This window comes from Squalius cephalus, assembly GCF_949319135.1.
Source record: "Squalius cephalus genome assembly, chromosome: 20".
Classification (NCBI taxonomy): Eukaryota; Metazoa; Chordata; class Actinopteri; order Cypriniformes; family Leuciscidae; genus Squalius; species Squalius cephalus.
The window spans coordinates 25,087,906-25,159,994 of NC_137141.1; the positions used below are offsets into that span (position 1 = coordinate 25,087,906).

At 37.5% G+C, this 72,089-nt stretch overlaps 1 protein-coding gene across 2 annotated transcripts; it reads left to right on the forward strand.

The window, feature by feature from the left end:
• Positions 1–2,572: 2,572 nt before the first annotated feature.
• Positions 2,573–50,145, forward strand: insyn2ab (inhibitory synaptic factor 2Ab). Of its 2 annotated transcripts, none has more exons than XM_079854308.1 (5): positions 2,573–2,943; positions 15,898–16,990; positions 30,942–31,013; positions 48,231–48,704; positions 48,829–50,145. In XM_079854308.1, the coding sequence occupies exons 2-4, from the start codon at positions 15,903–15,905 to the stop codon at positions 48,412–48,414; spliced, it is 1,344 nt and encodes a 447-aa protein (XP_079710434.1). In that variant the 5' UTR covers positions 2,573–2,943; positions 15,898–15,902; the 3' UTR covers positions 48,415–48,704; positions 48,829–50,145. The 2 variants fall into 2 exon arrangements, with proteins under 2 accessions (XP_079710434.1, XP_079710435.1); XM_079854309.1 differs by lacking the exon at positions 2,573–2,943 and adding an exon at positions 4,163–4,229 and having other exon boundaries at positions 48,829–50,137.
• The last annotated feature ends 21,944 nt before the right edge of the window (positions 50,146–72,089 follow it).

Consider the following 72,089-nt stretch of genomic DNA (forward strand, 5'->3'; position numbering starts at 1 on the left):
AGCTGTATTTATAAACTGCTAATTAATGTCTATTAATGCTTTATAAATGATGAATTAACTGTTTACTTAACTATTGATTAATAGCGTGCAGTTATTACAAAATGTTACCAAAAGTTGCAAATTGTTACCTTTGTTTACATAGTTATTCATTTATAATTATTATAATCTGTCATACATGAAAAATGTAGATGGAAAGCAAAATGCTTGTTCTCTTAAACTATACACTGTAAAAAAAGTTTTTAAGTACTATCAACTTGGATGTTTAAGTCATTTCAACTTAAATTGCATTAAATTGACTTTAAAAATGAGTAGAATCTTGTTTTTTTATTTTTTTTTAATTGCTTGACTTTTTTTGGTGAGTTAGGCTAAAGCAATGTAAAAACATGTTGTCATAACCCAGCAAGCAATTTTGCATTTAAAAGAAATTTAATAGGCGTCCAAACACAGCCATGACGTCTAACAAGGCAAAATTTGGGCTGTCAGTGAAAATTTAAAGGGATAGTTCACTTTGAAATTAAATTTTGGTATGTTTTAGCTTACCTCAAGGGCATCCAAGATGTAGGTGTCTTTTTTTCCGCAGTAGTTTCAATTTTGATATTTTTAGGTCAAACCGTTCTTGTCTGACAGTCATATCATGCAGGTCTATGGTCACGGTCTCAAAGAGCATGCACAGAGTCCAAATTAAACATTTCCCCATCGTAAGTACACATTGATGGCCTAAGACATGAAACGAGCGGTTTGTGTGAGAAAACGAACAGTATTTATATCGTTTTTTAACTCTTGTACACAGCCACGTCCAAGTGATCTGAGGGCGCGGGCGCTTCCTGCTGTGTGACGTGTACGCAGACTGGTGCATAGATATATACACTAGATGTCGCCTTAAAGACATTCGTTCCAATGAACTGCCGTAGCCAATGCGACTTCTAGTGTATATACCTATGCACCAGTCTGCGCACACAACACACACCAGGATGCGCTCGCACCCTCAGATCACTTGGACGTGGTTGTGTTATAAGAGGAAAAAACGATATAAATACTGTTCGTTTTCTCACACAAACCGCTCGTTTCGTGTCTTAGGCCATCAATGTGTACTTACGATGGGGAATTGTTTAATTTGGACGATGGGGAATTGTTTTAATTTGGACTCTGTGCATGCTCTTTGAGACCGTGACCATAGACCTGCATGATATGACTGTCAGACAAGAACGGTTTGACCTAAAAATATCAAAATTGAAACTACTGCGGAAAAAAGACACCTACATCTTGGATGCCCTTCAGGTAAGCTAAAACATACCAAAATTTAATTTCAAAGTGAACTATCCCTTTAATAGACGTCTAAACCATAGATCAAGAGTAGACCAGTCATCAACAGATAACATGTCAAAGAAATGAAACCAAACACCTTGTAGTGAAACTAATCACTGTTGACTTTGCTTATACATGATGGAATATCATACTGTACATCTCGCAAGCTATATCGGCAAAAACGTCATGTAACCAAATTCAAGGTTATTTTGGCTAGATGTGGGTTACTCATAGCCGGACTATATGGTGTCTATGGTGAAATGACGGCTATTGCTTGCTGGGAACTTATTGATCATATCATTTTTTTTACAGTACTGACATGCGTTGAACACATAGACACAAAAACACTCATGAAATAATCAACAAACTGATTATACTGAGTAGAAGAGCAAACACATCTGACACCATAATTTACTAAACATGACAACAAAATCACAAACAGCATTGTAAGTCCTTGGTCAAACATACAACCATATTTATCATTCAAGTCCCAGTGCATGCTGTAAAGAGTGGATGGGACTAATCATTTCTTCAGTGTAGAACTAACAAAAATGCATTCATCCAAATCATATGCTATGCTTTTTGATTTGACTTAAAAAAACAGAGTATATCCTAATAGAAAAGCTTTTTGTTGTATTCCTGAAAGTTGTACTTTGCTAGAGCTCCATAGTACCTAAACAAAACACAATCAAGTAAATATGTTGTTGTTTTTTTACGTGATCTAGACTAGGAATGATTTTTTACTGCGTGGCATACTGAGCATGTATGATGAACGACACAGTCGTGTTAGAAGTAGCAACAACAAGGTTGATTGATCCCCAGAGGAATTCTGGTAATTATAAAACACAGAGATGACTCGCGTTAATTAACAATCCAATTACGCTTCCTTACATCTGATTTTTTTTTCACCCACATTGTAGACTAATCTTCCAATCTCAATCTCTTTCTCATTTAAATCATGGCATCTTGTAACGAGGTTTAATCAGTGTGATAATACACGGGCCAGCCAATTAAAATGCGTCAGTATTATTACTTCTCAGCTTTCGAAACCCCCTTAACACACACCCATCTGATACATAAGCTCTGTTAGATGACCAACTAAACTTAACTGAAACAGGACTTCCCTCACCTCACATCTCTTCCGCTCTCCCTCCCATCCTTTCTCCTTTATCTTTCTCTCTCTTTTCTTATCAAACACACGAAGTCTGCAGCAGCGGACGAGGAACATCGTCTGCGTGCGCGCGCGCGCCAGCTGTCTGTGTTCTTAAGTGTGTGTGTGTTATGTGTGTGTGTGTGCAGTGCGCGCACACATGTGCCTGTCTCAGTGATGTGAGAAATCAAGAGGGACGCATCTCTTAAGCCTCCTTGAGGTGGGATTTCAATTTGACGCAAAACGTAGCGCGCATCTTCGCTCTCACATACTCTCCTTGTATGTGTGTGAGTGCGAGCGTGTGTGCGCGTGAGCGTGTCCGCTCGCTGCAGCTCCGGCTTTGGGCAAACCCTCTCACTGCTGCACTTCAGCCAATGTGGAACAACTCGTCCGCCTCGCATGGCTCCTAAAGAAGCGGATATGCCCCAGTGCCACGGGAGACTGACGCCTTCACTGTCTTCCTCTCCTCCGCAAATGGTCCTCTTGGGGTGAGTCTGCCCTCCGTCCAGCTCCGTTTTCACATCAGGAAGAGCAGGAAGGTTTGTTTGTGCATTGCAATGTGATTCGTTGAAATACGGCTGGCTGACGGTTACTTACTGTACTGGTGCTAAGTGACTGATTGAGCTTGGTTTCAATTACACTTCATCTGTGTCTGTGCCACAAACTAGAGGATGATAATTCATTTCACTTTTTTTCTGTCCCCTGGAGACGATGGAGCTTGTGAGGTTTGAGATTTATGTGGTTTGTTTGAGCTATTTTATATAGTTGGTTCTGTCATGCAAAAGTCGGATGTTTAGTTCCAGTCTTTCTACAGCCTAAAATATTGTATGTTAAAAGCCACGTCACAATACGTCCTGAATGCTGCAATAACAGTATTTGTAGGTGTAAAAGCAATTTGATGAATGTTTGATTGTCCTTCGTGGATGAGGTTTTTTCTCTCCCACGCCTCAGCAGGTTCAGTATATGTTTGCGATTGGTTGCTGTAATTCTTTTTCTCTTATGAATAAGGTGTATCTTCAGTTAAAGTTATTTATTTTAATGGTGCATACTTGTTTAAAACCTATTATGGGTAGTTAGGGCTGGGAGAAAAAAAATCTATTCACCTAGCTATCGCGATTTTTTTTTTTTACGATTCTAAAATCGATTTTTTAAAAATATTTTATTATTAGCCTATTATGATTATTATTATTTTTAAATTGCATTAATTATTATTTTTTATTTTTTTTAATTAAAATTCACTTGCTTTATTTTTGTCCTTGCTTGTAGATGAGGTTGACAGAAGTTAGCCACTTTCGTTCCAACAGAGGATGAAATGTGTCATTATCTATGAGTGTTGAGTGACTTAATGGGCTATCCCAAGTGGAAGAGATGTGAGACTAAAAGCACTGAAAAGCCCTCGCGCTACTCATATGCTGAGAGAGAGATAAGACAAGCTGGACGATTCATCTTTAAAGAGGTGGTATAATGCCCTTTTCACAAGATGTAAAATAAGTCTCTGATGTCCCCGGAGTGTGTTTGTAAAAGTTTTAGCTCAAAATACCCCACAGATATTTTTATATAGCATGTTAAAATTTTCACTTTTTGAGTCTGTCCCTTTAAATACAAATGAGCTGCTGCTCCCGACACAGGGGGTGGAGCTTCAAGAGCTCTTGCTCTTTTACCTCACACAGACAAGCAATGAAAATTTCAAAAACTTTTAGCCTTTTATGTTCAAACCGAAGTCAGAAAGATGGAGAGACTCAAGAAGAAGTGACAACATCAACATTTCTGAATGGTTAGTTGATTAATTTATGTAGCTTATGTGTAGTTATCTTCTAGTCATTAATTAGCATATTCTGTCATGATAATCTATAAATCGCCTTCCCGGGGGCGGAGTTTATGTAACTTTTAGGGTTAGTGATGTCACTTACCCAAGGAAGCTTGTGTAGTCCTATACCAGCTGTTTGTTGTAGTCCTTAAAAAACGATTTCTTTAAAAGCAAATATCTCCCTTTGCTTGAACTTTGAGCATTGTAACTTTACAGATGTTTTATGCTTTATAATTTTATAGCTAAAATTTAAAAAGTGAAATCATAATCAACCACCCCTTTAAAAGACTGTGATCTCGCTTCAAACACCCACGCGATATTTCAATTCGTCTGTCTATTAAACTTTGACAAAATCATATGCAACATTCAAAGTTGGCGCTGCCGCTGACCCGGAGAGAGCTGTCATGAAACAGCTTCACAAAAAGTCTTTTCAACCTTATAGTATCATTATTTCTGTGATGCAATAGTTAAAATGATATTTGGATAAAAGTTTAAAGTTCAAATATGAACACTGATGTCTACGATAGCGATCAAAATCAGCTTTTGATAGAAACTTGGTGCTTAAAATTAACGCATTTATCATAACATTGTTTCGCCACTAAGTGGCGACAAGTGACTATTAAAAAATGTATTTGTCATTGAATCATTTATTCAAAAGCATGTATTATTGAATGATGCTTCTGAAATATTGTCAGAAAGATGTGATGATTTTGTTGACTCATCTTATACATCATGTACAGTCTGTATAAGTGTATGATTTAACTTTTCCCGATGGTCTAGTGTTAAAAATACACTCGAATCGCAATAGGCTACTTGTAGAATCGCAATCCTTAAATAAAAAAAAATCGCAATACATATCGTGTCGGCACCCAAGTATCGCGATAGTATCGAATCGGGAGATAGGTGTATCGTCCCATCCCTATTAAATAAGCATTTATTGATCTTCATATATTATTTATTACTTTATGTAAGGTATAAACCTGTCAGCAAAACATGAGAGGATGTGCCTTTGAATGATGGCATCCTTACTATATGATATTGTGCTACATTGTGTGTGTGCACGGGTGTGTGTGTGTATGAGAGAGAGAGTTTTCCACTTGGACCACCCTGTATGATAGAACGACACTTGCTATCTTCACTGTGATTCAGAATCTCATTTTCTTCAGATATGAACTTTTTGTCGTTTATACACATGCCAGAATGGAAAATTCTCCAGCGTATTACTTTTTACCCATTTTGAGTAAAATGTTCTCATCATTCTTTCATTATTTTTTCCTTGCAGGAAGATTAGATGCTGTTTTTTTTTTTTATACAGATTTACCTTTTGAGACTTCATCCTAAGGTCTGAAACCAGACTGAGTGAGGTATATTACATCCTTCCACCTCATTTTAGTATACCATTTTCATCCACCGTCTTCCCCAGTTCTACACAAGTCTTAGGCCTCTATTTGAACAGAGGATGAATGCTTTTTGTCACGCTCCAAAACATCTTTACTCTCTTTTTCTTATTTTTTGCTCCTTCTTCAGTTTTTGTTCACTTCTGTAAGTCATGACTGATGATGGTCCCTTTGAAATAAGCCTTTGAGTTTAAATTCTATAAATGTGTGAACAAAGGAAAGATAGTTTAAAGGATAAATTACAGTGTTTCACTTATTTTTTTCAGCACACCTAATCTCATTAATGATTTCATGGCAACATGTAGAGTTTATTAAACACTCACCTTTCTTTCAGCCCTTTCAGTCATGACGTCGTAGTCCACTGTAGAGGACATGTGTGTCAAAATACAGTGGGCTTTAGTTTTTGTATGATTTTGAAACATAAAAAAAAGTTATAGTTAAAGCTATAGTTAGGCTATATGTAAAATTTGTTAATTTTTTTTAAGAATCTACTCTATTTCTAGGTGGTCACTAAAACATAAGAACATTTGAGACATTTACAGACACTGTACAGATGTTCTTGCTTCAACTCAAGATGCTCTTTAGATCATTCTTAAATCATACTTAAGAACATGATCTTCAGGTTTTACACAGATTTGTGGAGTTCATGCAGCTTGAGTGCTGCTGTCAGTAAAGCAAAATGTAATTTTTTTTCAATCCCACCTAAATTATATTGGTAACCATGTTATAATGGAAAAAAAAAAGTAAATTAGAAAAATGCTAAATGGAAGAATTTGTGAATTTAGAATTTGAACCGCAAAGTATAACATTTTGAATAAAAAATGTGAATGATTCATTTTTTTTACTTAGCGATTGTGATTCATGCACCAAAAGGGTTAATTTTCTTTCTTTCTGTCATACACCAACCACTTACTAATGACACCCAAGTGTACATCACAAATCCAAAAGGGGATTCCTCCATTTTCAGTCACTTTAATACTTTAGCTTGTTAGTGGGATTAGTGCCACATTTCTCATTCACAGCCCCGCACACAGAGCTATGGTAATAGCAGTCATTTGATCCCACCGTACTCCTTACATGGCTTGCTGATAAGTCTGTAAATCCAGTGTTACAAACTAGTGCACTTTCAGTGTACCAGCCAGTCTCCAAAGGTTGTATGGAGAAAATGGTGATTTTTGGCCTGTTCCACCTTTCGACCTCCTCAGCTGAATGCAAAAATTAAAATCAGAAATTTCAGAATTTGTTTGATAGATAATTTTAGTAAATATGATTTTATAACAATATTTATAAAACCATATTTTAAAACAAAATTTCCCCCAAAAATCTAAATGTTTACAGTAGCTGTGTTTTTCTCCCACATACAAAAAAAAAAAAGCAAAATTCCTTAACAATAACATAATTTCAATCATGACAACTCTCTCTGAGTGAATTATGTAACCAGTATTTATTGGAATGGTGCAATGAATGTATATATGCTTGATTTTGGCTTATGATATCTGCTGCTGTTGTTGCTGAGCATGTACAATAATTGAGCAATAATTTTTTCAGCTTAGTTAAAATAATAAAGGACATGCTGCTGCAAGAATATTTGAAACCCCCCCATAGCAAACCTCAACAGGTGGTGCTGGGGAGGAGGAGGGGTAAAAAAAGTCTTTATAATCGTGCAGCAGGGCGATCGCAGGCTAGGGTACAAATATATATGGTTACGTGGATTAGGATGTACGTCTGGTTGGCTAATGCCACGGCGTTAGATAAACGAATCAGCGCTCGGTTAGAGTTTCATGACTGAACTATGTATATCGATGCTTTTTACAGCATGATGAGAAGACAAGGAAATACTCCCACTGGATTTTTACACAAAATTGTAGTGTTGACTGCATTTGTCAATCTAAAAAGTTATTGTAAGAAAAAAAAGTTCAAACTTTTCACAAGAAATATGTTTATCAGTAACTAATAGCATATTTATATTTATAAAATATACTGTATATCATAATCATTTATTCTGATTAGGATATTTATTTATTATTTAACATTTATTTTAATCTCAAGAGCCAGACTTTTTCTGAAGGTTAAACATCTATTTTTCACTGACTTCAGTTTTTAAGAGTATCAGGCCTAATTTGTACCCTTTTTTTTGGAAAGTTGCATATATGTTAGACAGCAGTGTGAAGACTTTTGGCCTCCCAGCGAGCAACCTTCCAGTGACTCATAACTTTTCACTGTACCGCAGTGTCAGTGCTTTCGGGTTTTAGACTGTGCAGCCATGTGGTGACAACGGAAGGCAACGGCAGCTCAGGAAAATCATTAGATTGTTTTTCACGTTAAGGTTTGGTGCTACAAGCAGGGCTCAAAGCCCTTTGCAGAATAAAAGACAGAGATTACAGCGCTCCCAATATTAATGACTGTTGCACCACATGCAGCTTGGGATTATGATAAAGGGAGGAGGGGGAGAGGATAAAAAGGAAAACATTGGACTGGCTGAGGATATTGTATTATCTGTGTGCTTTTGGAACAAGCGATACATTTATAAATAGCAAACACACCAAGGTTTTCCAAAGGAGACAAATACATTGCTGGAAGTCCATTTACAGGTTCTTTTTGACTGAAGTTAATAACTCATGTTCATGTTTTTTTAAGGCTGAATTGTAAAGGTAAGATCTGACAAATCAGCACAGAGACAGGTCAGCTTTCATTTTTAACGTGAACCCCAATGCTAATCAACGGTCATGCGTCACAAAAAATACGTCACATTTTGACATCTGTGACATTTCGAACAATGTTTTATTTCAAAGTGGTCAAGCCTTTTTTCAAAGGGACCTAATGAAATATGTCAGTTTAGTGTGTTATCAAAAGAGCAACAGACAAGGACGGCTCAAGACCTCAGCGTGATGCAGAAGGACAGTCAGTCAGGTGCTGTTTTATCTATGGCAGACAGGGCCAGATTTATGCATAGGCATTCTAGGTTCGTGCTTATGCTCACACGTCTCCTCAATTACAATGAGGAGAAATAATATATATATTTTTTAATTATTATTATTATTTCACTATAATGAAGAAGACGGTTTTAGTCTAGCATTTGTCATTGAGTCATAGTCAATACTGTGTTAAAAAGCCTGTGCGTAGCACTTCATTGTTTGGACAAATTACATAAAAACTGAGCACCCATGTAGTGAGTTTACTTTCGCCCATGAGACACCAATTATGTAGTGTTTGTTACTCGTGTCACCACTGACGTGGTGATTTTTGGTTAAGGTCAGACTTAAGGTGTGGTTATGAGTACATCAGATGACCACTTCCCCCCTCTCTTAGTTTGGGGCACCAGTCAAGGACTTTTACCTTGGCAGTATGGGAACACTCCCAGGAGTCTGTTCAGTCGTTTCGAATTCATGTAAACTGGAGGGAGTTGGTCAGCTGAATATATCTGAAAGATTGGTGAGATATTTTTAACTTGAAGAGCCTCTTCTGCATTATCAACACAAGTAAGACACAAATGTAATAACATATTTTTGTATTAACAAAAGATAAACAAGAATAACTAAGACAACAATAAATGAATACCATGAATGATAAAGGAATAAAGTGCATATGACGCATAAAATACAAGTGATTAAGTTGGGTGTGGCTATGGCAGAGTTATGTTATCTTAAACTGTTGTTTCTCTAAAACCAATAAGGTGAAGAACCTTATAATGCATCAAACAAATAAACCAAAGTTTATTTGGTTTTAGCTAGCATCAGCTATATTACCTCTAATAAAAATCAGAAAATTATATACTGATAATACACAACAATGCCAAGGTCACTGGAAAGAGATTTGGTAAAGTGATATTTACGTTCCACGTGGTCGAGTGAGCAGTCCTATGACGTTGACTTCTTCCACTGGTTGTGCTGTGTGACAATGCAGTGGGGAAAGGAGCCGGAATCCATTTCAACAGCTCTGTGGGATGCTGATCTCCGGGAGCACCAAAGGGTCCTAAAATCTGGAACACACAGATGAGGCCCTGAGGTAGGTGCAAAAGGTCCTTAACAATTTGGAACACGCAGACGAAGGAACCTTGAAGTGAAGGTTTGCTCCCCTGAGCTTAAACCTTGTTGCAAATGTCTGTTTGTCTTTAGCCTCTCTGGGCCAGACACTCAAAACTTGGTCAGTCCTCTTTTGTCTCTCTGGCATGGAGACTTGGAACGTGCTGCATCTGTTATTGTCTCGCTGGACGAAGACTCTGCAAGGTGGTCGTATCTGTTGCTGTCTCACAAGCTGTAGACCCAGATTATGGAATCTGTTGTCTCTCTGGACGAACCGGTGTATCTGTTATGTCTCGCCTGATGGGAGACTCAGAACTTGGTTGATCTGTTTATGTCTCACCTTCGCAAACCCGAGACTCAGAATAAATAGTGTCTGTTGAAAGGGTGCATTTATATTTATGTCTTTCCGATGAGGAGAAGATTGCAATTTGGCACTTCTCCATTCCAGTGCTGTGATCGGCTACTGACATCAGAGGGGACACACACAGTGTGGCCCACCCTTCTTTCCCCTGCGGAACTCATTTGCATAAAGCATACAGTTAGAACACTTTAAAGTGTGTTTAAAGTTTTACCAATGCATTTCTCACTTTCCAAACCACCACCAGAATACCTTTGGAAATATTCTAAACAAATAGAGTCCAAACAAGATGAGAAAAGATTGAACAGCCATGCATTCATTCATTTGTTCATTAACAACTGAATTTATGTAAGATGTTGCACTACAAATAGCTGTCACTGAGATTATTTATTTCTCTGAGTAAGTTTGACATGGATGTGTGTAGTTTACATCAGTTTTAAGGTTTCCAAACAGTTGTGAATGGATTTGGATGGATCATTGTGGTCTCTATTTGTTTCAATCACTGTTGCTGCATCCGGAGGTCCCGAGGAATTTTGATGGCAGTCACAGTCCAAAATCTTAGGAATTAGTCTCTAGATGGGTGAAAAAAAAAAAATGCATGTGGGCCAATGAGAAGTCTTGTCCTTCCTTGTCTTGGTACCAGAGGCCTTCTTCTTGCCCTTGGCTGGCTGTTGTCATAGCATCTTTATCTGATGGTGTTTGACAGTTATTTTGTGTTAGTCCACCAAGATCCAATCAAAATGTAGCAAATGTACAGAGAGGGGCCCTGCCATAAAACTGGGCCCTGGAATGTGCTGTTCACCACAATAGCTATAATAAACTGTATAACCTGTAAGTTGATGAAAACGTAATGAGATACAACATCTACCAGGATGTCTACATCTACGTAATGCGGACAAAACACATATTTCTGACATTCACTGTTCAAAAACCTTATTTGAGCTTGATTTTGGTACATTGTTAATAATATAATGACACATGCAAGTGTCTGATCATATAAAGCCACAATATCAACTCTAAAATCTCTCTCTCTCTCTCTCTCTCTGGGTTGAAAGCTTGCTGGTAGTTGGTTGATTGCTTCGCTCACAGGCGCCATCACAGAAATAAAAAAGGAAGACAGAAAATCAAGTCGTCAAATCAGCTCAGTTCAAACTGATGGTTTGAACCAGGCGTGATATTAGAAATACCATGGCTAAAATATGCCTGCATTCTCCACCATAATACATTCAAATTCATATTTAGCAGTCTGACAGAAAATCGTGGCTAGATAATCATTATAACAAAAACACAACCATTGTATAATCTGAATTATATTTTAATATATGTTGTCTCTAAGAATTAGAGAGCATTTCCCTGCTAAATGTTACAATGCTTCATTCACACACCATGCTTCATTTGCATTAATTTTTGTAGGTTTTACACAACAGCTGAGTACAATAGCACACAATAAAGCTTCCGATGCACACACAACAATAAAACCAGCAAGTACGGTTATATCACTGCGATGTAAAAGGAATACTAATTATATCTCTGTGGTAAAAAAGTCATATCAGCTCACAAATCCACAGCCAATCTTATTATCCACCCAAAATCATGAGATTAGGACAGATTTTTGATATGAATTCCCTGGTGGAACTGACCCCTAAATCTGAGGTCTCCTTTAATGCAGAATATAGAGGTTGTGTATATCAGGTTGTGCTCCAAGTTGATAGGATTAAAAAACTGAAGCAGGCATAAATGAGATCTGAAACATAAAGAAACATCTGAGAGGACACTGAATAGGGATATAAGATTATGTTTTGAACAAGACAGTGTTTGGGACATTGGCTCCCCTGCCAAAGAAAGAGCATTGGAAGCTTTACATATCTACAGTACCTACGATAACCATCTACAGTACCTACGATAACCATTCATGGACACAGCTGGATGAAAGTGTGGGTTAAATTAATAAATAAATATGTTGAAAATCTAGAAAAAAAAATGCATATAGTTATAGAGTTAAGTCTGTTTCTTTTTACAGTCGTTTTCAATAGGAGCAGCGGGCCTGTTTGAACTGACATGCTGCTAAAGTGCATGAGGAGAGTTAAGAGGATTACTTTTGCAATTTTAGATTCAATGCATTACTCATAATCCTGGGGTTGACGGTGGCCAAATTGTAAGGGTCGTAGGGGGACCTCTGCGTGTGTGCCTGGAAGTGCCTGAGAGTGAGAGAGATGCGGTTTTAAAGGGATAGTTAACCAAAAATTGTAATTGTGAAAGAATTTACAAGTTATTTTCCAATTACAGTGAATGACAACTGAGGCTTTTAACCATAAAGGTGATCTATATGACTTGTGCACTAGAAATTGAGACTTCTGAAGTCAATACAATAGCTTTGCGTGGCTGTCAGACTAATTTTTGAGTTGTTTTTTACTGATGATCTCTAGTTGAACTTGAGAATCAGATCAGTCTGATTTGTGAATTAATCATTCAGACAGCTTTTGTGAAACAAAAAGTAATTCTTCCCTAAAATGGACATAATTTCTTTTCTCATGAACACTCCAAAAAGAGCAAGAGCGTTTGTCAGTATTTTCAGTGAATAACCACCCGGTTCATTCATGTTCATATGGAATATTTTTATGATAATTGTATGGTGCTGTTGGGTCCTATTTGAAGTGTCATTTATTGTAATTGGCTGGAAAAACATAACCAGGGTGAGTATATGATGGGCGAATGTTTAGGTAAACTATCCCCCTTAAGAGTCCGGTCTCTATGTACTGTATAATGTCAAGGTATTTTTGCCGCATGCTCTTCGAGATGAGAATTATTCACTACAAATTATTGATGATGACAGTAATGATGACAGTAATTGCTGCCATCAAGAAACACGATTACAACACTAAAGTGTTGCTGGGGCCTCTGGTATCGACCATTAATACCTTCCACTAGAATAAACAGAATCAGTTGCACAAGTGTCCACTATTAGTTTTAATAATTGCCTCTATGTGGCTTTGAATGCCTTCCCAGGACATTTCAAAATCATTTCCCTGAACACCACAGTGAGTACTTACAAATGACCCAAAGATTCTTTTCAGTCCTAATCATTTTCACGATTCAGTTGGCACTTACGAGACACGCAGGTGAGCCACTACCATGTGGATTTAATTAAATTACAGAATCAATGAATCAATCAGCAATCGCCATCTGCTTAAGGACAGATGGTGCTATAAATCAGAGATTGGTGGGAGTGCAGATGCTATGAGAGATTTTGGGATGTGCAAGACAATACAATTCTGACAAGTGATTATATGTATTAAAAGCATTTATCTGGAAAACCACAAACTACATAGTGTTACAAACCCTGCATCACTCCTCTGGGTCTGCCACATGGCCTGCTGGGTAATAGTCCACCGACGCCATGAAGTCCACACCTCAGCGGGCTCTGCAAAAGTACACATCGAGGGGCAGTGACCACTCTTCTGAGGCCTAAAATGACAAATGGCTTCATTGACATGCACACAACTGATACCAAACCAGAATTATTTGCTGTTTGAATCCACTGTATATCATTTAGCATTATAGTTCATGTTTTAAAATGTACATTATTAACAGCGATATAATATTTTATTAATAGTTTGAATTAGCTTTTATTTTTAGATTTTCAGTTATAGTATTAGATATAATTTTAGTTGAACTTTTAGTAATTTTGTTTTTTAATCTTTATTTTATAGTAACCGTTTTAGATGTAGTTAATAATAACAACTGACTGAGGTACGTTTAACCCTGTTTGACAATCACTGCCATAATATACTGCATATTCTGCAGCCTGGCCAAAAGTACCCACCATGTTAGCTCCAAAAATTGACAGGACACCAGGCTCATTATTTTGAGATGCTGATTAAATCGTTAGCAGGGGCAGTTCAATGACTCAAGGAGGATGAGTGTTATCACTGTCGAGTCAGATAAGCTTACGGAGTGAAAATCAGACACCGAAAGAAACTGCTGCTGCCTGACGGATGACAAGGTGTCCATTTGCATTCTTCCCTGTTACTGAGCCTGCCAGACATTGCAATGACTAATAGTAAATGATGGACAACAGCTGAGTGAAATGAATATGATACAGAATGAAGTCTTGGCATATATCTACATGCTGAAACATTTATTTGACTTCGTATAGCCCAGCCGTGGCATGTTACAAATTGTGTAACGTGGAATTTATGCGTACAGCATTATAAGAACTTGGTGATCTGCGATTAGGAATCTTAAACAGAGTTATGGTGTTGAACTGTAATTTAAACCATAATTAGTGGTGCTTTGCTATTAGTATTGCTCATATGCGGTGTTAGGGATTTGAACAAACCACTAATCCTTAATAATAAACTATGAACATGAATGATATTTCAAATTGTGCAGTTTATTGAGGAACAACAATGTGTGCTATTACTTTTCTGAGCAAGACTGTAAGTCCAGTTCATTTTCATTGTGTTCATTTTCCCCTGTGCATTTCAGTTTATTCTGTCTGTTTCAAATGTATTTGTTCACATATAATATATATATATACTATATAGTAAAAATGTTTAAAACATCAACTACCTTAATTTATACCCTATACTGTAGGCTATGCATGCAGAGGATATAAATAAATACCAATATAACAAATAGAACATTTTGACATTTATGTTGTTGTAATTTAAATTTTTTGTGCACAGTTTAGATTAGATGTCATTTATTCACATAATGTTCTCGCTCTTAAAATATAAATGAGTGTAAAAGTCAACATCATCTACAGTATTGAAGTCTGTCACGGAAAACATGAGCTTATTGATGTGATCCATTTGGTTTGCCATTTTAGTCCAACTGTAACTCCTGGTCGTAGACTTCAGTATTTATTTATTGTATACGCAGGGTTATGTTTCTACTTTTTCCTTTTAAAGTTTAATGGTGCTGCCTTCAAATATTTAGTAGTAAGCAAGCTGTAACCTTGTGGCTATTTATGCTAAGTTAAGGAACTTGCACAAAAGTAGTGTTACTGCCCCCTATATCACTTAGAGGACTGCATATTTTTGATTTGGGCTAGCAAGCAACCACTGGCATCCACCCATAACACCTTAGAAACCATCTAGCAATTCCCCAGAACCACCCAGAACACCATAGCAATGCATCAAAACCACTTAGAACACTTTTGCAGCTGTATAGCATAGCCCTGGCAACCACTCACCCAAGCACTGTCAGTGAGTTTTGCACAGCCATAGTTGAAATTGAAAGCAAACTGGCAAATTATTCACAGTCCACCAACTGGTAAAGCAGAACTTTTTAGCACACACACCATCCATTAGATTTTTCAGTACAAGAGCAGCTTATTCTCATCCAAATTGCTAAAAAGTGACAACAGTGAAAACTCCTGTGCATCACTCTTTTTCCTGCACTTCCACACACATCTTTGATTGCTGATGTGTTTACACCATTTTGTTCCTCTTAATTCAGGTGTCATGTTTTCTTGCATGTCTGTATTTGCTATCAAGTGTTGAGTTATATTTCATATATAATGATTCAAAGGCCCTGTTCATCTTGTGCTTTACCCCCCATCTCCCATACTGGCAGCCTCATTAGAGAGATGAAGCCTTACTGTAATGAGAGAGCATGAATGCAGGTCGCTCTGTGTCAGCTGTGACTTCCACCGCTAAACAAAACACAGACGCACACAAAAAAAAAAAAAAAAAAAAACTAGCTTTGACTGCCAGGATGTTGTGCGCTGAAGAAAAGACAAAACTAGGCCATCTGTGCTTGAGCTGCAATCACTGCCATTTTATTAACTGTAAACTCTCTTGCCATCCCTCATTCTCTCTCTCTCTCTCTCTCTCTCTCTCTCTCTGTCGCAGGAGTTATGGTCAGTAAGGAGGCAGGCCGCTGCACTCTGTCAAGCTCAGAGTCTGACTCGGAGTCCGGCGGGCCTTCGCTGGAACAGAGCGGAGCAGACTCGGTACGCAAGCGAAACAAAGCCCTGCAGGTGCGCTTTAAAGACATCTGCGAGGCGCAGAATGAGGCCGCCCATCGAGGTGCCAGGAACCGCTCTGTTTCCTGCAAGGTCATCCACCGGAGGTACATGACCATGCCGGCACGCCGTTCCATCCCGAATGTCACCAAGAGCACAGGTGTGCAAACCTCACCCGACTTGAAAAAGCGCTACCAGACTTTCCCCTTCGAGCGCAAAAAGGGAAACGTAATTAAACACACCGCTCTGGTGGAGAACTACCCGGATCAAAACAACGGCTTTCTCAGTGACGTGAAGGGTGGGGAGCGAGCGGAAAGGTGTGACGGACGGGTGCAGCAGACCCGAGTGTTGCTCCACACTACGCCGCAGTGCAGCGACGCAAAGGACTTATGCGCCGGGCCAGACTGCTCGGATGGAAAACTCTGCCCTGATCCATTAGATACGGTTTCTGATCATGCGGACTCAAGGAGAGACGCCAGCGTCCCGGGGAGTGGGGCCAAGCACAAAGGATTATCAAGTGAGAGCGAGGCAGGGGCAGGCCAGCAGCCCAACTGTGCCTCCTCAACCACGCCGACTCAACCTCTGCAGGTCAGGGGTGACTGTTCAAAGATTTCCGGCCCTATTGCATGGACGTCTTTGACACAAGTGGAATGCCTGGAGAGTCCCTCAGGGAGCTGCAAACGCAAAAAAGACACAGCACAGCTGAACGGATTGCAGGGGCAGTCTCAGGCTTTGCCTCATTCGGCGAGCTGTGCTTCCCAGGCCCACATACATGCCCACTGTCACAGTAGCCAAAAGTCGGGCACCGCAGAGACCAGGCAGGGTACAAGGGGGCAGATGATTGCTCTTCCCGGGGCCGATGGGAATGTGAAAGCCAGGCTTCAAGCCATGGAGGCTCTGATCAGCTCCAGTCAAGAAACCATCAAAGTGCTGCTGGGGGTCATTCAGGAACTGGAAAGAGGAGAAGCACAGCGAGAGGGGTGAGTCACAGTGTTTATGCAACACATTTACTATTCATCAACTGTATCTGCTCAGTTTTTGTGTTTCCGGTTTGTTTTCTCAATGTGAAAAAAGGCAGCATCACATGTAAGTGTTTACAATATACATCTGTGACTCTGTTTCAAAAGTGTAACCATAACTATGCATCAGTTTGAATATTTTTCCGATAAACTTTCAAAAAGTATTTAAAAAGTTTCTGTATGCTAGTATTTTCTCTAAAATAAATATAAAAACCTAAATACTAAAATCAATCATTTTAAAGGTTAAGTGATTTTTGTCATCACAACATTACATGGTACAATTTGAAAAATGGATATTCATTTAGCAATAAAGATCACATTTTTTTTTATCAAAGGTCATTTAAATGTAAAAATAAGGAAAATAAATTTACAATATCAACTGATTCAGCACGTCCAATATCAATAAATTAAAAAAATTCTCAAATATTGGAGAGTAACCAATATGGTATTGATATGTTGTGCATCCCTAATTTTAAACAACTTGACAACTCAAGTAAAAAAAAAAAAACTTTGTTGCAAGGAAATTTAATTATCGACAGATCTTTTCTTATTTGTTGTTACGTACATCCTAATTAAATGGATAACAATGAAAATTAAAAAAAATCACTGTGGATTTGATTCAATTAACTGGTTATGTTTGGATGGAGGGCAAACTGAATGTAAGCTTGCAGTCAATTTGCAAGAAAGTGGTGGCAATTATGTACAGTAAGATCAATAACATGCATTTAGAAAATAAATAGGGCGAATTTTAATTTTATGATGACTTAAACTGAAGACTTCGAGTTTAAATAAAGTTCTTTAACAATGTAATACAATCCTTACATACAATATCTGCTTTAAAACGCTCAGGCCCCACGTGTCTAGACTTCCATGTTAAGTGTATTTGTATATAAATGTGATTCCTATTCATCCTATGTGATAATATTCCATATTATCATTGTCGGTGGTAATTAACAGGGCTCTACAGAAGTGGTCCAAATAACAAATTGTAAATATTCTGCAATATTCCTTTTAGCCTGGTGTTGGTACCAAGTTACAGTAGGTAGTTAAAATCACGTGTTATTGACACTTTCTTTCTGAGCATTTATGCGTTTAAATGCAATTCTTATGGAAATTGGGTCATTTATAATAGTGACACAAGTATCCAGAGGGGACCCAAGCAGTGTTTTTGTCTTTTTCCAAATCATTAAATAAACCTTGACAAGTGCATGAAGTGAATTAAACTGTGACACGCTTTTCTGAATGAACATGTTGAACATCCGTAAGAACACTGACATTTGCTCTGGGATTAATTAATCGTAACATCATATCATTTATGTATTGTTTCAGTTCATTGTAGTGTTGCTAGAGAGTACCATATTCACATTCACAGTACCACAGTGAGTGTGTTGTAGAAATGTTAGAAACAGTTCTGTTCACTTACACTAATGTTATCACTTGCCTTCAAATGACACTTTTCAGTTGATTGTGAAGCATTTGCCTCCATTGTGATTTGCAGTCTCTGCAGTTTTTAATCACATTACTGCAATATTTAACACTTTCTTTAAAGGCAACGTCACTATTCATTTGTTAAAGGGATAGTTCACCCAAAAATGAGAATCATCATTTACTCACCCTCAAGGTGTTTCAAACTTGTATGAATTTCTGCTGAACACAAAAGAAGAATTATGAACATTTTGAAGAATGCTGGTAACCAAACATTTGATGGGCCCCATTTACTTGCATAGTAAAGTTTTTTTTTTTTTCATAGAAAACAAGTACTAAAAACTCAGTGAGTGTTTTAGCGCAATTTTCTCACCTCATGGGATCACAACACTAAGAGATAGTAAATCTTTTCCTGGATTTTTTTTGTGCGTTCCCGAGATTAGACCTTCCTTAACATAATGCCGAAAACCCGAAGTCTCTAGGTGGTCTGGTTGAGGAGTAGATAGAAGTGCAAGATTGGTGCGCACAGACGCACAGAACAGAAATCATGAGTTAACAATCGCAATTTGTCCGGTGGAAAATTGCGCTAAAAAATGGTTACCGACTTTCATACAGTTTTGGAACAACTTGAGGGTGAGTAAATAATGACAGAATTTTCATTTTTGGGTGAACTATACCTTACCCTGTTACTACTTTATGAGCACATTTTTCTGACAATAACATCATTCCTATAAGATGTTTTGTCAAGCAAGAGTAGCAAAGGGATGCAGGGCTTAGTGAAGTGTCAAGTCATTGGCTGTATTAGTTATTGTTCACAAATCTTGAAGAATAATGTTTGTGCTGGAGCTACTCTTGTGTTGCACTATAAGCCTACTTCATTTAGCAGACAAGGTCACTGATAAACAAAGCATTTCTAAAATGATCCATCATACCTGATTTATGAATGAAAGGCAGATAGTCAGCAGGGAATATGTATTCAATTTCAGCAGCTTGAATATTTTAATTTCACAGCATTTATGGTGTCGGTGCCACACAGGTATAATCTGGCACTGTGAGCAACATGAACAGCCATTTATAACAAGTGTTTAAAGCTTTTAAATGCACTTCAGCTCCATTTTCATGTCAGCATCTTTAGTGAGTGCCAGAAATTCAGGGTTATGCATTGCGTGGTGACTGTTGAAATTGGGGAAGCAAATGAGTTGAAAAGATACTTTGGTGCCTGTTGAAAGCCACTTGCACAACAACACAGGGACACTTCAATGTCAGATGTCATCCTGCATTCCCTAATACCTGATGCTCCACAGGCACAGAGCCTACCTCACTTTCTCTCTGCCGCTTGTGACGGCCTGCCCGATGAGAGGAAAGAGCTCGATACAATCAGTGCTCCTCATGTTTAATAATGCCCCTCCATTAAGTGGACGTCTCTTCTGGTTGGGATGCTAGAAGCTTTAGAAGTGCCTGCCTCAGCTGTTGGCCGACGGGACGTGACACTTTATTTAGTAAAAGGTCGATAAGAGGCGCTTTTGGAAATATTAGCAGCTCTTAATCCCTGGTAGACTTCCAGAAGGAATGTTAGGCATTTTATGTTTTTTATACATATAGAGTACATTACCGGTCAAAAATTCAGGTCAGTTATATATATATATATATATATATATATATATATATATTATTTTATTATTTTTTTAAAGAAATGAATTATTTTATTCAGCAACGATGCATTAAATTGATCTAAAGCGACAGTAAAGACATATAATGTTACAAAATATATCTTTTTTAATTATATGCTGTTCTTTTGAGCTTTCATTAAATACTCATTAAAAAAATCCTGCAAAAATGTTTTACAAATTACAGTTTTCCCAAAAAAATATTATGCAACACAGATATTCAAAAGAGTATTGTCCCAACCAATGGACAAATGTCCTCGTGGGTTCAAACCCAACTCCTAGTAATAAGAATTAGGTTTTCAATTTGATTTGTAAACACAAATTATGCATTTGAAATAGCAGCTTAAAGTGGTAAATTCAAATGTGAGAAGTATTTTCCCAACCATGATGGCCGAGTAAGGCGTTGGACTTTAGATCCAATGGACAAAATGTTCTTGTGGCGTTGGACTTAAGATCCAATGGACGAATGTCCTTGTGGGTTCAAACCACACTTCTGTTAATTAAAATAAGTTTTTCAGATTTTTAAGCTCAAATTAAGCATTTGAAAGAGAGCAGTGGCACAACCAGGATGGCCAAGTGGTTAAGGCGTTGGACTTAAAGCTGCATTCCATAACTTTTTTGGGTTAAAAATTATCCAAAATAAATTTAGCAAGTACATAACCAGCCAGTGTTCAAAACTATCTGCTTGCCTTAGCTCGATTCAAAACGGTAAGCTTGTAATAGTGTTTTTTTTAAATTCCAGTTGTACTGGTGGATTTCCGCAGGAAATTCGAGCATGTCTTTGAATCATTACGTCACATCTGTACACATAAAGAAGGCATCTCGGCTAGTAGGCCATATTGCGTGTGAGGATGTTGGAAGTGGAGATTTACAGCCTTGAGATTTATAGCCATGGATGTTACTTACTTGTTCAGATGACATTTTCCGGTGAAAATTCTTATGTTGGTCATACTTCCAAAAAGTAGAATCTGTGATTCCGAATGACAGTATCCACACAGGCGCGGTGACTGACAGCTGCACATCTCCTCAAAACATTGGATTCATCCGCGCTGTGCAGTGCCGAGGCACAACCCACATAAAGTCGATAATTCCGCGAATAACTGCAATTACAGATTTCGAACAGAGATGGTGATAAAGAGGAAAAACTACGGACTGCAGCTTAAAGATCCAATGGACAAATTTCTTTGTGGGTTCAAACCCCACTCCTGGTATTAAAAATTATATTTTCAATTTGTTTTCATTTATAATAGTAAGAGATGTTTCTTGAGCACCAAATCAGCATTAGAATGATTTCTGAAGAAACATGTGACACTGAAGACTGGAGTAATGGGGGTTGAAAATTCATCTTTGCCATCACAGGAATAAATTACATTTTAAAATATATTAAAACAGAGAACAGTTGTTTTATATCGTAATAATATTTCACAGTGTTAATGTTTTACTGTTTTTTTTTTTTTTTTTTTTTGTGATCAAATAATTTAAGAGAACTACTAGGTATCTTAATAGTATTCTGAAACCCAAAAAAGGCTTATTTACATATCCCTAAAATATTCACCAAGCTCCACCCCTATTGTGTCACATTCTGTGTTTTGGCTTCGTTTTCATGGACTTTTAGTTTGTATCGGATTATTTCCTGCGTTTCTTTCTGTTGTCATAGTTTCTATTTTGTGTTCATTTGTTGTCATGGTGATTCATTGTTTCATTGATTAGTTCTCACCTGTTTTGTATTTAGTTAATTATCTTGTGTGTATATTGATACTTTGCAGTCACGTGATATCTGGCGGGCAACAAACGCGGTTAGTGCATCCAATCGCACAACAACTATCTGGCATGTCGTGTACAGTTCAAAACACCAACTTTTGTATATTAAAACTGTCAACGTCCTGGCAAGATCCTTGATTATTTACTGGTTTTCATTGCTAGAGAATGACGTTCTTGCCCGCCAGCCAGTACAACTGACGTCACGTGCAAAGTATCAATATAGCCTTTTGTTCTCTGAGTTAAAATTATCTGATGCTTTTCTTTTTATTGTTAAATTAAGCAGCAATGTGATTTAAAAACTGAAAATCTAAATCAAGGCTTCTCCTAGTCAAATGCATCTGAATCCTCAAAAGCAATTAGAACTGATAACAAAATCCTCTCTGGATACCTTGTGCCTATTAAGAGTGACCCGGCATCAACATTTGACCATAGTTGTGGATAATTTCTCTGAAATTACTCTTTCTCTATCCAAACACAGAGATCCTCTGTAGAATGACATGTGAGAAACCAAAAGTAGTTGATAATCCAACAGCTGCTAAGGTAGGGTCGGTCCATAACATTTTTAGGCTGGGCCTCAGTGAGGGGTCAATTATGGTCCAGTTCTAAATGGTAGCATTTTACGTCGACCTGCAGCCATACCATTACCCATTTAGTATGGCAGACGTCTCGTCAGCAGCAAATGGTTGTATTTGTGTATATCTCACCTTAACTATTCCTTGAAATGAGTCAAATTTGCCATTCAGAGCTGGTCTAAAACTTCTAGTCTCAGCACTTAAGGTCCTTCAGGCATTGCTTTGGGCAGTTAATGGCCCTCAAGCCTAACTCACTGTCTAAGGAGCGCTGGATTTCTTTCTGTTCCTAAGCCAGGGAGGGAAGCAAGGCGTATTTTTTTAGAGCACAAAACCACTACTCAAACAGCCTCAATTAGCAGTGCCTCATCAGGCAGCCCTTTCATCTTCCAAAGGACAAAGTGTGTCTGTTTTTTGCGTGTATGTGTAGCTTCCATCTTCCACAATGAGTGTGGGGACTATTATTAGAGGCAGGACCTCTGCGCCTGCTCTCCCACATGCTAGGTGTCATCAGAGCAGCTGAGCTCAGAACCGATGAGTGGCTCAGTGTGGGCACATGAAAGCCCAGCCAGTCTCCCTGGGTTAAACCAGCCCTAGCCAAGAGTTTGATGTTCCTCTCTGTCTGAGAGCAAAGCTTTTAGTGCAAACAAAGCGTCTGCATGCTGCTGACAGCCAGGGTGGGAAGAGCCTAAAATGCCAAGCACTTGGGAGCCCTGGCATGGATGTCTCTGGAACACTTTTAGTGCTGATAGAGATGTGCTGTACCTGGACATTTTTCCAGTTAGTTAGCTTTAGCTGGCAATAGAAAAAATACTACAGTACTTCACAATATTATCTGTGCACTGATTCATCAGTCTAACAGGATTTAGGCCATTTTTTTTACATACTGATCAGAGTAGGTAAGAATTCACGACATATCAAACAGTGAAATATTACTGGAAATAAATAAGCAACATCACACACGTAGCCATGTGATATTGCTCGATTGCCTCGTGCCATAGGCAATCGCAGCTGTGCTGATATAGAGCCATATCGCACAGCTACGAGTGCGATATTCTTTGATATTGCATTTATACAAAAGTTCAGCGGCAGTGTTTAAATAAACGACAACATAGTATCTTTAAAAAAAATTGTGCTAAACTACTTCCTTCCGTCACAGATTCAAATCTCAAGTTGACAGTTTAACTGTCGAGCCTCCGTTACTAATTATAAAATGTCACTTTAGAACTAGCAATGAAGGAATGCTGAGTTGCTTCATTGAATCTTAATATAATGTAGAGTAGAGTATTATAAGAGAGATATTGAATAAGCGAGTGCATTACCTGCATTGAGCTGATATTATTTATGTCAATCTTATATCTATAATCACAAAATCAGTTTAAATGTCCGATGAGGAAAGCAATATCTTTGTCTTTGTCCTTTTAACAGTAAAGGGGATTACCCATGACAGCGCTAGTCAATGCATTTGTAAGTTGCATCTTATAAGGCTTTGTTTAGCCATTATAAAATTATAAGACGTTTGTACAGGAAATAAACACAAGCAAACAGATTTCAGTCAAAAGTTCAAAAGCGGCTCTAGTTATAGTAGGCTACAGGATTTCAGTTAAATAAAAAAAAATAAAGTTATGAAACTTTAGCCAAATCACTTTTCTCTGGAACAAGTAATAGATTAATAAGATCAACGATTGCCCATTTGATATACCCAAAATGAATGATACCTCATGTTTAAACACTATCTACATAAGAGCCAGCAGCAAATTCCCGAAAGATTGGTCGAGGTAAACCGCTCAAGACGCGGTTACGTGAGCGCTGAATGTCCGCTGACGGCCTGAAGCTCACATCTCTGAAAACGTCTACACAAAGTTTATCTATCAGTTGCAAATTTTATTTCTAAATTACTACATTCTCACCAAAAAACTCTTAAAACAACATTTTGTAACACAACAACAGTAAAATTGGTAAAACTATAGTGGTTTGCTCGCCGCCATGATGCTGCGAAAAATGCTGCAAGCAAAGTGAGACAAGCGGTGAAATGGTTCCCGTGGTGATACTGGTAGAATGTCGCATGGCTGGAAAATGGCTCTCAGCCAATCAGAGTCGAGAACCAGAATGCACTGTTGTAAATATATATTATACTATACTGTAATCTTTTAAACTTTGAAAGGATGCATTAAATTGATCAACAGTTACAAGGAAGACAACTTTCCACTCAAGCTTTTGAACGTGTTTTTGTCGACATGTGATGATTCCTTCTGCGATACACTCCTATATGCACAACAAGTATAGATACTAAACACAATGAACATTTTTCAAATGCTGGCATGAGTTTCTTGTTTTTTATGGAGGCATTTGCAAGATAATTGTCGAGGAGGAATAAATGAAGATTTTGTGTTGCTTTGCTAACTTTACTGATCCCTCAAATGAGAAACAATACAACATTTTCTTCACAAGTACTTTAACACATTTATTTTTTCCGCTCACTGAGGCTCATTTCACCATTATATTAGATAATTGCAGCTTTTTTAATGCAGTATTTTCCAAGGACAGTCACTGGGTGATGTATCCAAACGGAGATCCAGCCGCCTGAACTGCTTTTTAATCATTATCACGACTGGCTCATTAGTGTGTCAATGACTTCTGCAGCCTATCCAGACGGCAACAGATTGTCAGTGTCTGGATGACAATGGGATTTCGCAAAGCATGCTCTGCTGTGGTTTGAGGGCATTTGGATTCCTTTACACTTCTAGTGCATTTCCAAGTATTCACAATACATGACAATGCAAACAAGAAATAGTCAATGATGCTTATTAGTGCTGCTAAGGCACACTAAATAGCTCTCTGAACACCTTAGCAATCCAATGTTTAGTTTATCCTGTCAAGCGTTCATTGTCACAGTTGTTAACACAACAGCTTTCTTCTTCCATGAGGGGGTTTGTCATCACGACAGCTTTGTTTCCAGGTGGAGGATTAAAGAAATCCTGTAGAATTCAACCAATCAGATGATGACTTCAAAACTCCTGAAGTGTTTTCAATTTTGTGTGCCATATGCATCAGACTTTCAGCCAATGGTACGTGGGTGTGACGTCTGAGGCTGAGACTAACTTAACACTAACTATACTTTATTACTTGAACAACCAGTCAGTAAGCACTGATCTGTCCTCTTAGCTAGATGTAAGCTAACTTTTTGTTTGATTCACTGAAAGGAACAAACTCTGAGTAACTTGTTAGGAAAGCGGACTACACTGCTTGTATATAATCTTTTGATTCACTAAAATGAACTAGATAATAAGATTCATTGGTTATGTAAACGGACTCATCAGCGGTTACTCAAGGCGAGTATGACTGTCCTCTCCACTGGGTCGTCTACTTGTGGGTCTTCAGATGGCTGTAGAGGCCGATCCGCATACTTTGGTGCAGTGTGAGAAGAGGAGAGTGGTGATCGTTGGTGGTGGTTGAGCCTTTTTGTCTTTCTCCTTGCGAAGCTGTCGCTTTGTCTCTGCTGCACGGCAGAGTTCTATTTCATGACGTGCAGCACTTTCCTGCATGGATTTCTTCCAGGAGCTCGAGTCCAGTGCAATGTGTTTCCAGTTGCTAGATGTGATGTGGAATTTCTTCAGAATGGTCTTGATATTGTCCTTGTAACATTTCTCTTGAAATCTGAAATTCTCTTCTACAGAATCTGATGGTGGAGACGTGCGGTATTGGACATGCGGATGACATGGCCGGTCTATCTGTAGACCAGGAGCCTGTACGTGATTTTGTTTAGCTTGGGGTGACTGGTGCACTGACAGCCACCACACAGTCTTTGGCAGATCTGGGCCAGAATGCAGTGGCATGGGGTCCAAGAAGACTGGGGGCCCTTTACTGCTGCAGCCTTTGTCCGCCTTCCCAGTCGGGGTGATGCTCCCCTAAGGCCAGCCATCATCCTCTGCCTGTTCCACCGTTGAGGTCTTGGTTGGATTGGTCTTTGTCAGGGATCTCCCCCTCAAACTTACCGTCATGGATGGCCCTACAAGGAGCATAGCTCCAGGCAGCATTGCTAATGGGATCACAGGACCACACAAGCCTCTCTGCTACAGGGGCTTTTCATAGTTCCTAGAACTATTGGCGGAAGTTCCTGGATTTTGGCACGTTCGCACCTCAGGAACTAGGAGCTATTTTAGTTCTAGGAATTCTTTTGGAGGAACTCATTTAGCTGCTACTTCAGAGTAGTGTCTAAACAAGCAATATAGGAACTATCCGTGACGTTAGTGTACACTGATTGGCCGAACGCGTTACGCACCCAAAACACCAGCACCCGCCATTTTTAAAAAGGCTGCGTATGTAAACACACAGATTATAGCCTATATATTTACTCCACAAAGTAACTCTATGAGCATGGAAACCAGTAATAGATGGGCCTCTTAACCTTTACGCTGAGGTGAAAATCCAACGCAACTTTGAGGGGACCTGGCGAAACATGATTATGTATTTCTGCTCAGCTAGCACCACTGGACATCAACCACACGGCATACGCAACTAACTTTTCATTACTGTCTACTTTCTACTTATAAAAGTTCTATCTAATAACATATTATACAGGACTGTTAGACATATCGTAAACTAATGAACACGGAGAATGCGAGCACTGTTTGCTCAGGCTCTGGCTGGCGTTCTCTGCGCCATATAAAGGTCTGCTGCGCCGTCAAAATAAAAGTCACAACAATGAGCATTGTTTACGTCACTTCAGAGTTCTTACTGGTGGTGCGAATGCAACCAGAAAACATTCCTAGGGGAACCATTAGTTCTCGGGGAACCATTCTGGTGGTTAGTTCCTAGAACTATCCTGTGCGAAAGGCCCTTATGACAAGGTGGCAATCCCTAGAGAGGAAACTCTGCAGTGTAAATTGACTACCCTGGTTGGGGCCTATGTTTTTATTTATTAAAAAAACTACCTCATAAGATTCACCAGTTAGACTACACTGGTTGCCCTATATGTTTTTGATTCACTGAAAAAAAAAAAAACTCACAAGAGTGATTTGTTCTGTAAACACACTATACTGGTTGCACCGTATTTTGATTCACTAAAAATGAACAGGCTCATAAGAGTCATTCTTTCAGGAATCAGACTATCAAGCTGTGTGTTTTTTCACTGAAGTTTCTGTATCAGTGATGCAGCGCAGTTACGTAACTATTGCAGGAAGCTGTCTGAATATTTTAGTGTGGTTTTCCATCTACATTGGCAGTTGATTGCCATTATACTGGGAATCAAACATCAACCGGTTCCTGGTTCCCAATCCTAGGCACGCACAAGTTACATTTAATTTAGATAACATAAAAATCTGGTTCTTCTTGTGTATTCGATCTTTGATAATCAACAGATGAATTATCCATGACCAACTTCCAGCACATATTTGTGTCTGAAGTCAAGGGACTTCAATATGAGTATCATCAGATGCTGCTGCTACTGATATTGTCACATATTACTTTCATTAGCGTGTGCTAAGACTGGTATGTCCTAATAGCATTCACTGAATTTCAACAACATGCCGAGCCATTGTGAATTCACGTTAGAAAGAAACATTAGCACGCTATTACACAGTGTGTAATGTGAGACGTGCTTCCTCTGCCAGTGTCAGTTTTTCACAGATTATTCCAGGAGCGTAGCAGTGTTCACCTCCCTGCAGACTCAGGGCACACCTCCAGTGAGAGAGGGCAGAGCGCGTCTTTCAACAGAGCTGATGTCTGCAATAACTGAGAGCCAGCTCGCAGGGAACACACAGCACTTGTGTGATTCAGTGACATGCACACACTGTCTGATCAATATTTATTTCAAAAGAACTGAAATATAAGATACTGTTTATACATAATATAAATGTATCCGCTCACAAAATAGAAAATGACCATAGAATTTGTCTAGTGACCTTGAAACTCTAAATTATTCCCTGCTGGAAAATTCATAGGTGTGTTTTGTAACATGGTAGATGGTTTCTAGTTGATCTAAACTGGTTATTAGTTGGTGTAAGATTGTAGACCATCTTGGATGGCCATATTAGCTTTAAGGAAGTTTACACAAAAATATATATTTGGTCATCATTTAATCACCCTCATGTTGCTACAAACCTTTTTGGCTTTTTGTTTAACAGAAATTAAGATATTTTAAAGAATGCACATCCAGTGTAAGTCATTGGGGTCCAAAACAACACTGGACTAGGCGTGTGCAATATTAATGAAAATTAGATTTAGTCATTAACAATAATTAGTCTATATTTTGCTGAGTATGTTTTTGTGCTGGTACTTTGCCGGGTTTAGGCCTGTCATAGACAGTATTCTTCTGAATCTTTTCAGCGGTTACAGTGACAGAAATCAACTTTTCCATTAAGGGGTGATATTTGATATACAGTAAACTGATTTCCAGGGGCATTTGTTTGTCTAACCTTATTATATGTAGGACTCTTTTATGGCAAAGTCTTATATTTAATCAATAAATACAATTAGAATAAAAAGACAAAAAGTGTTTTAAAAATAAAATTTCAAATATATTAAACATATTTTTAAATATAAAGCTAAAACCACCAGTATGCCAGTAAATGTAAATCTCTCTTAAATGTCTTAATGAGTCACTGAATCATTTATCAAAACAATGCGTTCAAAATGGCTGATTCAGAAACAAAGCTAGTGACTGTCTTTATAAATAGTTTATTGAATAATGTTCATGCAAATTCATTCTGTACTGAAACATCGCTGTGTTGCTCACAATGAAAGTGTGCACTTTCAGGTTTGTTTGGTTTTTGCAAAGTGAGTGACATACTCGATAATGTCTGCTTGCACAGGGTTAAAACAACAATTACGAGATTATCTTAGATGATATATATGGTTCACGCCCACATTGGACCTCATTAACTTTCATGGACAAAAAAAAAATACTGAGACAATTTACAAAATCTCATCTTTTGTGTCCCACAGAAGGGGGGAAAAGTGTGAGTAAATGATGACAGCATTTTATGTACATTCCTAAACACACACCAACCTGGACACAGCTCCAACAGACCTCATCACATATGGGTCACATCAACCACCAATAATTCCTTGCCCTCCCTGACCTTTAGGATAATTCTTCTCCAGTGCATCTACAGCGATGAAGGTTTCAATCTCATCTCACTCCCATTTATTCCAGATCATTTTGACCATATTGATTTTCTTCCAGTTAAGTACTCCTCTATCCTACCATGACATCATGGTGCCCTGATTCTGAGCCTGTATGGTAAAAATATCATTATGTTTAAAAATATAACTTTAGTCTATAAGCAAATATAGTAAAAGCCCAGTTCAAGTATTGTTCGTTCCTGCTGCATGGCTGCAGCAAATATTGATCTTCTACGATTGGACATAATGTGTGCAACTACTGTCGCTGTGAACTCCTCAGCATCATCAGATCGAACTGAATGCAGAATATCAATGACCATCCTGACACTTGAGCGCTCAGAGGGATAAAGTGATCCAATTAGGCTTTCATTAAGCTTTAATGAAAATGCATAACTGCATGGCTGCTGGGTACAGCCCCGTTATTGTCCTCGTAGAAATGCGAGGCATGTGTCACAGTGTCACATCAGCACACAAATAATATATCAAAACCACTTCAAGTATGCCAGGCTAGTGCATGATCCATCATCCCCTTGTACATACATTAATGCTGCTGAAGCCCAAGGGCCATGAGTAAAGTGCGGATAGATACAGGGAATTCAATCCCGGTGTCTTCCATCATGAAATAATCTATAGAAATCCTGGGCACTGGGTAGAATAAAGCAATAATCTGCAAGAAAGCTGTGCTTTAATAAAATACATCAATGCACAAGAATAATTTGGGGCTGTGAATCAGTCAAAACATTTTATTGAATTAATTTACATATGCGGTTTCATTAATCAAATTAATCAATCAATCTTGACACAATTAAAACAATAAAGCTATCACCATAGCTGCATTTAATTCATTCAAAATACAGTACTGTTTTATTTTTATTTATTTTAAATTAAATTTGATGCTTTATACATTTTTTATTATAATCAATGTTGAAAACTGTTGTGCTGGTTAATATTTTGTGGAAACCATGGATCTTTTTTTCAGGATTGTTTTTAGTGTCACTTGTGATTCATTGAATGCTTCCTTGTAAATAAAAGATAAAATAGTTCACCCAAAAAATAGTGGATAGTTCAACCAAAAATGAAAATTCTGTCATAATTTACTCACCCTCATTCTGTTTTAAACCTGAATGAATTACTTTTTTTTGTCCATACAGTGAAATTCAATGGGGCCCAATGTCGTTTGGACTTCAACATTCTTCAAAATGTCTTTTTTAGTGTTCCACAGAAAGTCATACAGGTTTGGAATGACATGAGGGTGATTCATTGATGACATAATTTTCATTTTTTGTGAACTATCCCTTTAAGTTAAGAGTAGTATTTTTTCTTTATGCTACTACAGTACATTTATCACAAACTGTTTTTCCACAGACTGTCATATCGAACTGGGCAGGACACATCCAACTGTGATACGTGTCGTAACAGTGCCTGCATCATCTACAGGTGAGTCTCAATCTGATACTATATCTGAATCTCTGAGCTTGGCCCAAATTTTTACACTTACTGATTTTTTTTTTTTATTGCACATTTTGATGCTCCATGCATATTACTCACACAGAGGGGCAACTGAATCCTTGATTCAAAGATTCATTTACATACTAAGGTGCAGATATCCCAAACAAACAAGTGCAGCTGCAGTGTCCAATCATATTATCAAATTTGTCTCTGTTGCAGTAGAGCTTTGAAGAACTGAAGAGTATAAAATCCATGCTGTTAGCCTGAGCTCTTCTACCAATGAAAATTTTCAAGGGTAAAATGAAAAATATCGTGACTGAGTGAGTTCCTTTGATGCATGCAGCATATAGACTTTATTCATTTTTACCAGACCAATTGAAAAATCCACTCGTAGATTAACTTTTTTTTTTTTTAAGTTTGATTTTTATACAGGAATGCAAGTTAGGTATAGCTGATATAATTCTATGATTCTCAGAAACATAGCCATTCCTCCTAAATTAATGGGTTTGCTGTTAATTATCTTGTTATAAAAGCAATAATCTCTAAATGATTTTGCAGTTAAAGGGCCAGTTGACTTTAAATGAAGCACTTTAAAAGCATCTTAAGTGCTCTCATTTTCTATACAAATAGCACGTTTCGTCATTCCACATCCCCCTTTTTCTGTTTTTCTTTCTCTCTCTTGCTACACACAAACATGAACACATATGGGTTGGATGGTTTAAAGGGGTCATGCATTGAGAAATCAAATTTTCCTTGATGTTTTGGCTTATAAGATGTCATTGTACTGTAAAAAAAAAAAAAAAAAAAAAAAACCCATCCTAAACGTTTCAGACCTCAAAGCTTCTTTGTTAGTCCAAACACAGCTTTTATTGAAATCAAGCTGTTAAAATGACTTGTCTCAGTATGAAATCATAGTGTGATGCAATACCGCCTCTGCAGAAGAAGATCAACGCTTACTTTTACATCATTGCCTCTCTAGCCCTGTCCACCGATCCGCGTTTGTCATGTAGTAATAAAAACGAGAGATGCAAAACAGCGTTACTCCAGCAACAAAAGATGCTTCTGAGGATTACAAGAAGTTTTTCAGTGGCAAGTTGTGGAAAAACAGTCTTCGCATTTCCTTCCTTGTGATCCTAAAATTAAGAAAGCGTGGCTGAATTTTATTTTTAACGAAGTTCCAGATCGCATCAGAAAGACGCATTTTGTGTTCGCTTCATTTTACTGCGGATTCTTTTTTTTTTTTTTAAACAAGACTGTTCAGGGAGACTGAAAATAAAAGATGATACAGTGACGACTATCTTGAATCCGACAGCAATGTCGCAACACGAGTGTGAGTAACAATGTTTTTACCATGGGTCACTATTGCTTTGTCTGATACAATTCGTTTGATATGTACTCACTTCACTGAAAAGTCACTTTACATTTACTTTATTGAAAATGATGAACGATGAATATAAGAACAACAATGCAGCAAACAATGGTAATTACTATAACTTTGGTAACTCCAAGTAGCCTACTTAAACTTTACTTGCCACAACCAAGACCAATAATATGTAATACACTTAAATGTTTCACAGTTGGCAAATGTTTAAACGATGTAACAAAATAAACATCTTCTTTTCAAAACTAATATAAGGTCATAAAATACAATACTACCTCACACATACATAAAGAAGAAATATACATTTTAATTCCTTATGTATTGTCTTCTGATTTGGCATCAGATTCTGGCTCAAAAATGTATGGCTGAATTTCACTGGTTGCCATTTTTCAACATCGGAAGTTTCAAAACAATTCCTCATGTTTAATGGCGGAACATTGGAAATTATTTCAATATGCAAAACTGTTACCTAATAATTAGCAGTAGACGGATGCAGTCTTGAAAGTCTTGAATGGGGGAACGTCTATCAAAATAAAGTCTTTCAAATAGGGTCAAAAACAGGACAGAAAATAGCCTATTACTAGCCTGTTACCTATGAGAACATCATAACAATTTGTAAAAAAAAAATTACTCACACTCGTGTCTTTCAAACTATTATGTCTCTGAAATCCAGAATGCTGCAAACCTAAATTACACACACACATGCACGCACACACGCAAGCACACACGCAAGCACACACACACACACACACACACACACACACACACACACACACACACACACACACACACACACACACACACACACACACACACACACACACACACACACACACACACACACACACGGCTATGTATTCATTAATGTTTGTTTTGCAGCAATATGTTGGCACATGGAAGCATCAAAAACTTTTTGCCTCTAAAGCATTTTTGTATTAATTCATTTACACATTGAAATCAAATGCAGTGACATGTACATAAAAGCATGCCATCTATCATCAGACAAATGCAGCACTTCACCGCAAACCAGACGACCTGGAATTCATTACCTGGGTCAGAAAAGAAATCAGAAATATGCAATTCAGTTTACACAGTGAGGGAAGTCAAATACACACAGATATGCATATAATGTATCAGCATGTCAGCTCTTTTTTGAACACTAGCCCAGAGGGCTGGAGTTACGCTACAATAGAGAAAAGCTAAAAAACATTCACCAAAGAGTGCACACTCTCATGCACACACAGTAATTGGCAGTTTATTTAGGTGTAATTGTTCAATTTAAATTAAATTAAAGTAATTTAAATAATTTAAAATCAACAATGAAATCTTTAAATGCTGTTTTTTGACATCCTATCATACACCCGGTGCAATGCAGCGCCAAGCGCAACGGAAGTTTGCTGGTTTCAGCCCGACGCAGCTTTCATTTTTACGTTCTGCGCCACGTTGTTTAAATAGCAAATGCATTTCCGCCTATTTGTGCACCCATGGGCGTGCTGGTCTGAAAACGAGGTGTGTTCGGCCGCATTGTTGGCGCATTGCTATTTTGAGGCAACTGAAATAGACTGCGCCATTGACCAACAAAAACCTGGTCTAAAGTCAATGGTGCAATATTTTTTTTGTAATTTAAAGAACATGTTAGTAATTTGCGCCTATAGGCGGGTCCACAACGTGCGTACACTCAGCTTATTGCACACACAGGGGAGCAGCACACAAACTAGCCAGTTATTAAAAATAAAAGGATTATATTGTGTACATAAAGATATGGTGGAATCCGGCTTGTCCTGTAGATGGTCTACTTGCATGCTTTGACCTTGCGCATGAGCACATCCGTTTGCTCTCTGAAGATGCGTTCAGGGCCTATTTTAACAATCTAAGCGCACGGCAAGTGCAGCGCAAGTGCACTTAGGGCATGTCCAAATCCACTTTTGCTAGTTTAACGATGGGAAAAATGGTCGGCGCTCGCGGCACATGGTCTAAAATGGTTGTCATTATTCTCTTAATGAGCAATGGGTGTGTTTTGGATAGGGCTCTCAGTCTTTCCACTTGCAAATTCCGTCATGTAAATAGCAATCTGCAATGGCGCGAGCACTACTGGCTTTTAAAGGGAATGGGAGATGAGACTCTGGTTGGTTTATTTCATGTTACACCCCAAACACACCCATTACTCATTAAGAGAATAGGGACGACCTTGCGCGCAGTCCATTTTTCCCGTCGTTAAACTAGCAAAAGTGGATTCGGACACGCCCTAAGTGCACTTGCGCCGTGCGCTTTAGACCATGCGCTTAGATCGTTTAAATAGGGCCCTTAATGTCAATCCAAATTTGTAATTTTGCACCAGTAAGATATGATAATATTGTTAACATCTGTATTAAAAGACTGTTTATTTGATTGTTTGTATGTTTATCGTGAATATTCATCCGTTCTGCTCTGGGGTGCTTCTGTTTGTTAAGCAAACCATGAAATTGAAGGATCTGATTCGCAAAAGCTATAATTGGTTGCGGTTCTCCGGTAGAAACATTTCACAGTGGAAGGGACAGTGAGTTTGGATGAGCAACATAGTGGGTTGAAATTGCAGTTCAATGCCTTTTCCAGATATCCCCTATAACCTCCCCATTGGAAGGTTCTAACAGAAGAGGACACACTGTGACATTAGTATGAGAGGAATACTGAGCAGAGAGAGAGAGAGAGAGAGAGAGAGAGAGAGAGAGAGAGAGAGAGAGAGAGAGAGAAAGAGAGAGAGAGAGAAAGAGAAAGAGAGAGAGAGAGAGAGAGAGAGTGTATTGGTGAGGATGATGTGGTTGTCATAGATACCAAAGTGATGAGGTGGTGAAGAGGGGAAAGGTGGTCCCCGCCTTTGTTGAGTGAATCAGACCCTGTCTTTGAGTGTGTGTGTGTGTGTGTGGTCAGACAGAGCACTTCATTCTACACTATAGGGTTGTTATGAACCACTTTAAAGGGTTAGTTCACCCAAAAATGAAAATTCTGTCAGTAATTACTCACCCTCATGTTGTTCCAACCATGTAAGTCTTTCGTTCATCTTCGGAACACAAATTAAGATATTTTTGATGAAATCTGACGGCTGCATCACTCCTCCATAGGCTTTCAGAGGGACCGAAACTCGCCGGCCCAGAATAGTTATTAAAAACATTGTTAAAATAGTCCAAGTGACTACAGTGGCTCTACATTACGTTTATCATGCGACGACAATACTTTTTGTGCGGAAAAACAACAAAAATAACGACTTTATCCAACTATTAGTGTACTTCAATGTGGGCCTCTGACGAGAGTTCACGGGAGCGCCAGGACGCATGCGCGAGAACTGAGATTACGGCGTTCTTCTTCTATTGTTACTGGCTGCTCAGTCCTTAGGAGTAGTACCGCCATTTACTGTACAAGATCATAGATATCATATAATAATATGATATCTATGTACAAGATGACGTCCCGACATTGCCGGAAGCGCAAAACGGTCTGTTTATAAGCAGAGGAAGACGCACGCTGTAGAACGAAGAAGAAGAAGAAGAAGAACGCCGTAATCTCAGTTCTCGCGCATGCGTCCTGGCGCTCCCGTGAACTCTCGTCAGAGGCCCACATTGAAGTACACTAATAGTGTTATAATAATTGTTGTTTTTCCGCACAAATAGTATTGTCGTCGCATGATAAACGTAATGTAGAGCCACTGTAGTCACTTGGACTATTTTAACGATGTTTTTAATTACTTTTTTGGGCCGACGAGTTTCGGTCCCTCTGAAAGCCTATGGAGGAGTGATGCAGCCGTCAGATTTCATCAAAAATATCTTAATTTGTGTTCCGAAGATAAACGAAAGACTTACATGGTTGGAACAACATGAGGGTGAGTAATTACTGACAGAATTTTCATTTTTGGGTGAACTAACCCTTTAAGTACCCGATACCTATAGACCCCTTTTCAATTGGTAAACATGGTGACTTTTTTTGTGGGCGGAGCTTAGGTGGTGGCAGAACGATCCCTCTGGTTGCTTCACTAACGTTAGTTTGCAAGTTTTGTTAGCTTGTTTTTTAATAATGACTGGAGAAAATCCGATTTTATCTTAATGTGCAAGGTCACTCACTGCCCAGGACCGTGATAGTTATTTTCAAAAGTTCATTTTAACGGACATCCCAGATTGGCTGACCCGTACACGCTCAGTCAATGAATGGACGATCTGACAGGATTAACGTTAATGCTACCTCCGGTTGAGTGGCCTGACTTCTACACCTACCTGATAGAGAAACTGAGCGTAAAGAGAAACTGAGGGCATATAAATCTTTAGATGCCTATAACTGTAATAAATGGTCACGTACAAGACTTGTGTGGTTGCCTACGATCCGCAGTTCTGCCTAGCCAGCGCCAAGGACAGACAGAAGACGACAATGTAAAGAGTGACATTACGGTGCAATTTTAACGATGTGAATATTTTCTAGAAATAAAAATTCCAGATACAGCATATTCATTTTTTTAACTATATATTTGTTTACCCTCTTACCAGGTTCTTCAAAAAGTATAGTCACAATCAATCAAAACAATGTATAAAATCATAGATGATTCACAAATAATCACAATCATTTAGAAAACATTATGCGATAAAATTTCAAATTGGAGCCTGTACTCCGTCGATTCTTGCACCCAACAACACAACAAGATGACATTTAATAACAATAATAATAATTCAAGCTCCTTATTATGTAGCCGAATATGTGCTGGTTTGTATTGGCCGCCTCCAGTTTTCCCTTTGTTTTGCCTCCAGCTAACGCCGTGACGTAACTGTGACGTCAGCTCGAAATTGGTCTATACCAGTGAAATTTCAAGTGTGTGTAAAAAATACACACACACTTGAAAAAAACTTTCAAATTGAAAGTCTCTGTGTCAATTAAGATTCCACAGCAAAAGTTAATATATAACATTTATTTAATTGACCCTACTTACTGTAATTATTACATTTAATAGTAATGTTTTAATACATATTAAATTAAAATAATGGCATGCAGCTTTCAAGTATTTCAAGTGGTGGACAGCAACAAATTATTTTAGTGCAAGTTAATTTTTCAAGTATCTGTTGACTACTTTATTGCAGTATTTTTATTTCGGGAAAATTTCTCTTCACTACATTCGAAAGCATAATATAATACTTTTTACTCCACTACATTTAATCTTTTCTCATTATTTTAAAATGAAGAAATCATCACCTGCTCTGAGACGCAATAGCGGAGTCTGATTCATGAACTTGCTCATTCTTTTCAGTAAACCTGATAAATCGGTTCGCAAATCGCACTAAAGGATTCTTTTGTGGATTGGGCCGGTCCGATTGCATCTGTTCTTGAGTCAACAATTCACTGAACTCACAAGTCTGAATCAAAATGATCCAAGAATGAGAGATCCTCAGAGCTCTATTGTGTGCGACTGGTGACGCAAAAAGTTACAAATGCCAAATTTGGGGATTTATTATTGTAAATGAAAATCATATTTACGTCATGACTGTCAGTTATTTGTGAACAAAATCTGTTGTAAAAGGGTGAGCTGTTTAAGCCCACTGTATGTAATGCTTGAATGCAAACAACATTTTGTATTACAATCTGAATGGGGTAGGTTAAAATAACGCAAATTAATGTTTAAAATGATATAAAACTAGTATGTTTGCTGTTGTTCTCCTTAAATTTTAACGCATTTTCCCAAATATGTGACGTCTGTTTTAAATTATGTCTGTTTATATTTGTCCACATATTTGTCTCATTTTATATGGTTTATTTTATTTTTTACTTGTTTGCACACTTGAATTATCAGTAATTATCAGTAATTGTTTATGACAAGTTTTAGTAATAAAGTAAACATTTTGAGCAGTAGGATGGAGTAGGCCCTATAAAATGTCAAAATAAATAAACATTCATCAATCAGTACTTTTTACTTTTAATACTTAAGTACATTACAAATTAAGTTTGTTTGTACTTTTACTCAAGTAAAATTGAAAATGATTTTATTGGAGTACAATTTTATTAGGCTATCTGTACTTTTTTCAGGCATGCAACAGCAGTATTCAAGTAAACAATCAGAAATTGGATGTAGTTTTAAGATTAGTTCTAAGATTTAATCAAATGTAAAATAAAGACATTTAAACATTGTTTTCTTATTTTAGTATAAATTTCGTACTAATATATTGTACTTTGACATTCCTGTACACTATCCAACTGCTCACAAATCCTTCTGGACAAGAGAAGGCGGCCTACAGGGTCAAAGTTCATTGCTCATTCAGTGTACTCCACAAGAAAATGGATGCCAGCATGATGCAAGACAGCTCACACAGTTCCTCCATCACAACTTTCACAAAGCAACAGAGAAAGCACTGTAAGAGAGCAGCATGCTCCCAGCAAACAACCAACTAGCTGGCTGCATCATACTGTGCCACATTGTTGTTTTAGTCATCAAACAATGACACATCCTTCACTTAACCTAAACTATTTTATGTGTATTTCTTCTCCAAACCTTTGCATTGATGAAAGCTTATCAGGTGTCTTGGAGTTCTATATCAGAACAGTGTGACATATTCTATTCTATTCTATTCTATTCTATTCTATTCTATTCTATTCTATTCTATTCTATTCTATTCTATGAAGAAAAATAATAAGAAACTTTAATGAACACCATTACCACAGAAAAGAGAACAAAGAAAACAGAAGGCTTAAATACACTACAGATAAATAATGAAACATGGAACAGGTGTGTAACAAATCAGAAACCATGGAAACAACCTACGAACTAGAAATCAGGCAAAACAGTGACAGGGAACCTATGATAACTATAAACTATGAACTAAAGAAGACATAAATGTGACATATTACAGTGACATATTCAGTGCACTATTTAACTGGCCTTAATCTTTGAATTTATACACTGCTAAATTGACTGACAAGAACAATAAAATTTTCATGAACAGTTAAGCACCTTTCAGCTAATATGGACTTACAAAAGGCCAAACCACACAACCTTGTTTAGTAAATTTTAAATAAGGATGCACATAGCAGATTAAAAAGATATTCTAGGAAAAATAAATAAAATCGAAGACTTTTAAAAGAATGACCCTGACTTTTTGCTACATGTGTAGTGAGTTTATAAGCATCGTATACTGTGGGTATTTTTAGTTGTAACTGAACCTTTAGTGCACTTTACTTGTGTCTTGATGCTCGATTCTCATTCTGCGTTTGCATCAGCTCAACTAAGCTCAAATTCTTAGTGCTTTTGTTTGGCGCTCATATCTCAAAGAACACGGCTACAAAGATTCTTATCAAAAGCCCAATGCACCAGAACATATGGCAAAAACAGCATCGGCTTTATAATCCAGGGACTTATTTCTTCACTGAACCACATGACTCCCTGAATATGCTCTCTAAAGCATGTGCACAAATTGGTTAAAAAAAGCAAGCCTGCAGGATGAGGTCTTGCACTGCATGGTGTCACTGCTAAAGCATTAATAGAAATATCACAGAAAACATTCTATCATCATTTATTCTCCCTGATGTCATTCTAAACCTGAATGTCTTTCTCTCCTCTGCTGAAGACAAATAATTAACAAACAAGTTCCGTGGAAATAAATAAAGAATTTAAAATATATATAGCTGAAAAATATATGGCAATGCAACAGCGGACGCTTCTGCAAACTTCTGTGTATGTAAAGACAAAATTGTATCAGCATGCACATGTGCCTCAAAAGTCTGCACTTGTTTTTTATACATTCAGGTACATGCACTTTTGTATATTTGTACATTCTCATATGTCAGAGTAGTGAAGCCAGCATGGTGTGATTTTGCTGCGATGTCTCTGTAGTTGGACACATACTGGGAGACAGATAGCGACAGAATGAACAGCCCGACCTGTGGTCGTCCTGCCGCAGCCTCTGTCCTCGGGGTGCGCTGACAGGAGACAGGCATGACTCATTCATCAGAAGTAGGAAAAAAAACAACCATTAGAGTTTTGAAATAGTGGCAACCGCCAGTTTTTCTGCGCGGTGTCCAAGATAACTCCCTATGGTATTCATACAGTACACATTTAGCACCTTTTCCCTTCCAACTTCATTTATTTTGTGTCACATCGCACGGCGGCCCAGTTGGTTTCTACAGACGTTTGGCAATACCTTTATGAGCTTATGAAGAAGACCTATTAATGGTGCCAAATTCAGTAGCAGTTTATTCCATTTGGATCTGTACATGGTATTTTATATTTCTTTGTTTATTTCCAAGCGGATTACTGTAAGTGTCTTTCGTGCATCAATTATTGAGATGGTGTGATACAGATTTCCTCCTCTCACTTTCAAAGGCTGCAATAGTTCTCATTATAAGCAGCGAGTCGGTTTCCATTAAGTATTTATGAACCAGGAATAAACTGGGTAAATCTTGTGCTTTGTACAGGCTCTAGATGATTTCTCAAAATGTAGGAAAGTGTCCCCGTTCTTTCTCTCTATTTCTCAGCCTAACACCCTGGCAGCTCAGAGAAATGCAGCTAATCACAATGGCTACATTCACACAGCAGCAGAATATGGCTGTTTTAGAGTGATAAATATTACTGCGTTCACACAAAGTTTGTTATCAGCAAAAGTGACAATTGCTTTTTATTATCGAACTGGCTAACGTACATTTTTTGGATTCACGTGCATCCAAGGTCAAAAAACACATTGCACATCACCTGATTTCTCAAAGTGTCTGAAACGGTTTGGACGAAGATTGGTCTCTATAAACTCTTCCATTCCATGAGCCTACTCAGCTCTGATTGGTCGGATGGCCCAGTCCGTTGTGATTGGTCTACCGCTTACAGATTGTGTTCGAAACGAAACTCCCATTAGCATATCTAAATTTATTCAGTAACAATGGTATCAATTTACCAAAACATTGGAAGAATAGTTCAATCTGGACCAGTAAAATGATGGGAACACAACAAAAGTTTGGAGTAATACTGCTGTGGTAACATTGGAAAAATTAATTTCTAAAATCTCTTCACATCCTCAGCTTTTGGAAGTGTATACAAAGAAAATTTGCTTTCGTAGCGTCTTCTCGTTATGTCAACAATACAAACCAACTAAAGTGTTTGGGTGTTAAAGGTCAAAGTAGACGATGACCAATGTTGACCATAGGCTTGCATTATGCAAATTGTTTAAAAATCTACGTAGATGTGTAACTAAAGAGAGACTGGATTTGCAGACCACTCGTTTTGGCAGTTCAGAATCGATTTGTTCTTTTAGTAGACAATAACTTTATTTGTTGTGCACTTTGATCTTTAAAACTTTGCAGACATTTTACATTCACAAACAGCTTTACACACTACAAAGCATAATAGGGACCTTTTAATTAGTTAATTTTTAATCATCTTTTGACATTTTTATCAAATCAAAATGATTTATGTATTTTAATCAAACAGGATGGAATGTTTGAAAAAAATAAACTAATACAAATCAACTAATGACAGAAAACATCACAGAATTCAAGCTAATACTTACTAATGTTTGTGCTGCTGTCCCAACATGATGATGTCACTTCTTGGAGATTCATGTTGTCAGGATTATGTTTTATTTAGTTGTCTTTTCGTTCCCTGTGTTTGTTTCTTGTGCTTCAGTCCAGTTTAGCCTTGATTGTTTCCTAGTTTGTCTCCTTGGTTACTTATGAAGTTCAGCTGTCGATCATTAGTTTTACTTGTCACTTCTGTGTAAGTACTCCCTCTTTTGTTCAGTTCTTTGTTGGTGATTGTCAGTAATTAATGTGCTAAGGTTTTGTGTTCTTGTGAGATTCTCCTGCTTAACTATTTTGTGGATTAAAGCTTTATTGGACTAAATTCCTGCGTTCTCGTTTTGGATGGCATCACCACACGTGACACATGCCAGTTAAAAGGATATTACGAAAAAGAATGAAAGCATGAAAATCAATATAGGGGCTCACTAGGGGTCTCAGAAAACTTCTAAGGGGGCCGCAGGATGTTTATGGAATCACAAAATTAATTGTGATTAATTTAATATAAATTCTTCCAGTTTCTGTTAACAAAAAAGCCATAATTACAGCAGAAATACTGGAAATATTATAGTGTACATAGAAGGGGGCCTTCAAATATTGGGTTTAACAACAGGGGGGCTTAAGCAGTATAAAGTATACAGAAAAAACAAACAATATTACTATTTATAGTGTTTGAAATATTGATCAGAGATTTCCTAATGACCTTCAAGTTTTTATTTATGTTCACCTACTTGATAAGTGTTAAAAAAACTTGTTTAATAATTCTAAAATATTAAGCTATACATTGGGGTCCATATGTCTGGGACCACTAGTGAAAATGCTCATGTTGCTTTATTATAATTTTTTTTAATTCATAATAATATTTTTTAAAAGATTTGGAGACTTTTAAAGTGAAAAGTCTGAATAAAAAAAGTACAATAATGTCAGAATTTGACATACCTTTTGTATTATTATTAGTTATTTTTCTTTCTTTGTTTTAAAGAACATTTGAACCTCTATAAATATGATAAAAAAATAATCATACTGTATAGTAGGATTGACCCAGAGAGTGAAGATTTTTGCAGTTGGATGCCGGTGCTCACTGGTGCTGAACACTGCGTGCTCCACTCAGCACTAATGAGCAGATCAGTTCTTCACTACCAAACAGAGGAGAGGAAACAGAAGACAAGAGGAAGTCTGATTGTCTGATTGCCAAAAATCTCATTTCCTGCCCTGAGCTGGGAGAGCGGCCAGTGAGGAAGTGCTGATTGTGATGCCTATTGCTGGCATAGTGGACTGGATAAGTTCACTCTGCGGCTGCCTTTACAAGGCTGCAAGTACAATGTGGCCATTAGTCACATGACGGGCCTGTCCTTCAGCACAACCTTGCCCTGACCTGTCCATGCAGCACCACATGAATTCAGACATGGACACAGGAGGGTATAGCGGTATAGTTTGAATAAGAAGTGGCAGAGAGACCTGGCAATGTGCACATCAGGGAAGGACAACGGAGCCACTCAAGCAAAAATTACAGACAAAGCTTGAGAATAATCCACTATAGCTTCTGTAAAACCCTCAGAAATGATCCAACTGATCTCTCGCACCAGCCTCCGCTCACTCGGATAAAAACCTTTAGGACTCCTTCTAAAATCAATTGTGATCTTGACTCGTACTGGAACATTATTTGACATTGTTGTGTCCAAGATTGAACTATATTAAAATTTTCCCCTGTGGTAATATTTCTGGCATCTGACGTTTGTACCCTGTCATTGACTCAGGCACACAACTAAATGTTTGTATACCTATATAAAGGATAACATCAGTGTTACTGTGATTAAATATTTAGCTCCATGTTTACTGCCCCCTGAGTTTGACTGTATGTTTGTGTGTGTATGTTTCTGCATTACCGAGAAGCAGTGAAGCAAATAATTGAGCAAGAACCAGGGTCACTTATATTTGATGTTAACAACTGGGAGTTATTTTAACATTCGCCTATTCATAATCACAGCGGTTTATTAAAAATCAATTTCAAATTAAATTCCTGTGAATTTACTGGAAGCCAAAAGGATTGTTCACACAAAAATGAACATTTATTTACTCAACCTCATGTTGTTCCAAACCCATATAACAGGGAACATTATAGGAAATATTTAGCAGAATGTTCAATTTGCTCTTTTTCCAAAACATTTCACCAAAAAGGTTTAGAATGACATTCATCATGGTTTTGGCTGAACTATTCAGTTTTTTTTTGTTTTTGTTTTTTTGTTTTTTTGCCAAAGTATATATTAAAGTTCATAAATTGCTGCTCTTTTTGATGAACATTCGATTATTATTGTTATTATTATTCACCATAAAGGTTTGGAATGACAAGATCTTTTGGGTGAATTATTCCTTTAAAAGACTTCAAATTATTAAAATTTTAGTCAAAACATCTATTAAAATGTGTAAATTGCTTTTTAATAAAATTATGCACAGTATTAATATTATTATTATTTAATTTCTTTACAAAAACATTTGTAGAAACAGAATACAGACGTGATAATATAATATAATATAATATAATATAATATAATATAATATAATATAATATAATATAATATAATATAATATAATATAATATAATATAGAGTATCATCATTTTTTTCTATAGTAAGATTTTCATTTTGGTCAACAATATCTTATTACAAAATCCTATTTGCTTTGAATGAGTATCGAGTATGAATTGAACTGATAATCAGCATTTGTTGTTGCAAAACCCTATCTGGGTCAACAGAAAACAAAAGATAATTTCTTAGAATACATGACAACCTTAAGACATTATGAAGGTAAAAGAGTAGCAAAACTCTAGAGCATGTAGATGTGAATTTGAGAACTTGTACAATAAATATTTGTACTTGTACGCAAAATTTTACACTCACAGCTCAGATGTGAAAACCTGTAAAATACAAATCTGAAGTTGAATGTTGAATTCGTACTCACAGACAATAGTCCCAAACCTGTATTCTGAATTTGAAGTTGCAGACAAGTAGTCACAAATGTGTAAAATGTCATTCACAGAAATACAATAACAGACACAAACTTCAAGTTACTACAAGTTTGTGTCATTTCTGTGAATGACACTTTACACATTTGTGACTATTTTTCTGCAACAACTACGAGTGCAAATCTCAACATTCAACTTCAGATTTGTATTTTACAGGTTTTCACAGGAACTTGTACAATAAATATTGTACAGGAGTGTACATTTTAGTGTGCAAGTACAAATATTTATTGTACAAGTTCTCAAATTCACATCTACATGCTCTCGAGTTTTGCTTCTCTTTTACCGTCATAAGACATCCTCTTTATTTTGAGCCAGGTTTGCAAATTCTGCAGTTGTTTACTGTGCATTGTTTACCAGGCACCCTTATGTTTCATTCCCTCCTGTCGGTAGTGTACACAAGGTAACTGCTCAGGTTTGTCCTGTGATTAATTGCTGAGTGTAGTATAGCTCAACCTGGAGCAGGAACACACTGTTGTTCCATTCTCTTTCACCCTCAGAGAGTCTGCCGAGAATCGCTGCGCTTTCACAACTTCTGTAAATAGACAAACCAAACACTGCAGCTTCTAAATATATCATTCCAGAAAAGTTTTTCTGATCATTTGTGAAAATCCAGGGCAGACTTGAAAATGATATGCAGATCGCTTTGTCTCTGTGGGGTTTAGTCTGTTTTTGGAACGCACTGTTGTCACAGTACAACTGTTTTGGGGAAAAAGTCCTTGGTTTTTAAGGTTTGTTTATGTGGATATGTGATAAAGCACTATTGTATTAAGTTAAAATTCAATGCATAGCAGCATTATTTGGGTTATCTAATACAAAACTTTGGATTTTTGCAAGACTTCTGTCTATAAGAAGTAGGCATTCCTTACCGCAAATCAAATAAACCCTCAGTGTAAGGACGTAGATAAAACATAATTGACTCCCATGCTACAATTTGGTCAGAGAGATGTTTTTTTGCACACATCTAAATAAATGGGTGTAATTGATGAGTCAAACAGCATTGATTTCCAATACGCTCATTTGCATTGCAGGAAAGTCAAAAGAAGAGAGAAATGGGGCAGTTGTGTGTGATTGGTTTGTCTGTCTCTGTTCTTTACACTGCTTTGTGAATGATTTCATTTAGATCAGATTAAAGCTGCCTCTGACGGTTAATCTGGGAGTTTAGCCACTGCAATCATCAGGAATCATCTGATTGTCATGGGATTATGACTTTAGAGAGATGACGAGGTCAGACGGCTGTGCGAGGACATTCAAACCTATACATAGACACATACACTGAGACTGAGCTAAACAGCTTAGTCATGATGTTAGAGGTCAGGACTGAGGTGCGTATAGCATAAAATTTGCTAAGGCAAACAGAACTCGGACATGAAACGGCATTTGCACCTCAATGTACTTTCATAACATTGCGAATTTCTGAGTAAAACAGGATTTTCAACTGGAAAAAAAAAGATTTTAACTATTGGGAATTGATCATTAAAACTGTGTAAAACAATGGCTAAACAGCTATTTGGTGATTGGCTAAAATTATCTAATGATATTAAAATACTGTTCAAAACCTTTTGGGTCGGAAATACAGTAATACTAATATTGTGAAATATTATTACAAATTTATTATTACATGTGACTGTCACTTTTGATCAATTTAACCTTTCTGAATAGAAGTATTAATTTCTTAATTTTTTCAAATGTTTAAAAATGTTTTTAAGTATTGTAATGTGCAGACTTGTTTTAGTTTAATGTTTCATGGAATTTTAGTTTGGTTCTCATTGTTTTCTGTTTTTCCTTTCTGTTATCTTGGTTTCTAAGTATATTTGCATTTGTTGTCATAGTGATTCTTTAGTTGATTAATTAGTCCCCATCTGTGCCTTGTTTTCATCAGTTAACCTGTCTATATATGGCCCTCATTCTCAGTTGGTTTTTGTTTGTTCTTGTTGCAGTTTAGTTTGCTTTCTCCTGCGTGCTTCTGTTCTGTCCAGTGTTCCAGAGTGTTTTGTTATTTTTGATCTACTGTTAATTAAAGTTGACTGCTGCAAATAGTGATGGGAGAAACAAAGCTTTTCAAAGCTTCAAATGAATTGAACTAATTGCTTCACGAAATGGGTCACTGTTTCGAAGTGTTCGAAACCCTTATGCTGGTGATGCCTGCTGGTCAAAACAGTGTAAATGCAACATAAACCCCCCCATAAAAACAGCTTTTACAAATCATTGCAAATGTTTTCTTGAAAGTATAATCTATCAAATGCAATTAACTAATCATCTAATACAATTATAATTATTATGTCTCTGTATAGTATATGTTCTGATCAGACTGATCAGAGATAAGGTGAAAACTATAGACACTTGTTCAATGGTTCGCTGCTGGGGGGCGATCTCAGTGAATTTGCATGATTCATGGCTTCAGAGATCACCACCGCCCCATTTTCTGAAATCACGTGACTTTGGCAGGTTGATATGCGCTCCGAACCACTGATTCGAGACAAAATATTTGTAAAGGTTTCAAAGCTTCATGAAGCAGTGTTTCAAAAGCGTCAATCACTAGCTGCAAATAGATCCTGTTTCTGTAACGGACGTAGGCCAGTAAGAGCTGTGCGTGTAAACCTCACTCCCCTGGCCTCAAGAAGCACCCTATAGCACAGGGATGGGCAACTTCGGTCCTGGAGGGCCACTGTCCTACAGAGTTTAGCTCCAACCCTGAAAAAAAATCACCTGCATGTAATTTTCTAGTAATCCTGAGGACCTTGATTAACTTGTTCAGGTGTGTTTGATTAGGGTTGAAGCTAAACTCTGTAGGACAGTGGCCCTCCAGGACCGAAGTTGCCCATCCCTGCTATAGCGACTGTGGGTTTTAGTGTCCTTGTTAGCGTGCCCGCCTCCCACACCAGAGACCACGGTTCAAATCACACTCGGAGTGGGTCAAGTAGGACTGATTACATATACACTCCCTTCTTGCAACCAACCGTAACAATTATAATTTTTTTATACTATCAAAACAGCCTGTGAGTGATGTTAGCTAAAAGGGAATGTTATTTCAGAGGTGGTTCAAGTTATTACATTTTGATGAAAAATTATGAAAGACAAACTTTGTTTTTGAAAAATGTTGATGCACTAGCGTTTTGAGATCATGAAATGGGCACAATATGACAAAAGGAGATTAATTTAACATAAGTAAATGGAGTCAACTTTGATTTATTGTTGACTTTATCATGACCCCCATTCAGACAGTGGAATCTGATTTTATATGATCTCTACTCTACTGTACATTGTCCTCACCTAAAATGTTCCCCTTTTTTTCTTTTAGTGTGGAACTAGATTTTAAACTTCAAGAGGACAAACTGCAGCCCTTAATGAAGAGACTGTGTCCTTTAGAAGAGCCGTGCTACCCGTCTCTGCCTTACACACACGAGGTGTTCACCTCCACACCCAAACGCAAGTCCAAGACTGAGACCAAGAAGCACGCTCGATGGAAACTCTGGTTCCTCTAACATATGGATTCAGGGAACCTTAAACCATCAGGCCACCACAACGAGCAAATTCTAGTAGAATTCTGCTTCACTAAATGGATAAACATGGAGAAATGCTCACTGCTAGCCACCGTTTTGGAACATGCACCATGGGATCCATCGAGTGACTGGATTTTAATAAGGAATAACAGTTGTTTTCTAATCATGACCCTCTGATAAACCCTCTGAGTTTGGGAACTGCTGAATTCACCTGATCTCACGTTTTCCAAAGGGATTACACAATGATCCTTTGGTTTAGACAAGTTAGCAAGGTAAGAGAGCAGGGATGTTTGTACTGTAGATGCAGTGTGTATGTGTGTGTGTGTGTGTGTGTTGTTTCCCATATTTAACTCTGATCATTCTCTCTCCTTTCTACATTTATCCTGTTGTATTTAGGGACCCTGCAGAGGCGACAAGAAACTTCAAAGCTAAATGATAGTTTGCCACAAAACTACTTTGGAGCCGTACATCAAAGACATCTAATCAGCAAAGCACAAACTTTTGAGAGTTATAAAGTAGATTTGATAGCTAAGATATACCTCTGTCTCTTTCTTTCTTGCTTTCCTTCTTTCTAAAAGTCTCTCACCTCTTCAATTTTAAATGAAAATTGGTTATCATTCTATGACTAAATAAATAAAAAATTGTAGTGAGTAAAAGCAGAATCAGTTGACGGCATGCACTAATAATCGATGGCTTTGTAGAGATATTTTTCCTGAAAAACGTGGAGGATGTACAATTAGTATGTCAGAAATTGTTAAGCTGTAAATGTATGAATGAAAATGGGTTTACACAGTTGTTTAAAGTTTTAATTTATTTTTTGAAAATACAAACTGTGAATTGTCTTTCAATTATATTGATTTCTGTATCAAATATTGGGCTATAAACATTTTTGAGATGAGAATAGCATTCACAGAAAAATGTGAATTTGCAGTGTTTCAGGCCTGAATATTTTCTTGGGAATATGAAGCTGTATTTACAGCATAAACATAAATTTATATATCTATAATTCATATATTTGTCAGACTCATAAAGATGCTTGAAAATAATACTAAATTGGCTGAAAATTGGTAACATATAATATGTCCCATGATGAAAAAGTATGTTAGCCTATATGTTATATGGTGGAAAGTGCACAACTTCAAAACACAAAACAATAGATACAGGCTCTATAATACACACCACTCTGTTCAAGCTGACGTGTCATTTGCTCAATTAAATTTGAATATGATGGCAGCCAATCACTGAAATCTTGTGCTTGTTTGCCCACCTAAAGCAATGTAATGATGAAACGATCACAACACACAATTTGGGAAGTATAATAATGCAGGTAACATATAGAGGGCTATGTATATACAATCTGTGCTTAGCATTTATTTAGCTTTAAAAAGTGTTTGTATTTATACACAAGTCAAATGTCTTCAACACATTCACTACAGTGCCAAACACTGTATTTAGCTGGTAGCCCAAGAACCTTGATACTTGGAGGGCATTTTGATAACTATATGTCATATATTTAAAAGTAATAATGAGTTGGTCAATTCACAATATCTTGTTTAATTGGAGCACAGTACCTGCATAACGTATTCTTGTAGCATAACACAGATGCATCATTATACTTTGAGAAAGTGCAATTGATTTATATTGTGCAATATTAAATTTTATACAATTTCTACCCACAGTGCATTTACAATAAAGAAACTGATGCAAAATATTATGACTCTACTGTCCTGTTCCCATGAATGTTCTTTTAGACTAGAGTAAGACCAAAGAAATGTGGGTTGCTTTGGGATTCTTGCAAAGTGGATTCTGGTGGTGATACTCAATTCAGGAAGATGATTGAATAGTGCTTTGAACAGGACTCAGCTGGAGGACGAGATGGTTGCAACACTTCTCTCTAAAATTGATTGGCTTCAGCTTTGGCGCACACTCCACAGACGTGCTCTGTGATTGGACGGCCTCCAGTAGAACACCTGCTGCCAATATACTGTCACTCACTTTGACTCAAGGGAAGAAACATTCCTCTGAACTCATTCTGCGAACATAACTAACGTAAACATAGCGAATGTAATTCTGCTGACCCATCGAAGGGAAATGACTCCAAATTAATCTCTCAAGACTTTGCATGCACTTATACTCTGATCAAACAGCCTTATTTTAGTATTGATAACAGTAGCCACTTAAGCTAATGAGCACATGGAAGTCATGACCAAAATGACTTAGAAAACTGATTGCAGTTTTGTCTCCTTGCAATCTTTCCAAACAGATTCACAGAGGAGTCTTGATTACACTTTTTTTTTTTTTTTTTTGGTGCAGGGAAAACCAAAAACAAATGGATTTGCAAAAAGTGAAAGCTTTTCAAGAACAGAAACCTCATTTATCCTCAAAGTCACCATAAAATCAAAATGAACAATTCTCGTTCTTTTATGGAATATTGCCGTAATTATTAGAAATGATTTATCCATTCACATCATTGTTTTTTTTTAAACCCCCTTATAATCTTTAATCAAAATAACTTCCTATGTCACTTGCAGCAACAATCTCTTTTCTGATGATTACTGGCAGGAGGGCGGGACAACCTGTCACTCACATGACATCACAGCAATTAGCAAATCACAACCATCCAATCAATTCCTTGGAAAAAAATCAAGTCCCACCCTATATGCAGTTTCTCTTGAATATACTGTATGTCACAATAGGGAAGAAAATACTATTTTACTGTTTAAACGGAATAGAAACCTTGAGATTTAAATAATAATAATAACAATAATGGAATGAAAATTTTTGTTTTTGTTTTATGTATTCATTTTTGACTTTTTTATTTTATTTTATTTTTTTTATAGAAAAGTACAGACACATTTTCGAATATTCTTACACTTCCTTGCCAAAACTACAACAAAGGCTGTAGAGGATTGTGATTGTGGCAGAAAACAATTTTACCAGTGAACAGATAACCAGATCTCATTTCAAAGAGAATTGTGCTGAGGATAAATCTTATATAGCATATGTGACTGTAATCTTCCCAATAGCCACTCATGCTTTGAGTGCCTCTTGTGTCTGACAAAATCCATATTTCGAAACTGGCCTTTAAAAAGCAAGATTTAGCAGTGAAAAGTTGTCCAGCTTGCCTGCTCCCATGACCTCAGAATAATAACTGTAGACTATCGAATAAGTGTAGACCAGAGAATAACAAGATCTCAATATAATATGAACCAGAGGTTTTTAAATAAATCAAAGAGAAAAAATACTTCTATATAAAAACACTTTATAAATTATTATAAAGTACTAAATGTTTATTTAATTGAACCATTTTTATTCATTAAATAAATGTTTAACGATATTTTAAAGCATTTTACAAATTTGCTATTATTATTTTGCTTTCTTAAGACTGGATGGAAATCATGATATTTTTTAATGAAATTATCTCTAGATTATATTTTTAGAATTTGCTTTGGCCTTAGAACAGTGGAATTAAAGCTACTCATTTAAATTTGGAAACAACATGTCTTTATAATATGATTCATATTGTATTTACACATGAAATTATGTACATAATTAATAAAATTGTCATATTATAAATTCAACATAATTACTTATTAAATAAATTGCAGCTGAATTTTAACATCTGGCATAGTCAGTTTTTTATGGGAAATGATTGTGTATAGACTTTCCATATTCTATTTTGAAACCCTCTAAATATGGGCTGGTGAGGGCAGTTGTAAAAGGAAGCTGTGTCCTTTTTGAAATGGCAGTAGAAGCCCAGACTATCACACACAACACACTTATAGGTGTAGAAATGGTCACCCTTAAAGTGATTTTCCCTACGAGCGAGAGGGAACAGCATAAATGTTCAGTAAACACAGTCTCACACACAGCAGGAACAGGTTGAGCATTTTATACAGCAAAGTATCTCAAAGCACGTTCTGTTAATAAATTAAGGGTTTGCATTAGGAGTAATAACAACGGCGAGAGAGAGAGAGAGAGAGAGAGAGAGAGAGAGAGAGAGAGAGAGAGAGAGAGAGAGAGAGAGAGAGAGAGAGAGAGAGAGAGAGAGAGAGAGAGAGAGAGAGAGAGAGAGAGAGAGAGAGAGAGAGAGAGAGAGAGAGAGAGAGAGAGAGAGAAAAGTCAGCAAAAGCCGGATGGGCTTGTCGACAACCGGTTTGGGCTAAATTTTAATCTCCATCCCTCACTGCTTTAAAAATTCAAGGTTTCCTAACAGCTCATTAATAAATTATAGAGGACTTGAGCTTAGTGGGCTTTAAAAGTAAGCAGCCCGGGCCCGTGCCCCCAACCCTTCAAATGTTTATGAGGACACTCAGTCTCAGCAGTGGACTTAACAAGGCCTTGTGACAACTGAAGGTTGAGGAGCTTTAATGTAAATTACAGCCTAAGGTTAACGTGTGCAAGAACCACTGTACTTGTAAAATGCTTACTCTGCATCTGCGGACCTGTTCAGATCTCCAAATGAACCATCTGAGCTACGGATTGCAGTATTATCCATTCATATGATTTGCGATTAGTCTAAATGCAAGTAACTTGTTTTCCCCTGTTTTACAATGTTGTATCTCATTGAGCAGATATGAGGATCTGCCGTCAGTGACTTTATTGGGGTAATTGTTGATCAGTTTTACAGCTGACAGATTACTGCAACTTTTTATGGTTTGCTTGGAGATTTAAAGGGTATAGAAGTAAAGTTATCTATAGGAAAGAGAAAACACTGAGGTCTGTAATAATTCATATTTTGTTGTTTAGTGAATTTTCACGGGTGAAATCCAGTCATTTCAATAGGAAGAGTTTCTTGTGAGAGCAAAAGATTTCCCCATGCAGATGTTGGTCATGTTCAAGATGGTTACGCAAATTTGATGGGCACTTCAATCAGCAGACTAAAAAAACAACCTGCGGCAACAGTGTAAAAGTAGCCCAATTCCACGGGAAAACCGTGGACTTGGCAACACTGTGTGTGATAAACACATGTTGAAAAAAGGATCGAGACATGTGCAATGAGCATGTTTAATAAAACGAGTGAAACAACTTTTATGTGAACTTGCCTTTAGTTCACACAGCACCCGCTTTTGCATTTGATTAAAAATGTGAAATGCAGGGTAGTGGAATGGTAAAAAAAAACAAAAAAAACAACAAAAGCAAGGTCAAGAGACACATTTTATAAAAGTTCCACCTTATTAGACTGCTGTGTAGTGCAAAAGACGCAAGCACAGAGGTCTAAGAAGTGGAATGTAGAGCCGCGTTCTGTGTTGACGGCAGTCAATTTGATACTTTTAGGAAACATACAGTAAATGAGAACTCAGACAATAAAATATATTTCCTTCGAGTAGGCAAATTCACTTGTAGCCTATTTCAGAAATGCAAAACAAATAAATTAAGTACACCCTTTGCATACATCTAGAAAAAAAAATAGAAAAGAAAAAAAAGAGTGCAAGAGTTTTGTATCTCTTGCTTTGTAAGGGGAGTTAATCACTGGGAGAATAACACTAGCGAGTCGCGACTAATGGACTGAAATGTTGAATGAGATGAGGAGTTAAACAGGGTCTTTCTAAGAACTCAGTTTTCACATATGAGACCTGCCCTGTTGTGTCAGGAGGGGAATGTGATAATAAGGCCCTGAGACTATAACACCACAGTCCTTCTATTATCCTGTGCCACAATGGAAGAGAGTGAGAAAAAAAGTGTCACCGGCCCACCACAGCCATTACATATTTAAAACAGTAATATCCTATACTAAACCTAAACTAATCTTGACAAACTATATATCATTTGAAAGCTAACAATCTCTAGTTTTCAGTTTTTAGTTCTCAGGTGATTTTCAAAATAAATTACAAAGGAGCCGTAATTTATCAATTTGCAACAAGAATATTTTCATACTCCTAAGGCGTGTTCAGACCTTTATTTTGAAATGGTAATGAACATAAAAAAATCATGAAAGAATGGACGAAACCTCAGTTCGTTTTCATGCCAAGAGTTCAAAAGATAGCATCCATTCAATTTTTTTTTTTAATAAAAGGTCTGAAAATGTTAATAGATTAACAAAAATAATAATAGAAAAAATAGAAAAAAATAATAGATTCACCATTTGTGATGTGGCAGCGAGCTATAAACACACGTGTTCTTTTTACTTGTTTCTTAGAGGTTGAATTCATATCAAAATCAGCCAAACTTCCAATACTACTACTGAATAGGATGTCTACTTCATAAATTGTATGAAAATTGTGGAAATAATGGTTCAGATCACTCAAACCACATATGGAAATGGAGGCCCTTATATGGGAAGTAATAGAGTCAGTTTGTCACCTAGTGAAAAAGTTTAGTACTGCGCCCAAACAAAATCTTACCGAAAGCTCATTTTTTGAGATATCAATCTAAAATTTGAAACACAACTTGTTCAGATTTTTTTTTTCAGTTTTAGAGTCCAACATGTTTTGAAAATATATATTTTATAGAAATAATATATTTTTTTTACATTGTACATTTTCATAAACTCAAACTTCTATAACTTTTTTTCTGTTTCACTTTCTTAATTTATTTCACTTCTACAAAAGTCTTCTTTAAAACAAGACCAAATACGTCTATATTCAAAAGAATTCTTGAATTACAACCATTTAAGTTTGGAATGTGCATTTTCATGTCTATTCAAAAAATGGGAGGATGACACTTTTTTTTTAAGGTTTTAAGGTCATGTGAGAAAGCGAGAAACATACACTGATGTTTATAGTGCCATCCGTTCTCCCATCTAACCCTAACTGTGTTTATTTACAGTAAGCCACTAACAGCTTGGTTTTTGCTTTCAAAGCCGTAATAGCCTCTGAAAGTCTCTGTAGACATTAAAGCCTGTACAATTTCACGCCGCCGTGCCCCACAAGTGCTTGAAGGCAGGGGTAAAAAAAATTCGGTTTGATTTAGAGCTTTAGAATTGGTCCCACAAAAAGTGACAGAAGAAACGATCTAAACTTTCTTGCTGTACTTCATGGAGGGATCATACTGGTCTAAAGGCCCAGGGCGCAGGTCTAAGCCTGGAAGATAAAGCATGAATAATGCATGGCACGGATCTGCAGGGGGAAAAAAAGCACAGCTCCTTGGATATCGTTCTTTCTCTGCTCAGTGGAATGGAGGTTTCCAGTCCTGCTGGCCAACAGCTGCAAAACTCATCCAAAAAGACCTCCAGATCAGAGCCACAGTATCAGCCCCCTCTCAGCAAATGCTAACCCACAAATTACCATTTTGACTAAATTCATCCATCCAGGTCGTCTCAGATAGTCACAGGTGCACTAATCAGGTGTTAACCAGGTGCTCCATCATTAGAACCATTAAAGATTTATACTCCAAAAAATGTATATATATATATATATATATATATAAAATGTTGCATACCAAGTTGCACTACCAATATTAGAATACTTAATTGAATACAAATACATTATATTTATATGTCTTGACGAACGGCTGGTGTAATAGAGCGCTTAAAACTTTAAACTTAATGTCTTTAATACAATTATCCACAGAGAAGAAACACAGGGGAAACATATCAACTCTGCATTCATATTCATGGAGTAATCATACTAGTCTAAAGGCCCATGGCGCAGCTCTAATCCCGAACAGGATGATACAGGACAAAGAATCAAGGACAACTCAGGGCTTAAATACCCAGAGGAACTAATGAGATAATTAATAGAATGACAGGTGAACAGAATGAATAATCAAGGGAAAACACTAGAAAACTGGGGATATATATATATATGCATTTAACATTCAGCAGGGAACCTTGCAGTGGAGACACTGAGGAATGTTTACCTGAATCAGTCCATTTTCTTCCCCATCGCTCACTAGTGTGAAGGGGGCCTGGCCACTTCACACGGTCGATAAGTGGACATTAGGGGCCAGATCTCACTATATGAAGGATAGGCAGTGGGGATCAAAATGAACAGGTTTACTCCCAGAGCTCTGGCTTAGAGCCATGAAAACACAAGAACAATAAGCTAAAGCCGGTTCCCATTAGATGGGAAAATTTGATGTTAACACAAAAGATTGATGGCTGCATCCCTAAGGGTGTAAAACCCCCGTAAGGCTCTAGTTATGGTCCTGATGTAAAGACATATTGAATGTGGATTTTCTAAGCTTAGTAATCATTATAATATCCCAATAAAGGCCAACTTAATTTCATGTCTCATCTCTCCATGGAGTTGATCATCTGCACAGGAAATTAGATCTACAATGTGTGAATGTCACATGGGATATTGGGCTTAAGGATTTAGAGGAGAAATTTACTTGGAGAAATCTTATGAATTTGCTACATGTCACAAATGAAAACTCTCAATAAATATCATTCATATATCATATATATAAAAATTTCTAACAAGATTTTTTTTTAATGTAACTTATAATCATTAGTCCTTGAGTAATAACATCACTAGAAAAGCTATGCTGGTATGACTAACAGTAACAGTATGACTAGGAAGGGCTGGGAACCAAAAAATCAGGTAGTCTGATTTTTTTTTAGCCATTCTCTTAAGTGAATCAAAAACAGATAGCATGGCAAGTGTAGTTTGATTTGTGAATGAATGTGTCAGGTTTGGTTCTGTTTAGTTTCATTGTGTTTTAGTTTGATTTTCCCTGTGATCCTTGTTTGTTTATAGTTACTCCTCATGCCCTTGTTTGTTTCCATAGTTTGTTCCCTAATTAGCATGTCACTTGTTCTTAGTACCCTTTAAGCCCTTAGTTCTCCCCACTTTGTCCTGCGTTAAAGTGATGTAATGAAATGTTGTGTTCACATTAGTGTGGTTAATGGTAAGTGTTCTATCTTGTTCCTGTATTCTCTAGTGTTTTTGGATCGTAATTAAAAACTGCTTGAGTATATCTCCTTCGTCGTACATTTACTAAACAGCAGTACGTGACAGAATGACCGAATGTCACACAGTACGTGACATTATTTGACATCTCCTGTCAGTGTGGGAGCAGGGACGCACTGTTCCATTAGCCAGAGCGCCAGTCCGTAATTAAAAATTTCCAGCCCTATTCTGGCATCTTATAAAACACTAAGGAGGACAATCTGCCAGACCAGTCAGCAGCTAAGACATTTTTAATATGCTAAATAATGCATTCAAAAAGTGTGTGTGTGTGTGTGTATGTAACGTATAGGCAGGGACGAAGCGGAGAGAGAGAGAATCCATATGCAAACACAAGTTTAATATAGACAACGATAAACGCAAGATAATCCAAAAACAAGGGAAACATCCACAAAGCAGGGGAACAACGACCGGAATTCACAAACGGGAACAATGACCGACAAACAACATCTGGGTAGGGTTGCACCAGCCGTTCGTAAGTTCTTTCTTAAATTGGAAAGTTAAGTCCACACTAGAGGCTTAGTAACTACTAGCTAGTTTGTAACTAACTCTGTACTTTATTCCGTTGCGCCATCTGTTCGTAAGGCATAACGTAGCTAGTAGGTCGTAAGCTCTCCGTAAAGTAATGCGTATAGTCGCATTATATGACGATGATCCAATAGCAGCCTTCAAATACTTGAGCAGAAGTTGTGTTGAAATGCCGTGAATTTCAGTTTATCCTTCATTCTTTTGCCTCACGTTACTAACGGTAAAAATAAGTTTCCATTAAATACGATACTTGATCATGAATAGCATAAGTGTTTTTATATGTAAATAACATTCACAAACTGTATTTGAAATGAAATTAATAAGGATCAATAAATATTGGTACAAAAAACATAAGAAATTTCGTTTATTGATTATGACTGATATTTGACATGCACAACATGGACTGATGCACACAGCGTCATGCTGTTCGTGTTAAAGAGCCGCTAACAAGGTAAACTTTTCACATAATGTTCTCTCTTAAAATGTAAGCGAGTGTAAATGTCAGCATTATCATATATGTCTACAGAATTGAAGTCTGTCCGGTAAAAAAAGAGCTTATTGATGCAGTTCAGTCTGTCTGATATTTTATTCCAACCGTTACTCCTGATCGGAGGCTGCCGTAAATATTTAGTTCATACGTAGAGTTACGCTTTAACTAAGTTTAATGGTGCAACGCAAAAATATTTAGAAGTGCGTAAGTCGTAACTTAGTGTCCATTTACGTCAAAACTAGGCTAAGTTGTAACTTACGCACAGCTGGTGCAACTGGCACAGAGTTTTAAATAGACTGGTTAACAAGGGGCTGATGAGGGACAGGTGTTGATGATTGATGTCATGGGAAATAATAAGGGTAACTATGGTGACAAACAAGGTACAAGGCAAAACAGGAACCAAACACAGGAAGTGAACACAGAAACAATGGGGAACTAAGAATATACTTCAACATAAAAGTCCTACAAAACACAAGACAGTACAGGGATCGTGACAGTGTTTTGTGTTTTGAGATGACACTGTCCGTTTTATTGTTGATCTGAATTATATATTTTGACAAAAAATGTTATGGATATTTCTGTATTTCCACATTCAGTTAGAGCATGTACAATACGTTCCATGTGTTTAGATAGCTTTATACAAAATTTTAAATGAAATCTTGAGCCTCATGTCCAAATAAACATGTACATTATAACATCAAGAGGGACATACAGTACATATTCTCCATGATAAATTAATCTCTTAAAGTTACACACATTAAATAAATGTAGATTTATTTATCATTTAGATAAATGATATATATATATATATATATATATATATATATATATATATATATATATATATATATATATATATATATATATGAGAGAGAGAGAGAGAGAGAGAGAGAGAGAGATAGAGATAGAGATAGATAGATAGATAGATAGAGATGTATAAGAGTCTTCATTCCAACCAACCTAAAAAAATCCAATCAAACTTGACCACTTTATAAGAACCTTTTCTGAAATTCGTGCTGTTCAGAAATGTCTTAATTTCTATGGGACATTCTAAAGCTTGTCTGAGCGAGCAACAGTAACCAAATTCTAGGAAACAATAACAAAATCCTGCGATTTATGAGTATACGGGTGCCTGGATTTCTCTTGGAACATTCAGCAATTGTTTTTATACAGTATATTATAAATGTCTGACATTTGCATATTTGCCATTACAGATTAAGGATTTATGAAGATTTCAACCTAATCCTGTAAAATAAAGAAAGAATAACCAATGCATGTGTTGATGCTTTACAAGTACTTCAGAGACATCATGAAGAATCATGAAAACGGATATCGAGCGATCCCATGCAAGGAGATCAAAGTCTTCAAACAACAGCGCAGTGAGGAAGACAGATTCGTACCTGGAGACCGATTTGTTTTCCTGGGCTTTCAGACTGCTGTGATAACTGCATTATGTTGGCTGAGCTCTTCTGTAGTAGATCTCAGCATAACAGCAGAGCTGCAGCTTTGGCCTGTGAGAGCTGAAGGCAGCAGAGTGGAACTATCAGCGCAGACCAGCACAGTGCTCAGACACACACACACACCATCATACGACACATACTCATATCACAGCACTTAACAATTTATGTCATTGATTTCATTTAACGACTTCAAAAAGTGAAATGAGAGTTTAAAAAATGCAGCAGCTAACACCTTTATTTCGAGACATATTGACGGTACTTTTACCACCTGAATGAAGTGGATATTGAGCGAACAAACTCCATGTATAATGCCGAAAGTAATCCTATTTGTCCAGTAAAATAGAAAAGGCAAGTTTCATTCTCGACTGGCATTCCAACATAAGAGCTTTTCCAAATCCAAACTGCACACTTATTTATTCAAAGAGGTACTAAATGTTCTTGAATGATTGAGTTCTTGAAATTATTGGCACAAATGTGCGTTTGAAGTCAGCTGTCAACAGAACTGAGTTCATCTTGGATTATAAATGTTTTTCAGATGAATGAATTGTGCAAAGGAATTCATTTCAATTAGAAAGCATTTTCAATTGTTCAGATTTCCATTATTCTCTACACTGATGCCGTTAGAAATGCACTGAAGTGAAGTTTTGAAATGTGGTATAATATAGGTTACAAGGTATCTTGGAAGTCTTTTGTGATTTTTTTTTAAACAAAAAAAGTACAAAGTTCACTGTCATGGTTGCATGCAGTGAGCCTAATGAAGATGATGCGTGATACAGAATGCACAAATAAAGAGACTTTTATTAAACACAAGGAGTACGAGAAACACACCACACTTTAACACTGACAACACCGAACAATGAACAGAAAGGCCTGAGGGCTTAAATACACAGAAGGACTGATCGACAGAACAAGAAACGGGTGTGTAACTCAATTAGAAACAATAGCAACAAACTAGAAAGAAGAAGTCCTGGCAGACAGGAACAGGGAAAACCATGAAAATGAAACAATTAAACTAAACAAGACAAGATTGTGACATTCACATGGTCAGTGTCACAAATTTGATTATTGGCTTAGAAATATAGCAAAAATATGATCTGAAAAATGTGACCATAATATTTATTAGTGTTACATAAAGTAAGAATATTATATGTTATTTTGGTAATGGGATGATGGATAAATTCTGCGTTGAAAATGTTTCAACCCTTTATAAAAAAGTAGAGTAAGGATAAAAGTTGGAGATGTAGGGGATTTTGGCTAATAGGATAATTAGAAAGGGAGGGATGCCTATCAATCCTTTCAAAAAACATGTGCCGGCCTGTGCCTTTCTGCGTCCTTCCTAAACCAAACCGGGTGGCCTGTCGACAGGTCTGCCTAGGGGAAGGCATTGATATTTCTACAAAAAACCTAACCTAACAGTCTAATACTCCAATTATAGTTAGTTGACATGTAGTTGCAAATTAAAGATAATTAGTTGACATGTAGGTTCAACGTTACTTAAAGTGTAAACCAATAATGAATCCATTTATTGTTCAAATTTAAATCCTTGAGAGAGAGAGAGAGAGAGAGAGAGAGAGAGAGAGAGAGAGAGAGAGAGAGAGAGAGAGAGAGACTTTGACTTTTGGTCATTCTTTAATTTAACATTTTCTTGCCACTTAATTAAAATATCAATATACAAAACACATAGATATACATGTAAAATACACTCTGTAAAAAAACAAAAACAACAAACACAAAAAATACATTACATACACAGAAAAAAGGCTACCTCATACATTCCACCTTCTGAATTACATAGAACATCATTCAGAGCCCAAGTAAGATTGAAAGTATCAAGATCTCCAGCAATTTTATAATATGCATACTCAGCAGTAAGCCGTGAATATATCAGACCTCTTAAAGGGTAACTAAACCCTAAACCAACTTTTTTTTAGTTAATGATCTGTAAGAATGGGGCCTTATTCATTGATTCGAGTAACTTTTTTGACACATGGTTATAAAGTGTTTTAATTCTACAATATATGGTGTAAAAACGTCTGAGTGCTGCCCTCTTCAGGTTGAATGGTGGCTACTGCAGATGAATTTTCCTATTGTATGTTTGCGGTACTATGTGACGTTAAAGCTCACCACGCCCTTGGTACGAGCTCACCACGCCCTTGGCGGTATAAAAACCATCTTGTTTCGTCAAAACCACTGTAGCGAGTCAGGAGTTGGAATTGCGAGTATTGAAAACAATCAGCATAGAGTAGAAATGGGCTTCTCCACACAGCTCGCGCTGAAAAGCGACGCAGTGCCAAACGCTGCTCCTCCTGCATGGACTCCACCACCGCAGCGGCGTCTTGATGTGAGTGATCATATATATTTTAATCACAATTTATGGTTAGGCTAAAGTTAATCCTCTGGGGTCGACAAACGCGTCGGCGCATTTTGCTGGATTTTTTCACATAGCGGCAAAATATGAATATGCCTACAGCGCGCTGTTGACATCAACTCGATATAAATCATCAGATGCATGTAGGCTACTTTACGTCGTCTTGCGACCCTGTGAGGAAGTATTTATTTTCATTCAGACACTGGCCCCATTCTCCCTTGCGCGGCTGCTTCGCTAGAATTGTCGGATGCCGATCGCGATGCAGGAGTTAAGACCGCAGTTTGAGTCAGTGGCTCGAATTGATATGGCTCTGGCCCTGTGTCCACAAACAATTCACCCTCCTCCACTTCAGGTGAAGGTGGGGGAGAAAAGTCCTCGACTTCAAATGACAGCTCTGTTGCAAAGCTACTTGCGTCACTCCAGTCACTCTCCATTTTAGAGTCTGACAGCAGCTGTCAATTAATCCGTCACTACGGGTCTCAGGTGCACGCCCCCTCCCCTTTACTCCATTCTTCCAACAATAAAAACATTGGCTTTAATCTTTCACACTGCAAGAATAAGTGATGCACATCTTCAGACTCAAAACAAAATGGCCATTCATCCTTTACTGTAGGATCGATATGTGCCCTATGTCTATTGGTAGTTATTACTCCATGTATTATCCGCCATTGGAGGTCACCAGTTCTCTTATCAATAGGACGTTTATATAAAGTCCTCCAGCTACCTTTAGGGGATAAATCAAATCCCTCTATTTCTTGCCATTTAGAGTCTGAAACAGATTTTAACGATTCAAAATGCATTACTTTTACACAAGTATGATACAGTGCTCGCTTTCCAGTATCACAGAACAAATTAAGTTCTGGAGTTTTAAAACTCACTTTTATAAACCTGCCTGCATTGAATGAGAGTTCAAGATTTTCACAGGTATTGCAGGATTGTAAAGAAGAGGTTCCTCTTTAATCCATGATCCACTTACAATTCCCTGTTGTCGAACAATTCTTAAGACATTCCATGATTTTAGAACCATCTTATAAAAAGGAGCTAATTCAACTAGTGCCACATCCTTCAAATTCATTAAAAACAATTGGCGGTCTAGTCCCAGTCATCCTCCTCTCCTTAAGAGATCACAAGCCACATCAGCCCAACTGACATCTTTCCCATACAAAAGTCTCTGGGTAGCTTGTAGCCTAAAAGCAGCAATCCTGCATGCTATGTCAGTTAGACCTTGCCCTCCTTCATGAAGAGGCAGGTAAAGTACAGCAGGTCTCAACCAATGCTGACCTGTCCAAAAGACGTCAACAAGACATCTCTGAATGTCCTTAATGACAGCAGCAGGGGGGTCCAATACAGTCATTTTGTGCCACAACGATGAAGCAACAAGATTATTGACTATTAAGACCCTTCCCCTCTAGGACAGCTGGGGAATTAGCCATTTCCAGTTAAATAACCGGAGACATACTTTTTCCAATAGTCCTTCCCAGTTTTTTTTTCTTGTATATCTCAGAATCTAAAAACACTCCTAAAAACTTGAATCCATCTCGTTTCCATATTATATTATTAGGCAGCTGTGGGACATTTGACCTCTCTGAACCACACCATAATGCCTCACTTTTTGTCCAATTTATTTTTCGCTGATGATGCTCTTCCATAACATTTAAGATTTTCTAAAACCACTTTAATATCATTACTGTTCCTAATTATTACAGTTACATCGGCATAGGCGGATCATTTCACATCATTTGAAAAACTTGACCCCTCAATATATAAACCAGTCAACTGCTCTCTTAATTTGCACAATAGGGGTTCAATTGCAAGGCTATAAATTTGTCCTGAAAGAGGACATCCTTGCCTTATTCCCCTTTGTACTTTAATAGGAACACTTAAACCTCCAGCTATTTTGACCATACATTCAGCTTCATTGTACAATAAATTAACCCATGAAATAAAACCATCTCCAAAACCAAAAGCCTTCAGTAAATCAAACAAATAAGCGTGGTCCACTCTATCAAACGCTTTCTCTTGATCAAGAGATATCAACCCTAAATCATTATCATTATACATTGCATAATCTATTATATCTCTTATTACATCGCCCCTTTACACAATATGATTGTTCTTTCATGATTAATACTCATATAATTATTTAGTCTACTGGCAATACATTTTGAATTATTTTAATAATCCATACACCAACTCTGCATTGAATTTAAAAGCATTTCAAAATAATCCTTATTTTGCCAGAAACATTTATAAAATTCAGATGGAAGACCATCTAGGAGCAGGAGCCTTCTCTGATGCAAGATCTTTTACAGATTTTGTCACTTCTTGAAAAGTAATTGGTAAATCAATAACCTCCTGCTGCTCAGGCATCAACTTCTTAAGACATGAAAATAATTCTTCTTTACATTCAGGATCTGTGACATTGGCTGTGTATAAGTCAGAATAAAAATCAACAGCAATTCTTCTCATTTGATGAGAGTCATGGGTAACAACACCTTCATCATTTTTTTAAACCCACCATCAAATTTCTTTGATTAGTCTTTCGTTCTAAATCGAAAAAGAATTTTGTCTTAATTTTGGATAAAACGTGCCCTAACAAGGGCACCTTTCACTTAATCATACCATAGAGAATTTAACTGAAGTTTTCTTTGAAAGAGCAGTTTCCAAATGCAGTCCACTCCTTGCCATCATTTTCTCATCAATATCAGAGATCTCATTTTCCAAGTCCTGTCTCCTGGTCTTTAATGTCCTTTTTGAATATGAAGAATATTGTTTACAGAAAACTCTAATTTGCACTTTTCCAATATACCACCATTGTTTTATATCATCATAATTTCCCTTTTGCATTTGCCATGTTTCCCAAAACAATTTAAAATTCACACAAACAACATTGTCTTGCAAAAGCTTAATATTAAAATACCAATACAGACTCCTTTTTATTTTCATTTAAAATGACAAAATCCATTGTTATCATTTTGTGATCTGAAATTATATTTGGAATTACATTAATATTACCCACTCTGTTTCTTGAATCATATGTAATATAAAATCTATCCAATCTAGCAGCATGAACTCTACCATCTGTCACTTTTACCCAAGTGTATTGTTTAAGCAATGGATTTTTTATTCTCCAAATATCTTCCAGATTTAAGCTTTTAACCACATCGGATAAAACAAGTGCTGATTTATGGTGAGGTTCTTCAGCATTTCTATCTATATTGAAATTCAAAGTGCAATTCCAGTCTCCTGCCATTATAATTATATCTCCGGAATTAAGATCTTTTAAAACATGACCCAATTTCTCAAATAAAAGAACTCTTTCAGTTCCACAATTAGGGGCATACATATTAACAAAAAGAAAATGAAAATTATTTATTTCGGCTCTTAAAGTAATTTTCCAGGTTCTATGTCATCTAGATAGGATTTTTGCTTTTAAAGTAGCCTAGAGTTAAACATGATCGCAACTCCTGCGCTTACATTACAGCCATGACTTAAAACATATTCTCCCTTCCACCACAATCCCCATTCAGACTCATTGCTTATATTACTATGGGTTTCTTGAAGAAAACCTACTGCAATATTCTTAATATTAACATATTCTGACACTAAAGCCTGCTTTTTCTTATCTCTCAGACCATTCACATTTAGAGAACCTATTCTAAAATACTCCATGAGATAGAAAGGGTACAAAGAACAGCAGAAGAAAAGGAAAAATACACACATATACATACAAGCCATAGTGTTCATTTAGTTTTTCCTCGAACCCTTCTTTCATTCTCAATCCTTTTACCCTGTCTTATCATCGTTATATACTTAAGTCTGTGCCGTTTCTGCTGCGATAACACAGTATGGTTGTACGTTTTACGTAGCCTACCACTATACAGAAGCGACGAACACTTTTACTTATCAGGGAAAAAATCTCCTATCTACCTTTCTCCCTTTAGTCTCGTCCAAAAAAAGCATATCTGTTCTACAGAATACAAATCATCATCAGCTTTATAGAGTTGTGACAAATCCGACAAACTCTCGTCATCCTTCATATCATCCTGAGATTCCTGACTATACGTCATGATATCAGAGGCAACAACATCATCCTCCTCCTCGATGCTCGCACACTGCACACTACTGACGTGTAGGCCTACACGATCAACTACAAGTTGTTCTTCTACAACTGCTGCAGTGCCATTTACATTACTACAACTCGGCTTTTTATTATCAACATGGTTTAAGTTACTCACAACGCTCTCACTCACCTCCAATCCATTGTCCTTAACTTACTTGTCTTAGCCACCGAAGCTCCGTCCAAGCCTGACTTTTCCTCTCCTTGTTTCTGCTTCAACTCCACATCTTTGCGCACCGATGATTCATCCGTCTCAACACTAATCTTTGATTCTGCATAATAAGTTTTCTTTTGAGGGCACGAGAGTCTTTTATGTCCGAACTCCCCACATTCAAAACATCGCAAACTCTCCTACTTGCAAATATCCGATACGAACTATCGCCATCTTTCAGTCTAAACGATACATCCAGTAATTTATCCGGAGAACTCAAAAACATGAACACTTGTCTCCTAAAAGACGTCACATGTTTAAGCGCAGGGTTTTTACATCCTAGCAACCGTTTTAACCGCGCTTACCATTTTTCCGAATCTTGCAAGTTCTCTCACAATGATCTCATTTTCAATTAACGGATGGACGTTTGAAATGATTACTTTAGTATCCGGAGCAAACAGCTGAGTGGTAGGTTATTAACGAACATTTCTTTCACCCACAAACCGTTCTCAATAACCTTGTTGACCAATGCTTCTGTTTTAAGAAAAACAACTCCTACTATGGCTTTATTCATCCTCCAAAGCCGAGACAATATTTTCATAGCCTAACTGCTCACCAACCGCTATTAAAACATCTTCAACTGTAGCACTCGCCTCTGGCACGCACCTGAAACCATAGCGGAGGGATAATGGCGTTCCACTTCCGTGCAAAGCACGGCACGCAAGGCCTACTGACTGGAACCCTAAATTAATCTTTACAAACAATAAACTATAAGAATCAAGAAATAGAAAAGAAAAAACACAAAAGAAAGTATAAAGAACAGTGCACTATTAGAAACACGCTCTCACTCCAACATGCACTGAGAGAGAGAGAGAGAGAGAGAGAGTATGAGCTTTAAAAGAGGCCAAGCAGGCCTGCAAACACATCATTTAACACAAGCAGCCTGCAATCCTCAGAGGGAGGTCAAAGCAGGAACATGAGGAAAACATCATAGCTCTCTGTTCTCTCAATGAGGCTTTTAGGTTTCCGCAGCGATATCGTTTTTTTTTTTTTTTTTTTTTTTTTTTTGGATTCTCGAAAGATTGAATGTTGCAGTGAAGAAGGTGGATAGCCATGTGTGAGATATAGATGAAGAAACATAGAGTGGATTCTGACTGTGAGAGGAGAGAGTGATGAAGAGGGCAGGGAAAGATGAGATCGCAAGAAAGCAATATAGATTGAGGAAAGAGGCTGTGGAAAACCCAATTCTGAGATTGGCGAACATTTTCCCGCTAATAGCTGTATAGTATTTGCAATGAACTGGATATGATGGCCTAACCTGTTACCGCCTGCTCTCCTCTCATCTGTATCTGCGTGGCTTTTGAGTGGCTTATTTACTGATGTTATGCTATTTCGCTGTCCTCAGAAACGTTTTCACAACCTGAGCTCAGCTCATACTAAAAATACTTTGGATTTTGAAATGAATTGACCTCATCCAACACAAGTAGAATTGCATTTGGAAAAAAAAAACATAATGGTATTCTGGGAAATTAAGTGTTCTTCTACCCTGATTCATGTTTATCTATAAAGCCCATTACCATCAACCTTCAAGAGTTCTCTTTTTTATTTCTTATAAACAAGCCTGCCATGCATTCAAAGTTTACCTTTTCTTGTTATTATATGTCTGCTAGGGGTAAGATGCCATAAATAAAAGAAAAGAACAAAAGGCTTCCAGCAGGCCGTCAGACCAAAAGGACCAAGGAAAACAATAAATTATAATATAAATGTATTGTAAATCACAGAAATAAGTAGCAAATCAGTAGGATTCATTAGAGGGATCAACGGCCCAAACACACTGAAATAATAAAGTAGGATTCGTTTAACAAAAATAAAGAAATAAATCAATAAGGTGATATTTTTCGTCAGAGAGACCCAAGGCCCAAAATAACAAACAAAACCCAATCTAACAAAATTAAACAACAATGTAAATAACCTAACACAAAGAAAAGAAAAAGAATTACAATAAACCTTACCTAACTACACTTAGCAAAAACATAAAATAAATGAGTTTCATTCAAAAGGGCAGGTCTCTCCTACAGTAATACCACATTCTAAATTAAACAAACAAGCAAAAGAAATATAAGCGAACATTTTGGTCTGGTGGCTGGCAGGAATCTTGACCAATGCGACCGACCCGTAGTTGCAACAGTCTCCTTCTGATGAGAGAAAGAGGCGTTTTAAGAGGACTGCCCGCTGATCACCCAATTACCGCTGGCAGGTGGCAGCAGAAAATCAGCGGTGATCTGAAACTCAAAAGAACAACATCGAAAAGGATACACAAATATTATGAAAACACAAGGGAAAATAAACATCATAATGTTACATTGTTAAAATTACACATACTGGGGTTATACTAACTACTCTGTATTTAAATTATTACAACCTAGGCCTAGGGACATTCATAGACATACACACTACTCCTTCCATACAAAACTATCAGAGCGAGATTTCCTCTATTACTGTAAAATGTTCCTTTCTCTCTTTATTCTCTTTTCATCTCCAGGGCTATTTGATTCTTTTTCTCTCAGATGAAACTCTCAGAGCGGTAAGCACAGGTTGTGGGAAGCGCCATCTGCTTGGTCTCCTGGTTGAGTGGGTCATATAATGGAAGGTAAATAAAGTATGAGCCGGGTGTATCTACTATAGGTCTACTCTATCGGATCTATTATAGCATAACCCAGCTGCTCTCCCTCGGTCCTGATGAGACCAAGAGACCTTACCTGGAGACACACACATACTGTACATGCACACACACACTGTACATGCACACACATATAGATGATGCACCGGGTTGACCGTCTATCAGTCGTTTTTATGGTTCATTTTGGCCAGTCTCTGTTCCGAACATGCACATAAACTGCATTGCAGTAATTTCCTAAAATGTCATTTGTGTGGACATACTATGAATTATGTAAACAGGACGTTAACACAGAACAGAGACACACTGAAGATGGATGCAAAGAGGTGAGGAAAGCCCTGTTCACGATGCTTAAAATATTAGAAGAAAAATAAATATATTCAGTTGGGTGTGGGGTTTTTATTTACATTTAATAATTTAGCATCCAAAGCTACTTAAAAATGAATAGAACAATAGAAGCAATCAAAAACATATAAACAATATGTAAGTGCTATGTAAGTGCTGTGACAAGTCCCATTTAGTTTAGCACAGTACACATAGCAAGGTTTTTTTTTTATTAGAAAAATAGAAATAGAAAAAGAATTGATAAAATTGACATAATAGAATAGTAAGAGTTAGTATTAATGGGTCAAGTGTTGATGAAAAAGATACGTCTTTAGCCATTTTTTGGAAAACATGTTCTGGTTGAGTTAGGCAGGTCATTTCACCAGTAGGTCCAAGAAAGTGATTTTGTGCCTCTTTGAGATGGCACCACAAGGCGCCGTTCACTAGCAGAATGGAAGCTTCTGGAGGGCACATAAATCTGAAGAAGTGAGTTGAGGTATGGGGGTGTAGAGCCAGTGGTCATTCTGTAAGCAAGCATCAGTGCCTTAAATTAGATACGAGCTGTTACAGGCAAACAGAGAAAATTAATGAAGAGAGGAGTGACGTGCGCTCTCTTTGGCTTGTTAAAGGCCACTTTCGCTGCTGCATTTTGGATCAGTTGCAGAGGTTTGACAGTACATGCTGGAAGGGAAATAGAGCATTACAATAGTCCAGCATGGATAGAGCAAGAGCTTGAACAAGGGGATGTGTATCATGGTCAAATAGGAAGGGCCTGATCTTGCTAATGTTGTGTAAGGCAAACCTGCAGGACTGAGCCATTCTAGCAATGTGGTATGTGAAGTAAATGATCATCAATCATAATTCCAAGGTTCCTGGCTGTCCTGGAAGGAGTTATGGATGATGAGCCTAGCTGAATGGAGAAGTTGAAGTGTTGAGTTGGCCAAGATCACAAGCAGTTCTGTCTTTGGAAGGTTGAGTTGAAGGTGGTGGTCCTTCATCCAGTCCAAAATGTCTGTTAGGCAGGCTGAGATTCGGGCAGCAACCGTCAGATCATATGGCTGGAATGAGAGGTAGAGTTGTGTGTAATCAGCATAGCAGAAATAGGAAAAGCCATGTTTCTGAATGACAGATCCTAGTGATGTCATGTAGATGTAGAAGAGAAGTGGTCTAAGCACTGAGCCCTGAGGCCCCCCAGTAGCTAGATGTTGCGACTTAGACCCCCCTCACCCCTCCAAGACACCCCAAAGGACCTACCTGAAAGGTAAGACTTGAACCATTGGAGTGTGTTTCCTGTGATGCCTATTGACATGAGGGTTGACAGAAGGATCTGGTGGTTAACCGTGTCAGAAGCAGAAGACAGATCCAGCAAGATGAGTTTTGATGATTTGGAAGCTGCTCTTGCCAGTCTCAGAGCTTCAATAACTGAGAGCAAGGGAGTTTTGATTGAGTGGCCGCTTTTGAAGCCAGACTGGTTGTTGTGCAGTAGGTTGTTCTGTGTGACAAAGCTTAAGACTTGGTTGAACACTACTCGCTCAAGTGTCTTAGCAATGAATGGAAGGAGGGGTACCAGTCTGTAATTTTCTAAAAGTGCGGTGTTTAGAGTTGGTTTCTTAAGCAGTGGACTTATCAGAGCCTGCTTAAATGTTGTGGGAAAGATACCAGTGTGGAGAGGTGTTGATAATGTGAGTGAGTGCAAGTACATCTGTAAAAATGGCTTGAAGCATTTGATAGCTTTGGAGACTTCTGCCTGCGAGAGTGGAGAGAAGCAGGAGAGAAAGCGCGCGTGTGTGTGTGTGTGTGTGTGCGTTTGCTGTTAAGGTGTTTGTCAGTTTGTAGTGTGGAGAATTGGCTGCTGCTTGTTGTTTTTTTATGAAGAATGTGGCAAAGTCTTCAGCTGTTAGAGTTGAGGTAGGAGGGGGGTGGAGGATAAAGGAGAAAGGAAAATGTTTTGAAAGTGTGCGAGAATCAGAAGAATTGTTAATTTTGCTGAGGTAGAATGTAGGCCTGGGCGAAAAATCGATTGAATGAATTAATTCGATTTTTTTGTTGCGGGCGATTAAAAAAAAAAGTAAATCGAGTTTTTGTGTAATGATCATTTTGGTCGCATATGCTCCTGAAATTTAATCTGTGCGACCTAAAAGTATATTTGGGAGCATTTGTGCGAGTGCAAATAATGGTTGTGGTGCGACCTGTTTTAATTTCTCTAAAACAAAACGTTTGCAAACTACTTCACAGTGTGTACCTTATGTGCGCTGATATATAAGCACGAGAGAGAGCCCCGGTCGCGCGCGCGCACTTTCACGTCTTCAAACAACACGAGCGCTATCTTGCTCTCTCTCCCTCCCTCGCACATATTAATCAAAATCAATTGACACGATAGAAAAAGGGCGGAAGACCGAAGTTTCACGTGAAGCATTCGGAGATTTTCTCCTGAATTACAGCGGAGTGTGAATTGTGCTAAAAATTAAACTGCCGGGATCACACAACGCGTGCCTTAGGCTACCCTACACGTCCACATGACACGTCCGATTCTTCATCTTTTTATTTGGTGTTTATTGGCGGTTGGCAACCGACATGTCCGATTCGCAAACTAATGACTCATTTGAACCGATTCACTTGAATAAATGGTTAAAACAACTGATCTGTCCAACACTGAACTCACGAGACGTCTGAATCGGTGTATAACA

What these genes read in the sequence shown, in the direction of transcription:
- insyn2ab (XM_079854308.1), top strand. Translation starts at nt 15,903, where the DNA reads ATGGTCAGTAAGGAGGCAGGCCGCTGCACTCTGTCAAGCTCAGAGTCT. An exon ending in GGAGAAGCACAGCGAGAGGG is followed by an intron (nt 16,991 to 30,941) that starts GTGAGTCACAGT and finishes GTTTTTCCACAG; the next exon opens with ACTGTCATATCGAACTGGGC. An exon ending in AGTGCCTGCATCATCTACAG is followed by an intron (nt 31,014 to 48,230) that starts GTGAGTCTCAAT and finishes TTTTTCTTTTAG; the next exon opens with TGTGGAACTAGATTTTAAAC.